Raw genomic sequence first — 71508 nt, forward strand, 5'->3', positions numbered from 1 at the left:
GAGTATGCAGCATGTGTCGTACCTGACTCTTGATCCTGGACTTCTGGTTGGGCAACTTTCTGACTTGTGTGTTGGGCACAATATTGTCAACACAGGTGCTGATGTACCCAGTCACATACTCAGCATTATCCTGTATATTGACAGAGCAGTTCTCCATGGTGGCTGCAGTTTGAAACACATCTAGCCTGTTTGAGCAAAACAGTCCTGTAGGGGTCCAAAGTTTAACAGGTTTGATGACAGGGTTCAATTGTTTCAGTTTCTGCCTGTAAGCCAGATACATGAACAGAGAGATGTGGTCAGACTGTCCAAAGTGGGGACACGGTGCAGCCCTATATGCACCCTGTCCCACATAGCAGATAGGGCTGGCCCGAATCTGCTGTCAAGCCGGCACTGCTGGCTGACTTCTGTCATGGTAAGTGGTATGTCATCCAGATATGGGCCAGGCGTGGCATAGATGGCACTGTTTATGTGATGGCATGCCACATCTGGCCCGATTGTGGTTTGGTTTATGTGGCCCAGGCTCATCGAAAACAGGTCTGGCCTGGATCTGGCATCAAACTGGCACTTCTGAATGACTGGTGTCATGGCAGGGTGTATGTCAACCAGATGTGGGCCAGGTCTGACAATGATAGCACTGTGTATGTGATGGCATGCCATATCTGGCCCGATTATGGTCTAGTTCATGTGGAACAGGCTCATAGAAAACAGGTCTGGCCCGGATCCGGCATCAAGCTGGTACTTCTGACTGACTGGTGTCATGCCAGGGAGTATGTCAACCAGATGTGGGCCAGGTCTGGCAATGATGGCACTATTTATGTTCTTATTTTCCTATTTTAGTTAGAAGACCCATCGTTGAAGCCAACGTTTCAAATGCAGGTTTGACAGGTTTGTGAGTGTACACTTTATCCAAAACCTAGTGAGGGTTTACTCGTGTTTCCCACTGGGTGGCTGTAGCCCTGGAGGTAGAGTAGGTCACCTACTGATCGGAAGGTTAGTGATTCAATCCCTGGCTCCTCCAGTCTGCATGTCAAGAGTGTGAATGTGTATGAACGTAGCATGGAAGCACACAGTTTAGAGAGATTGGGTGAATGTGGCATGTTGGATAGAGCACTTTGAGTAATCCGGGAGAGTAGTAAAGCGCTATATAAGAATCAGTCCATTCACTGTGTGAACAGAGTTTAGTCATGTTACTTTTGCACTATTATGTTCCAGCACATGTTGTTATTACATGGCTTGATTAAGGTACACATTAGGCTGACATCTGGAGCCAGAGCTGAAACTGTTCTGGGCCAGCACAGAACCACCGGTGTGTCAGCAACTGGCCTTGTGCTGGCTCATGTATGGGCCACCTCTGGCAAACCAGATCTGGGCCACCAAAGGGCCGTCATTCTTTGCGGTATGTGGGCCATGTGTAAGCACATTGTGTGGGCCAGATCCAGGCCATACCAATTTTGCTATGTGGGGTATATTACTGTAGACATGACCCAGGGTGTTCTTGTCATGGGTAGGAATGGCCACATGCTGGTGATGTTTTGGGTGTACAGTCCATAAGCTGCACTTATTAAAGTCACCAGTGACGATAAAAACAGCGTCTAAATGAGTTGTCTCTAATGCGCTGATGACGTCATGGAGTTTGCAGAGCGCTACTGCGGAGCTAGCTTGTGGCTCAATGTAAACAATAGCCAAAAACACAGCTGAGAATTCCCGCGGCAGATAGTAGGGGCGGGATTTTAGGAATATAAACTCTACGTCTGGTGAACTTTTAGCCTAGCATGGAGCAGTATGGACCAAAAGGAATGTTTTTAGCACCATGTTGAATCTATGCTCCTCAAACAGTCCAACAAGATACAACCTAGGTGTGCCTAATAAACTGTCTGCTGAGGGTATTTTTATTTATGGTTCTTTTACAGTTTTTAATGTTTGCACATTATCTCTCCTTTTAATTGATTCAAGAAAGAACAAACATACACATATCAGATACACCATTATGACCACTGACAGGTGAAGTGAATAACATTGGATTATTTCTTCATTACAGCATCTGTTAGTGGGTTGGATGTATTAGGGAGCAAGTGAACATTCTGTCAAGCCTAAGATTTGAGCTTGTTTGACAAGGACCAAATTATGATAGTTTGACGACTGGGTCAGAGCATCTCCAAAACTGAAGCTCTTGTGGGGTGTTCCCGGTCTCCATTGGTCATTATCTGCAATGCATTGTCTCATAATTACCATTTAACAATATACACCTGAGGCTAAAGTCCCACACACCAACACAAATCCTGATCCTAATGAGGACACATTAGTAGTAAGCATTTAGGTATGAACACAAAGCTGAAAACACAGAGCAAAAATGAAAACCAGCACAAAGAGACATTTTAAACCAATCATCACAGTGATTCTACTATAGCAATATGAGCAGATAGAAATGGACACCACAGTCTGACTGCTCATCAGTTTGTTACCTGTTGAAGTTCAGGGTTTGGCTGCTGGGCTGGGGTCGGAATTCATTCAGCTTTAACATCACTCTTGGTTCTGGACTAGCATAGCGTTAGCAAACTATCTGTGCAAAAGCTTGCAAACAGCTGAAATTGTGTTAGCAGCATAATGCAGTTGTTTCTGTTTTGGATGCAGTTTTCCCTTTAATATCTCACTCGTGTCCTTTTGCGCAATAAAAATAAAAGTAATGTCCATATCCCAGGTGTAGACCATATTTCCTTCCTCTGGCACTCAAACTGAAATCACACTGAAAGTCCAAGTGGTACCGATCAGTGGGATCGATAGGCAGGCTGCCGAACAATTACAAGGAATTGAACTACTCTTCAAGAACCGAATACACTGAATACAAACAGATGATAAAAATTTTTTCTAAAAGTTATATTCTTACATATACACTCACAGGCCATTTTATAAGGTACACCTGTTCAACTACTTGTTAATGCAAACATCTGATCAGCCAATCATTTTTAAACAACTCTAGGCATTTAGGTATGTAGACATGGTCAAGATGACCTGCTGAAGTTCAAAGCAAGTATCAGAATGGGGTAGAAAAGTGATTTAAATTACGTTAAACATGGCATGGTTGTTTATCTGAGTATTTCAAAAACTGCTAATCTACTGGGCTTTCCCACTCAACCATCTCTATGGTTAGCCAAAAGGGTTTCCAACACTGTCCAGGAAAAAAAGTTATAAACTAATGAAATGGCTGGTGAGTGTATATGTGTATTTCTTATATATAGTCACTAAGCCTTTAGATACAAAAATATAACAGAATACATAATCAAATTCAAATATGTAACAAATCTGTGTCAGTAAATCATCAACATAATGTTAAAAGGCACCACCAACAAATATGCCCTATAGAACTGCAGAAAGATGCTTACAAGTTTTCAAATGTTTTACACTTTTAAAAGTTTTCTTTATATTTATTGTGTTGTATTCTTTTGACCTTTAACCCTCTGACTCAACGAGTCCAGAATAATAGAATGATAAATCTGCAAGATAATGATGATTTGAAGAATAACAAACAGTCTGTAAGCTTACAGCCATACCACCCTGAGCAAGCCCAACTGGTGAATCTAAATTGTCCATAGGTGTGAATGTGAGTGGTTGTTTCTATGTGTTAGCACTGCATCTGGCTGGTGACCTGTCCGGGGTGTACCCTGTAGTAGCACACCCCGCGGCCCTGATGAGCATAAGCAGAAGAGAATGGATGGATGGATAAACAGTCTGTAGTGGCTTGGCAAGGATCCTCCTGTGAACCAGTCAATCAAGCCATCTACTTAAAGATGCAGAATACTGTCAATTCCTAAAATTGTTGAAAGCAACTAAATATTATTAGTTTTGGGGATTTTTGGCACATCAAGAGTGTGGACCAAACACATTACAATTAGTTGGAAATTACATATTTTAAGACACAAACTAACTGACTGAATCAGAAAATAATGTGCTTATTATCTATTACTTAAAATGTTAGTGGCAGTCCTAAAAATGCACAGTCTTTCATATTTATTCCACTTTGTGCTGCAATTCTAAACATTATGTTGCCTTTTTAATAATTGTGAATTATTTTATTAGTGATGATGGCAAGCTTGAAATTCTCTTTAGGGTCTTAGAGGAGTTTAGGTTGTTCTGAAGTATGTTTTCCTGTGGGTTCAACACTGGGGAGAGAGAGTTTGAGGAAACACTAGGCTGCCTGACGGAACTCCAATCAGTGATTGAACCTGAAAATGGGGAATTTGGCAATGACTCCAAAGATAAAGACAAAGTAGGGTTTTCAATTCCCTTAGATGACAGCTCATCCTCACTGCCTTTGCGATCCCTGGAATAATTCCTAATATCCCGGCGGAACGATTTCTCTGTGTTTGCTTCCTTCTTACACAGAATAATGTAGCATTTTGTGAAGAATTGACAAAACAAGATGCCGTAGGCTGAGATGAGGATAACGACCATCTCCACTGCTGGAATGTACTTGTCTGTGACATTGACATAGACTGGGCCAAACATGATCCAGGAAATGAAGTAAATGAGCATTGCAAAAGTGATGAACTTTGCATCATTGTAACTGTCAGGCAACTTTCGTCCTTTATAGGCAACACCAAAGCAGATGAGAGCCAAAAGGCCAATATAGGCTAACATGGCTCCAAACGCAGGAATTAATTTCTCATTACAAAATATCAGTTTCATGTTGTCCTGTGTGATCTCTGAGTCAGTGGATGGAGGACTGAGTACAAGCCACGTTGTAACAATAACCACTTGACCTGCCATGCAGACTGCAATAATAAGGTAAGGCTTGTAGAGCTTCTTCAGCACATTTTGAGTGTCCGGGTCAAACTCAAAGGCTAAGACGATCTTAAAGGACTTGACCATGATGCAGGAGACACACAAGGTAAAACTCAAGCCAAACACCACCTGCCGTGCTTGACACTGATAGCTATTGGGTGGACCACCAAATAATATAACACTAGTAAATGTGATCATAAGGGAGAGGAGGAGAATGATGCTGATTGGGCCTACAGATGAGCGCACAACAGGGGTATTCCAGTGTGCAAGGAAGATGATCCCAACAACAATGGTAAGCACTGCTCCTAAAGAAGTAAAAGACAGCAGCACAATAAGATATACATCACCCCATTTCAGGAAATCTATTTTTCTTGGCAAACACTTTGAACTGCCTTTTAGGGAGTAATAGTTTTTTTCACAAGGATTACACTTCTCTGAATCTGAAAAGAAAGAACACAAGATCATTAGAATATTTAAGTTGGATTCAAATTCCTTGAACTGTCAATGCAATAGACTGCAATATAAGCATTTTAAAACACTTATTTTGGCTTTTATGTAATTTTACAGTTAACTGATACAAATGGAGTTGACTTTTTTTTAATAATACATACCAGTGGTATTGGAAAAGTAGTTCTCAGCACAGGGTTCACACTGATAGCAGCAATGAGGCTGACCTGAAACTGAAGTCTTACTGTAGCCAGGCTGACAGCTGTCTGTGCACTTGGAAGTCACGTTTCCCTGAGAGAAGAAAGAATCATGATTACACAAGTTTTTATATGCTAACTGCCTCTTAAACAAAATAAGAACAAAAAAAAGAAGGAAGGAAAGAAAGAAAGAAACTGAGGAGCTGTTCCAGGATACACAGTCATTCAGTTTTTTAGAAAAACTCCTTAATATGAGTACTGACACTGATAAATACATGACAAATAAAACAAACCTACGTTCTTGCTGATGATAATGGTAATATTCAAATACTTAGGTTAGCATGTTAGTATGCCATTATTAGTACAACTAAGCATGATCAGATTGCCTTTAATTTCAAGGGTAACCACCCATTCACAAAATCATTAGAGAGCCAAATTATTACCTTTAACAGTGCAAGATCAAAAGTCAAGAGCTCACCAGAGTTAATAGTATAACATGAAATATCAATTTCTGCATTCCATTAGAGTAATATTTAGTGAATCACCAGAATTGGTGAGAGTCATCTTTTGCACACCTTAAATATTTTCTTTTAAATATCAATTCAACATGGCTGATGGATGACCCACCAACTGGTCAATATGATAATCCTGCCAACATTGACTGTAGATAATGTGAATATTTAAAAAATGAAAAAAATGAATGGATGTTATACTTACAATGTAAATGTAGACAGCATCTCTTGCTTCCTGTGAGATGAAAGTCAGGCTACTTTGCAATATACTGTAATGAGCTACAATGTCATGCACGTCTAGAGACTCTGAAGTCTGATTCCATAGGATGATATCGTATTCAGCATTGAGGTCACCATGGGGATCAAATGAATAGTTTTTCCCATCCATGTGGAACTTTGCCTTCCGTAAGGCTCCTCGTAACTGAAATTGCAGTGTGTGTGAAAATATTGATTAAAAATGATGTACCTAAAGTGGACAGGACAAAACTTCATACACACAGATTAGGTACAACATCATGACCAGAGACATATCTTCATTATAGGACCTATTAGTGGGTGGGATATATTAGGGAGCATGTCAACATTTTGTCCTCAAAGCGCAAGGAAGACAACTGGATCACAAAATCTCCAAAACGTCAGCTCTTGTTGGTTTTTCCTGGTCTGCAGTAGTCAGTATCTATTAAAAGTAGTCCAACAATAGAAACAGCGACAGGATCATGAGTGACCAAGGCTCACTGATACACATGGGGAGTGAAGGCTGGTAGAACAACTATATATTCCCCATTTCTCCTGCGGGCGATCTTTTTTTTCTTGAAGCTCCAGCTTGAGAATTCTGTGGAGGGAGCTTTTGGCTTCTTGGGGTCTCTGTGCAATATCTTTGCCGTTCCTAGGACTGCATTTCTCTGGACAGAGATCTCTGATGTTGTTCCTGCAATCTGCCAAAGCCACTCACCCAGTGTGGAGGTCACTGGCCCAGCTGAGAAGGAGCTATATCTCCTAAAGCTTCGTTGATGTTATTGCTGTAGATCAAGTGGTGTGGATCAGTGAACTGATGTCTCGTTCACTCCTGGCATAAAGCTTGATCTTATCCATGTAGAAGAGTTGGCTGTTGACTACTCCATTCCATAGTCGGAATCCATAGCCAGTCTTTTTAATGATCTCACTGAGGGGGTTCAGGCCCATGCAGAAGAGCAGTGGAGACAGAGGATCTCCATTGTAAACCCCACACTTGATGACAACTTGTGCTACTGGCTTGAAGTTGGTCAAAGACCATATATTTTTATATATATATATATATATATATATATATATATATATATATATATATATATATATATATATATATATATATTAAAAAAAACACCCAGCATGCCCCTGCGGGCAGTTTATCCTTCAAGCTCGGGTCCTCTACCAGAGGCCTGGGAGCTTGAGGGTCCTGCGCAGTATCTTGTAGCTGTTCCCAGGACTGCGCTCTTCTGGACAGAGATCTCCGATGTTGTTCCCGGGATCTGCTGGAGCCACTCACCTAGCTTAGGAGTCACCGCACCTAGTGCTCCGATTACCACGGGGACCACCGTTGCCTTCATCCTCCACATCCTCTCGAGCTCTTCTCTGAGCCCTTGGTATTTCTCCAGCTTCTCGTGTTCCTTCTTCCTGATATTGCTGTCATTCGGAACCGCTACATCGATCACTACGGCCGTCTTCTTCTGTTTGTCTACCACCACTATGTCCGGTTGGTTAGCCACCACCATTTTGTCCGTCTGCATCTGGAAGTCCCACAGGATCTTAGCTCGGTCATTCTCCACCACCCTTGGGGGCATCTCCCATTTTGACCTTGGGACTTCCAGGTTATACTCGGCACAGATGTTCCTGTACACTATGCCGGCCGGCCACTTGGTTATGGCGTTCCATGTATGCCCTGCCTGCTAGCATCTTGCACCCTGCTGTTATGTGCTGGATTGTCTCTGGGGCATCTTTACACAGCCTGCACCTGGGGTCTTGCCTGGTGTGATAGACCCCAGCCTCTATGGATCTTGTACTCAGAGCTTGTTCTTGTGCTGCCATGATTAGTGCCTCTGTGCTGTCTTTCAGTCCAGCTTTGTCCAGCCACTGGTAGGATTTCTGGATATCAGCCACCTCCTCTATCTGCCAGTGGTACATACCGTGCAGGGGCCTGTCCTTCCATGATGGTTCCTCGTCTCCCTCCTCTTTCTTGGGTTTCTGCTGTCTGAGGTATTCACTGAGCACTCGGTCAGTTGGGGCCATCTTCCCAATGTATTCTTGGATGTTCGTTGTCTCATCCTGGACTGTGGTGCTGACGCTCACCAGTCCCCGGCCCCCTTCCTTCCGCTTAGCGTACAGCCTCAGGGTGCTGGACTTGGGGTGAAACCCTCCATGCATGGTCAGGAGCTTTCTTGTCTTTATGTCAGTGGCTTCTATCTCCTCCTTTGGCCAGCCTATTACCCCAGCAGGGTACCTGATCACGGACAGGGCATAGGTGTTGATGGCCCGGATCTTGTTCTTATCGTTCAGCTGACTCCTCAGGACTTGCCTGACCCTCTGCAGGTACTTGGTGGTTGCAGCTTTCCTAGCGGCCTCTTCATGGTTCCCATTCGCCTGCGGGATCCCCAGGTACTTGTAACTGTCCCCTATGTTTGCAATGTTGCCTTCTGGTAGTTCAATCCCCTCAGTTCTGACTACCTTCCCTCTCTTTGTTACCATCCGACTACACTTCTCCAGTCCGAACAACATTCCAGTGTCATTGCTGTATATCCTGCTGGTGTGGATCAGTGAATCAATGTCTCATTCAGTCTTGGCAGGCAGCTTGATGTCATCCATGCCTGACAACTGCTCCATTCTGTAGTCGGTATCTGTAGCCAGTCTTGTCAATGATCTCATTGAGGGGGTTCAGGCCTATGCAGAACAGCAGTTGGGACAGAGCATCTCCTTGGTAGATCCTGCACTTGATGGTGACTTGTGCTATTGGCTTGAAGTTGATGTAGAGTGAGAGAGAGAGAGAGAGAGAGAGAGAGAGAGAGTGAGTGTGTGTGTGTGTGTGTGTGTGTGTGTGTGTGTGTGTGTGTGCGTGCGTGCGTGCGTGCGTGCGTGCGTGCGTGCATTTACCTCCAACGGGGATAAGCGTTTTGTCTTGCAGTCTCTGTCAGTGCAGAGGTCTTCAACAGCCTGAGCTATTGCTTTAACCGCCAATTCTATACTGAACACAGCAGATGGATATATCATAGTTTTTAACTCCTCTGATGAAGTCAATCCATGCAATGTAGACAAGAATGGGTTGTTCTTGTGGTGGTTGGGATTTTCATTAAGGTCATCGAGATATCGCTCAAACTTGGTTGTGTTTCCAGATTTAAAAGTGACCCCAATGATTGTTCCTATGTCACTCAAGGTATGTTTTTTTGTATTCAGTATTTCAGGTGATTGCGACCAAATATCACTGGCCAACCAAACTCTCCTTGTTCCTTGAGGATTATTGAGAAGTTTTTGAAAAATATACATCATATGGTCTGGTTTAGCGAAGGACACAATGACACTGACGTTTTCATTATCTATGATGGTTTTGACTGTAGACTCAATGCTCTTTCCCAGCGAATAATCATTTAAATCATCTGGAAGAACAGAGGTGAAGGCGAAGCAGATGCCTTTTTGGTTTGTATAGTACCAGAGCCGCTCAGTTATATAGCGACCATATTCACCATCGGTTGTCAGCACACCGACCCAAGTCCATCCATTATTATCAAGAATCTCAGAGATGGCACGAGCTTGGTGATCATCTTGTGGTACAGTCCTCATAAAGCTTGGAAAACGGGTTTTATCACTTAGAAGGCCAGAAGTTGCACCATAACTTATCTGTGGAAATTATCACAAAACATTGTTTGGACAAGTGAAACGTGCTATTCATATTCTGCCTGCATTCATTCTTTTACATTGCAAGGCTATTTATAGTTATGTTTTACAATAAGTTTGAAAAAACTAAGCACTGTATTATCACAGCTTGTTAGCTGAGTACATAAACGTTTTTTTTTTCAGTTCTTGATGCGAAGCTAGAACTTCTGCTGTTATCTCCAAATTGAATGGAAAGGTATATCAGGTCATTTCATCTATTCTCTGAATAATAGCTGCTGCTGTTTGAATAATACACTTTACATTCAGTGATAAATACTACTACTACTACTACTAATAATAATAATAATAATAATAATAATAATGATTATAATAATACTAATAATCATCATCATCATCATCATAATAGACCCAAAGAGTCAGTCATACCTCGGGTATATATTCCAGGTTGAGTAGCCTTGTAACTGCTATGGCTATCTCTGAGTAGTAACCACCAATGACAGCAAGGACAGGGGAAGACTGCTGTGCACTAGTGTTACCTGCAAAAATGTATTCAGTGACACAATTACTTGGATTTACATTAACTTATATTAAGATAGTAGAATTACAAACAATTACATTTACATTTAACTAAACTGTGGGCAAAACTTGCTCTTTATTTAGGTGTAAATTTGACTAAGTTTAACTTTCAGCATGTAAGTAATAATACTTTTATGAAACAACAATTAAGAAAAAGGAATTAATCAAACTGACTAGTCAGAAAATTCTCATATTTTTCACTTTTTTCCCCCTCAGAGTACTCACAGTTTCCCTTCATAAAGGATGGGATTTTTCTCAGGGCAGTAGTAACGTCACCACAGGAGTCAAGTATAAGATATCCCAAGGTGAGGTTCCCCAACTCTTGCTTCTGATTTATCTCCTCCAGCGCCTGCACCATTATCAGAGACTGGACCAGGTTGGCCGTGCTAAACCTGTATGAAACAATCAGATATGTTATATACAAATATACCCTAATTTAACACACACTTTGACACTCATTGCTAAAGAGTAACAGCACCTGTCACATATCTGGTTTTCACTGCCATCATAATTCACAGTGACATTAACACTTTCGTGTATCGGGAACAATCCTCCAATAATGATGTCGCCTTCTGCTGTGGCCTGTTCGAAGGATTTGGTACCATGGTGTGATAAAACTACAAAATAGATGCAGAAGCTGAAAGATTGTTTTATCTTCCTCCAGCTGTCCATCTTGTAAGTAGAAATTTTTCTTCAATGAATCTCCAAAAACGTGCTCTGAAAAAATCATTTGTGTGTATCCCTTCAGTGTGTTTGCAGAAGACAGAGCTGTGGATAAACCTCTTTAACTTGAAATACTGCTTATCCTTTTTGTTTTGTTTTTTTTTGGCTTTTTATGGTCACATGGGGTTTGATGTCACTTCAAGACATGGAATGTGACAATGTTATCGCTCCTTTCCAGGTAATTATTCTGATAAGTTTCACAGTGGTTAGATTAAAAAAAAAGAAAGATATGAAGTATTTGGACAGGTGTTGTATTGACATGACTCATATCCACTGTATATACAGATAATTTGGCTTACAGTTCAGTAAACCAATCTGTTGACCGTGCTTTTATATAATACTGACATACTATCCTACTATACTTGGCAAGACAATGCTAGGTATTTCCCCAAAAGGCTTAAGAATAATTCTATAGATGCTAAAGTAAGAAAAAAGAAGTAAGAGGGCTCTGGTGCCAAATTCTTAACTTATGTCTTATCTGTAACATTTGTTTGTGACTTTGACTGTGATCTTTAACCAGGTTAAACAAGATTTGTTGTACACACCTCTGCACTGCATGCATTTCCTGGTCTCTTTTGGCTGCTTTTCTGATTTTCTTGCCTCAACAAAAACCCCAAATTGTTCTGTTACAAAAGAACACAAGCAGAATATGTAAAAAATATCATCATATTAATACAAGTGAAAATTTGCTACTAAAAATAAATAAGGCTACAAAATATCCAAGCATAGAAAGTATCTAAGTTCGTTTAACCTTAATTTATAGATTTATATGCTTTTTGATACTCCACTACATCTAATACTTTTACTTAACTACATTCACATCAAGGCTGTTGTTAGCAGTCGCTTTGAGGATTTAAAAGTGTGTATTTACACATAAAAATGCTGTCCATCCATTTTCTTCCACGTACACAATTCAGGGCTACTTGAGCTGGAGCCAATCCCAGCTGCCACGGGAGAAGAGGTTGGGTGAAACCTGTACAGGCTGCCGATTTGTTGGAGAGCTAACAAAGATAGGCAGACAACTGTTCATGCTCAGATTCACACCTATGGACAATTTAGAATCAACCTAACCACCCTATGCATGTTTGGACTGTGAGAGGAAGCATGAGTACCCAGAGACGACTCAAGTACAGATTCTACAAAGAAAGTCCCCGGCCTGGATTTTAACCATGGACTTTTCTACTGTGAGCCAATGGTGCTAACCATCATGCCGCCCCATTAAAATGAGTAATCATTAATAATGGGTAGTAATCCCTCAGCAATAATACATCATATAATCTGGCACTACCAAGTGCCAAAAAATGTGTTGTATAATTTAATTTCTGGTTATTTGTTGCTAAACTTAAAAAAAAATTTGCAATGTCACTAAATGAATATCCACACAAACTCTTAAATAGGTACACCTCGATATTGCCAGGTTGGACTCACTTTTGCTTTCAGAACTACTTTAATTCTTTATGGCACAGATCCAACAACATGCTGGAAACATTCCTCACAGATTGAAATGATAGCATCACACAGTTGCTGCAGCTTTGTTTGTAAAATATCATGATGTGAATTTCCTGTTCCACTTCAGATTGAAATCTCTTGACCTTGGATGCCATTTGAGTACAAAACACTCTTTGTTAAGTACAGTGAACCAGTCTGACAAAATTTAAGGCTTCTGATATGGTGCTTTATCCTACTGAAAGTAGTCACCAGAAGATGATCATAAATTAATGGACATGGTCAGGTATAATACTCAAGTAGTCTGTGGTTTTAAATGATCCTCAATTGATACCAAAGGGCCCAAAGTGTGCAAGAGAAAATATCATCTACACATTATAATACCAGCAGCAGCCCGATGGAGCTGTTCTTTCATGTTGTTCGCACCAAATTGTGATCCTACCACTTGCATGTTACAGTAGAAATAGAGACTCATCAGACCAGGCAACATTTTCCCAATCTTCATCAGTTTTGGTGAGCCTGTGTGAATTGTAACCTCAGTTTTCTCCTCCTAGCTGACAGCGAAAAGGAGAAAACTGAGCCATGGTGTGGTTTTCTGCTTCTATAGCTTATTTGTTCAGTGGTTCAATGTGTTGAGCATTTAGAGATGCTCTTCTGCATACCTCAATTGTAACAAGTGGCTATTTGAGTTAGTGTCACCTTCCTATGAGTGGAAAGCAATCTTTCATTCTCGTCTGACATCAAAAAGCCAGATAACTTCTGCTCACGGGATATTTTCTCTGTTTCAGACCATACTCTATAAACACTAGAGATAGTTGTGTGGTAAATTCCCAGTAAATCAGTAGTTTCGAAATACTCAGACCATCCCATCTGGCACCAACAACTATGCCATTTCTTTCCCATTTTGTTTCTCGGTCTTGACCATGCCTACATGCCTGATATTTCTCTTAACAAGCAGTTGAACAAGTGCTCCTAATGAAGAAGACATAAAATTCTCTAAGATAAAAGTTCTTTTTTTTAATGGTTCAAGGAGCAACCTTATGCTACTGTCACACACATGAAAGAGGAAGTTAAACAGAAGTATCAAGTTATCAGTAACATTCCTCCATCTATCCAGTGCACTGAATGTCAGTTTCACTACATGTCTCTTTATTGATTCTGACAATATAACAATCACAAGTTTTTTTCTGATAAATAAATCCAAGTACAAAGTACAAAATGGAAGAAGGAAAGTCAGATTTATTATTTTTATTACATATGATTTTACTGTTAAAAGGCACTGCTTTACTTATTTAAATCACCATGTCAACATGAAAACTGGAACATGGAGCATCTGACTGAAGCTGTGTCACAAAAGTCATCTGATGTAAAAAATCTGCCAAATCAAGCACGTGGAGCTACTTGCTGTGGTGACCGTGGTGACCACTTGTGAATAAATGAGGAGTGGAAAGTATCTTCTTCTTTATAAGATGCCACAGTCCTGTTGTTCTCTGCTTTTGTAACCCGTCGAATATCAAACTTGAGCATTATTCTCTTGTGAATAACTTTGTATTAGCAGCATAGACTGTATAAAAGAGATAAGCATGCAGTCTGTAGAGAAATATGATGTGTATGATGTGAGTTTGAAGAAGTAGTTGTTGTTTGTGGCCTGGGCACAGTTTCAATTCTAGTGGGAAAAACCTGAAGTAGAGCTTTACATACATTATAATTACAATTGCAAAAGTGACTTACAGTAAAATATCCCGCGGACACACTGAGGTGTCATGTTCAAAGCAAAATAGTTATTTCAAACAGTGCAGCACATGTTTGCATAATACTAACAATCAAAATACTCAAATTAAAAGTGAAACAGAATTATAGCAGGCTGTCAATTTAAATCCGTTTACTTGTCGTAATGTTGGAGTTGTGCTACGTTTTACACAGACTAAGTAGCCATGCTGTGTATTTCAATCAGCAATATTGTTCACAAACTAATGTTAATAACCATTCATACAAACCAACTCACTCTATGTACTTCCCAGTTTTTGAGGCTATTATCACTTTCTTTGTGCCATTGCTTTCCCACATTTTGTTACAATAGCATTCACACAAGTGTAAGGCCTTAAATGGAGTCATGTCAGTTGAAAGTCTGCACAGGGTGGATTTTCCAGTCTCCTACCTGCTTCTCTGCAGGTTTTGAAGGAGTGACAGGACTCTGCGACACCTGCGGATCCTGCGCATACTCAGATCATTAAAAGAAGGGAGGGGAGCAGCAGATTTTGTCATTCTTCAGATATTTAAAATAGCAGAAAGTGTTGTCCACATAAAATAAAAAAAAGATAAGACTTGACAGTAAGACGGAAGTACAGCTTTTACAGACATACCTACAGCAGGTACTTATTGGCAAGACTGTCAGCTTTTGATTGATAGGGAGTCTCAGGGGACACAGTGCCACTACTCTCAAGCACAAGGACCCAGTGTGGCAGTGTTCTTATTTATGCAAGTTTTGTCAGCTTTAGATTAGAGTGTATTATGTAGTTATGCCAATGATACAATCCAATACAATAAAGATTAACCTTACAGGAATGACATGTTAGTTTGTGACAGATTATCAAGAAAAAGAAACAAAAACCAAATTTTTGTACTCCCGGCAGAGGTGTCTTCTGTACTAATTTAAACTTTGCCAATTTAAACCTCATTACCTATGCATGCGGTTTTCTGAATCACGGTTCAAAAACTAATGTTACCATTAGTCAATACAAAAAGACGTAGTATATATACTTCCCAGTTTTAGGGGTGTTTTCACTTTCTCTGTGCCATTGCTTTCTCACATTACTGTCATGTTTCACCAGTTCAGATATTTTCAAAAATGTAGTCCCTCCAGATATTTATGCAAGTGTAAGGCATGCATGTGGTTTGAAAGTCTGCAGTAAGCGGATCTTCCTGTCTTCTACTTGCTTCCCTGCAGAGTTTGAAGGAATGACAGGACCCGAGCGCGAGACAGCCTCTGCTGCGTCTGCGCATACTCAGTTCATTAAAGGAGGGCAGAGACGGGAGGAGGAGGCAAAGTTTTACCAGACTTCAGTTATTTAAAGTAGAAGGAATTTTTGTTCACACAAAATAAAAAAAACAAAAAACCATAGACATACCGGTAAGGCTACTCAGCACAAACCTATGCGGATAATCTGGAAACCACGCCTACACCCTGTCTGAACAAGTAAATCAAGTTGTTTAGCGGATGTTGACGTAGCTTCGTGACTTGGAGTAGGTAAGCAAAGTTTTGTTTACCTTATTAGCACTAGCTAACTGTTTTTTCTTTAACTATTCTAACTATTGCTTAATTTCGGTGTAACCATTGCTTCGGTTAACCAGTTTACACTACGCGTTTGTTTAATTTTGAGCTTGGGTATTTTATTTAAGTTTAACAACAGCCTCTTTGTGTGAGTTCAGTCAAACTGTCAAACAGCTGTTTCAGAGACACTTGTTTCACCTTGTGTTACTGGTAGAAATGTCTCAAAGACTAAACAACGTTGTCCCGCTTATGTACTGTGAATGTTGTTACTCGTAAGGTTTTTTTTTTGTGTGCTAGCGTTGGGTAAAGTTATTATCTCGTGGCCTATATTGCAGTTTTGATCCACGTGACTCAGCGTGGCGCATCTGTTTCAGTGAAGGTGGGCTTGATGGTGGATCGCTAGAGATGAATGCTAGTTAACATGGAGCTAAGTGGCTAAATGACACATCATTGCTTCACACGACAAAAAAAGCCACAGACCTTATCAGGTTTCTGCACGCCTTTCAGAAAGCAGACTGCAGTACACTACAGGAAGCTGTAAAGTGTTAATCAAGCAGAGGGGAACGCACATGTACTTAGTTTCTCAGTCTAAAAAGTCACATAGTACGAACAAGTAATTGTATAAAATACAAACTACCTAACAACAGTTGATAGATTCAACAGTATCTAATATGAACAAGCTACAGAGACGACCCTGCTGGATATACAAACCTAATTAAAAGTCACGCATTTACTACACTACACTCTTACTACTTTTACTTCTGTTATAAGATCTCTGTAGTGCTTTTCTCAAAGTTATAACTAGCAGCTGCCACTGCACGCACAGACAGCAAAAACTGATTATCGCAACACGGTTCAAGTGTCCTAATCTGGGATATCCTCTGATTTAATCTAGAGCTGCAAGATTTGAAACTTGCTTTTGAAATGCTGAAAGTTGCAGACTTGTGATGAAACACTACGGCCTCTTTGTTTGCTGTTGGTCACTGAAAATTCTGATAATCAATTACAGACTTAAGTCAAATAGCAAGTAATGTAGTGGTTAGCTCTGTTGCCTCATAGCAAGGTTCTTACTGGGTACTACCGCTTCCACCCACAGTCCAAACACATGCCTGTTAGTTTAGTGCAGGGGTCCCCAATCCCAGTCCACGAGGGCCGGTGTCCCTGCAGGTTTTAGATGTGTCCTTGATCCATCACAGCTGATTTAAATGGATAAATTACCTTCTCAACATGTCTTGAAGTTCTCCAGAGGCCTGGTAATGAACTAATCATGTGATTCATGAAAAGTTCATGAAACTGAGCATCTTCTGTCTTTATCAATTCATTTTAAATGGTACTGAAATTGATTTGAAATCGTTTTTTAGCACACAACCAACAAGAGAGGTGGTCCTCTGATTTAAATCAAACAGAATCTAGGGAAGCCAGAGAGGGGAAGGGTCATCTCTGAAGATAGAATTAAAATTGAAAATATTCTTCAGCATATCTGTGTCCACAGCTTGACTTAGATAACCTAGGATCCAAATTTAATGGGTCCTAGTTATAGCCAGTTCAATAAGTCGAGACAGATTCTTCAAAATTAGGAAGTCCATCAGGATAACCCATGATCTTGATGTCTCTCTTAAGGGGAGACTTCCTTAAACAGAATCCCACATGCCTTCCTCAATCAGCTGAGATTATGCAGAGACTCCCTTGACCATACCATGAAGAGCTGGGTGATATGGCCTAAAATCCACATTTCGGTATAATTTGAAGCACGTCCGGTATCCGGTATATTGCGATATATTGTTTTCTTCTGTATACCGTATTTTCCACATTATAAGGCGCACTTAAAATCCTTTAATTTTCTCAAAAATCGACAGTGTCAAAAATCTGTCAAAAAATGTTTTAGAACGACTTTGGTAAGCTACCAAGCTGCACCGCTTGATGGTGCAAACGTACAGCTCTGCTATCACTTCCAACATAAATGAAGACAGAAAACTAAACAGCAGTGACTTTTTTAGGGTTACTGAAGTTGGGCTAGCTGGTATATAATGATGTGCTATGTGATCCTTAGTGACACAGCTATGTTAGCATAACATAAACACAGTGAAGCTGGAGGATGAATGCTAACTTTTTTTCCACTTGATAAAAGTTACTGGAGGGTTCCTGATAGTTAGGGACAAATGCATTCGCATGGCAGGATGCTGTAAATGGACGAAACTTCAGTCAATACCGAGGCTAGTCATTAATATACTGCAACATCATGGGAATAGAGCAGCTGCGATAGAATTCAACATTAATGAATCAATGGTACGGAAGTGGAGGAAGCGCAGTGTTTGGCTTTCCTCATATTCCAAAACATGCTTTGTCTCTTCGCTATTATTGTTGCCCGGCATAATTTGCAGATGATATTGCCTGCAGCCGCTGCGATGCTTTCGACCAAAACAGGCGCAGCTTGATGACACCATCAACATGTGCTATCGCGGTACAGCAGTATAGTCAAAATCTCTATCGTTGGCCAAATTCATATCGTTTCTACCGTATACCGCTTATACCGCCCACCCCTAGAGTCCTGTTTGGCAGTTCAGAAACCAAATCCCACAGCCTCAGAGTCCTCGCTTAATCAATACTCAATAATAGACTTCAGGGGTTGTCAGTTTGCCAATGCTCAGGGTCCTCAAAAGCTGGTATGTCCAGCAGTACTGTCTGGCCCTCCTCCAGCTCCTCTCCTGACAGCACTAAGTATGACTCCACTTTCACAGTTCTGAGTAAAATCCTGTCTGCCTCACTCAGCCCACTGTCCTTTCATCCACGATCATTGTTAGTGCCATGGGTGACAAGACTTAACAACCCAGCTTTGTGTGACTATTAGGTGTGTAGAATGGATTTGAATGTTTTTTTAAAAGTTAGACTCTGAGAAGTTATTGGTGTTTCAGTGTTCAGATGTGTTTCCTCCATTTAACCATTCAAGAAATAAATAAGTTTTACCAGAGATCCACACAAAAATGGAAATGGTAGAATTACATTAATCACATTTTTTTTGTGATCTAAAAAGACCTGATGTCCACTACTAAAAAGTAAATGCAGTCATTAAAAATAATTAAATGAATAAATTATGATTATTTATTTATTTTACTGTAACATGTTTCTTCCCTCAACTTGGGCTAGTTGGAGGAAATTTCACCCTGGAACTTGTGACAGGTGCTCCTCACAACATTTTCAAGACTTAAAACCTGATTTGGAAAAATATATAATTATCAATAATAGCAGTAATTGGTGATTGATTGTTGCAATTTCAAAGAAAATGTTGCATCCCTTATTCAAAGGTTTGCTAATCGGTGAAATCATGGTTCAAAAGTCAGCACTCAGGGACCATTGGTTTGAGATTTGTTTGTGATCACACAGTTTAAAGCCTTAATGGTGGTACTCTTGCAAGTCATCAGTAGTTGAGTTAACACGTCTTCCACTTCTGTGACTATGGGAGGGCTAATTGTAATCGTGCAGTGCTGTTATTCTCTGCAGAGAGACAGCTGGTCCACTCCAGTAATGAAATCACTGTGGTGGGAGCCAGAGTCCCACCTGGCTGCAAACCGTAGTGATGGCTTCAAGAATCGCACTGACTGCTTCAACTCCACACAGAGCACCGTCCTAAAAGGACTCGAATTTGGAGGAGTGCCAGATGTCCTGCTGATCAACTTCGTTGTCTTTGTGGTTTGTTTCTGCCCCTTTCTGATCTACTTCTGATGAAGGGAGACATGATTACAAATACTTTAAAACTCAGTTCTCTGTCTTGTGAATACATTCTTTCCTTTTAATGTTTTAAAAGCAACAGTAAATTCTTCCAATAGAGCAATTTAAGACATAATAGTGATAAATGGTCAGTTGTATTGCTATCCACAGTTTCTGCTGATCGTCTTCACGATTATCAGGAAGCGGTTCTGGGACTACGGACGTTTAGCTTTGGTCGCAGACGATGACGGGTCAGTTAAGTTTGAGCATAATCTAAGCAGAAGGACATGTGGTGCACATACTGCCCAGAATCTAGACTTTGAAATTGTAAACTGAATCTTCTGGTTGCATTAGTCTTTGACACAGCCACTTTGTATATCAGGTTCACTGGCTCATCACGCCGCCGCTATGGACGTATGTCATCCACTGGGTCCAACAGGGAGGAACCAGATTATGACACGGTATGTAAAAGAATGTCACTAAAAATGAGAATAAAGCATAAAACAGTGGTTGTACTGATAAAGATAAATGGTATCGTTAAGTTAAACTGACTTCAGTTAATACTCGATTTAGTAATGATCGAAAAACAGATTTTTTTGTTTGTGGGGTTTTTTTTGTTTTGTTTTTTTAAACACTACCTTCTTTTGAAAATGCATGAAACCCACTAAAACATAAACAAACCATCAAATTAGGACGTGTGTTTGGGATATGAAGTGAGCTCAAGTTCCTCACCTAAACTGGTTCACAGGCTTCACTTAATACATTTGACCGCATATACCTAATACCATTGTAGGCAGACAGTTTTAATCGACTGGAATGTTGGTTGTTCAAAGATATCAATATAATCCGCTTTGGTAACACTTATGCCCTTTTTGATTCAGTGACCATGACTTGCAATTGTATGAAGTCGGTTTTTGAAAGGCCACGAAGGGCTTTACGCAGGTCTTCTTTGGGTATTTTAGAGCAATAACAGATCTCTCTTTTTGTTCAGGGAATGTGCTCTTGGCTGTGGTATATCTTCACAATAGAGTGAGTGTTTCTTTTTTTCTGCTTTAATCATTGTTTCACTCCAAAAACCTACTTTTATCGTCCTTTCTAAAATGAGGCAGAATGTGTGAGGTGTGATTCTGTATTTGTATGCTTATGTCGCAGTGATGAAAAGATAAAAGCCAAGTGTGGCATGGATGCTATTCACTACCTGTCATACGAGCGACATTTGATTTACCTGCTGCTGATCCTCACCGTCTTGTCCATCGGTGTCATACTGCCTGTCAACATGACTGGAGGCCTTCTGAGTGAGTTTCAAATTAAACCCTCCACACTTGTATTTCAAGAAAAAAAATCAGCTTAATGGCTGAAGTTAAAAAAATGTACTGATTAAAGGTCAGGCGTGAGTCAAGCAACAAGAACTCAGGAGCTGAGCTGTCCACTTCATAATCAGTGATTTGTACCCACAGACCATAAAGCATGTTTTTTAAGGGGCATTTCTTTAAAAGTTGTTCTGTGTTCTGTGATATGTGTCTATTAATATTTTTGATAATTTAAAAAAAGGTTTTATTTCTTTCAGATATTGACAAACAAAAGTTTGGAGAGACAACTATTGGAAATCTGAAAAAGGGGTAACTGCTTTATAAAAGTATGACGTTTGAACAAACTCGGATACCGTAAGATGGTATTTTCTTGTCTTTATTATCTACTTTGAATAACTGTCTTTCTGGTATTGTCTTGTAGAAACAACCTGTTATGGCTACACACAGTATTTGCAGTTATCTACCTGATCCTGACAGCTTTGCTGCTGCGACGTCACGTGTCACAAATGAAGGGCATGCGCAGAGAGATAGTGAGTGTCAGAGCACTGGAGTAGACAAGAGTACTCAGACTAGACTGGATGGTATTTAACGTAGATATTTAATAATATATGGCTGGGATGTTAGTTTCCTATTATCCTTTTACATCCCTATATCCTTTTACATTGGATTGTATTTGTCTGTGAGAAGTGTTTAGTTGTTCCCCTTCTGACTTTCTCTTCCTAGGCCAGAAACACCTTGTTTGTGTGTTCCCTTCCTAAAGACGCAACAGAAGAAGATGTAAAGACCCATTTTGTGTGAGTAAACAGAATTGTATAATAAAGATTATAAAGAAATTCTGGTTTTGTTCACATTTTGTCTCAAGCGTGGAAACAAGTAATTATAACCAACTGTGTTTGTTTATAGAGAGGCATACCCTTCCTGTCAAGTGTGCGCTGTCACCTTGGCGTATAATGTGACCAAGCTCATGTACCTTGATAAGGAAAGGTAAGAAAATCATGTGTGTATTTTATACTCTATCAGTAAGTTCAAATGTGTGACTGTTTCACATTTGTTTTTTTAACCTCAAAATGTTCTCAAACACTATCTTGTAGAGCATATTCAACTTTTATACTTGTACTATATGTACAAAAGTAGCGGACCGCCTACACATTACAGCTACAAGAGCTGCTCAGCCGTGGCAACCCATGTCATGAAGCTCATGGTGCACAGATTTTGTTTGATGTTAATTTCAGAGAAAGTTCGGATCTCTGCAGTTACTGAGTCAGCAGAGCATTGGTGACTTTTATGCAAATTCAAGCATTAGGAGGTGTGACTTTTTTTTTTTTAATGTACATATAGCTGTTAAGTAGTGTCAGTCACTTCTGTGTTTTTTGTTGGTTTTTGAGTTTGTCTTTTTTTGTTGTTGTTCTTTTTTTCACCTCAGGATACGTGCTGGGAAAAACCTGTGCTACTATGAGCGCGTCCTACAGAAAAAAAGGAGAACGTGTGTTCATCAGCCCCCGTATGTGTGGCTACTTATGTTGCTGCGCCAGCTGTGTGAAGGTGAGCCAGGCCAGATGATCAGAGTTCTGCACTATTTTAAGTTCAATATTATGTATATAGCACCAGCTCACAATTACAGTTGTGTAGTAAAGTAGGAAGTTAGTGGACATTTGGGTCTTTATCTCTTTAAGACATAGTAGTTCAACTAGTTAATTTGTGTCATGAATAAATAAAGCTGGGTATCATCTGCATTGCAATGAAAATGTATGCAGTATTTTTTAAATAATATTTTAATCATTTGCCCAAGGGAAACATATAATGTAAATAGTATTGGTCCCAGCACAGAACCCTGTGGAACTCCGTGAGTGACTTTGATGTCTGAAGAAGACTCGCCGTTTCATGCACAACTTGGATTACCTAGCTATCAGATAGATATGATTCAAATCACTGCAGGATAGCATCTTAAATACCTCTGGCAGGTTCTAATCTCTGTAGTAAAATATTATAGTTAACTGTATTCAACTCTTCACTGAAGTCTCGCTGGAACTGTACAGAAATGAATCCACAGTCAGTGGATGCAAGAAGACCATGTGCAACCTTCACTGAGACTGTTTCTGTACTGTTATGAGTTCTCAGTCCTAACTGAAACTGTTCAAATAAACATTTGTTTGCAAGTGATCAGTTATCTGTTTTACAGCTGCTCTTTTAAGAATTCCTGAGATAAAAGGAAGATTAGAAATCTATAATTAGCCAAGTCAACTGGATCAAATGACTACTTTTTAAGTGAAGATTTAATTACTGCCACCCTAAAAGCCTGTGGTATGTAATCTCTTAATAAAGATAGGTGAATCATATTTAAAAATGAATCATTAATTAATGGTGAAACTACTTTTGAGCAGTCTTGTAAGAATGTGGTCTAAAAGGGACCTTAATGGTTTAGAGGAAGCATTTATTCAAGTTAACTCAGATCAATGAGAGAGAAAGTCATAGTAAATATCAGCAGTTATTCGAGTTGCTATCCTTAATGATTATTTTTTTAATTCTAATGGTTAAAGGAATGTTTGGCTCAACAGAGCTCTGACTGTCAGTCTAACCACTCATTGGCCATCTGTCTGGTTGCAACAGATGTTTGCCACTCCCACAAGCACTTGATGACCCACTGTCATCAAGTGCTTGTTCATAGAAGGTTGTCTTATTGTTGGGGTTTTCTGTGTTTTTGTTTGTTTGGTATGTTTTGATTTAAGTGAGTGCAACTCCATATCCTCTCTAATTTATGAGTTATTTGCTTTATGGTGCTTGTTTGTGAGTTATACCAGGCAGTCAAGTATCTTTGATTTGTTGCTTTTTTAGAAGAGCTACAGTTTCCAGGGTTGTTTACAGTGAGGCTTTAACACTATTAACAAGATAATCAACCTTTGTAGGAGTAGAGTTTAGATGGTCTACATTGTGTTTGCACATAATGTTGAAGAAATAATGGAGAAAACACTTGCTTAAATCTAGTTACAGCGCTTCCAGAAATGTATTATCTGCTGCTCTGTATTCCAGTATCGTAAAATTAAATGTTATTAGAAAATGATAAGACAAAAGAGGGGTTTTTTTTTTAAGGGAATATGTTTAAATGTTCAGTTTCAATGCTATGCAGAACAAGATCCATAAAGCGTTTAAAGCAGTTGGTGAGCTTTTAGCTTTATCTTTGAAATATAATTAAAGATCTTGGCTGCAGAGTGCTAAATCTGAAAATGAAATTGATTCAGAAAACGTGTACCATGTATTAAAATAATATTTCCTGTGTTTGTGTCTTCTCAGGTTGATGCCATAGAGCATTACCGTGCTAAAGAACGGTTACTGCTGGAAGAGGTTAGACAAGAGGCAGAAATGGTACCACAGTACCCCCTAGGGATTGCTTTTGTCACCTTACAGACTGAGGCCATGGCCAAATTGTGAGTATTAGTGTAACCTTTTTAGGTACAAATAGTCATAAGTGTTAACCCTAACCTTAACTCTGCCCTGTGTCAGATTATTTCCAAATTCACAAATTTACAAAAAATATACATAATTACATACATATTTTAATAGCCTAGGGTTAGTGTTACAGTTGGGGTTGTCACTGACGATGACTTAAGTGTTCTTACTATCTGTACTGTCATTACTTGCTGTACAGTATGTACTACTTTTGTATGTAATGTGTCCAACTGCATTGTAACTCATTTGGTGATTGACTGCTGTTTCCATTATTTTTATTTTTGTAAGAGCAACGTGCTTTGACAGTGTTACCAACATTGGCATGCCAAGTGTGTCAGTGTTTTTCTGTAAGCAGCAATATTCTGTGTGGTTTATCCTCTTCCCCGATGATGACCATGATCTTTTAATTTCGTTGTCATCAGATTTCTTATTCTGTTGACGTTTAGTGGGAAAATGCTTCGTGGCAGTTTTTCTGAAAGCTAATGCAAATGTTAATCGGTAAAAGTTATCATTTACTTGCTGCAGAATTCTGAAAGACTTCAATGCAGTCAAGTGTGGTACCATGAGCAGCTGTTGTGGAGCGCAGCGCCAACCGTCATCCAAAAGCCAAAGTCTGAAAGTGAACAAGTGGCGGGTCGGGTTTGCACCATATACAAGGAATGTTTACTGGTAAGATCTGAAACACTAACCTTTCACACTGTATGCTCCCCATGTACTCCATGGACTTTTACTCATAAACTAATTTATATATGTAGATGGACTAAGTGGCAACAATAACAAAATAATAATACAAAAATACATTGACACTGGCCAAATTGTTAGTAAACATTAGTATTTGTGGAATGTAACTTGTAATGCAAGTTCTCTGGTTTATTATCTTTCACTCCAAACTGTTGCAACATTTAGAAAAAAAGGAGCAGTCAAAAGTACCTTTATTTGTGTCAGCCCAGAATTTTACAATTTGAGCATCTAAGTTCTGCCTGTACTAACATCAAAACCTATACTCTGCACTTAGATACTCAGTGTATATGTATCTGTTAGTACTGTTTTTTATGTTTTATGTGAATCAATTCAATTTATGTTTTGTTTTTTGGACACACTACTTGACTGATAGTGTGTGACTTTCTGAGAACCCTTAGTTGGAAATGCTTCAGCGTAGTAATTTAAATACAGGTCTTATATAATGTTGTGTGCTTGCGTGTAGCGGAATTTGTATTCTTAATGTATACTGTTCACATCGGGCACAGGAGACATTTATGAGGGAGTATGTAGTGTGCACACGAGCCTTTTCTTTGCAATCTCTCTTTGTGTGTAACTCTCCTGTTATTTCTGTTTTTCACATTTTTCCTAACCCACAGGGAAAATCTCTCAGTGCAGGGTGTTTCCTGGTACGCGCGCTATGTATCACTAAATGTATTGCTTTTCATCCTGCTGACCTTATTCACGACCCCCACTATCATTATCAACACCATGGATAAGTTCAACGTGACCAAGCCCATCAACGCTCTTAATGTGAGACTTGCACATGCTAAATTTCAGTTAACCATCACAGGTTTGCAGCAAGTCTAAAGGTTGTTTTGTTTGTTTTTTGCCCTAGAGCCCCATCATCAGTCAGTTCTTCCCCACGTTCCTGCTGTGGGCCTTCTCTGCTCTGCTTCCTACAATAGTGTACTATTCTACACTAGGAGAGGCACACTGGAGCAGGTAGAAAGGACATATACACACACACACACACACACACACACACACACACACACACACACACACACAGAGCAGTAGTGTACTGATTGGTTTCAGAGGTAATTTGTTTTATTCCGCTGCCATCTGTGTCTCAGGTCCAGCGAGCAGCTGAGCATGATGCGCAAGCTCTACTTTTTTCTGCTCTTCATGGTGCTTCTCCTCCCCTCGCTAGGACTCACCAGGTAATTTTTATTACTGCCAGTTTGAATAAACACCAGTTTACAAAAAAACTAGGTTTATTGTCTATTCACTGAAACTACTTCTCAGTGTATATCGCATACAGCAAGAAACGGAGGAACTCAAACACTTCCATGTATCAGAAGCAATAACTCACCGTTAGCCTAAATTTCACAAGACTCGCTGACAAAAACTATCCAAGTTCTGCCGCCACAGCCAAGTGTAAATGCTTTGCATGAAATAAATCCATTTTATGTTCATATGTACTTTGCTCAGTAAAATAAAAATTCCCCCAAGTGAAGAGATGTTTAATGGTGTCGGTACATGTAGCCAAGAAAGCTTGGCTAACTTTCTGTGTTTTTGTTTAGTCTCGCTGTGTTCTTCCAATGGCTGTTTGACAAAGAATTTCTCTCCAATGGGACAGTGAGATTTGAGTAAGTGAGCTCTTTTGAAAGTTAATCGAGTTGAGATTAAGTCATCATTTCTCTGATATTATATAATACAAGCTTTACTAACATATTAATAACTTGTCTGTTTTTAAGATTATTTTGTACCGTGTTCTTTACATTGATTTAGAATATAAATTTTACATTTAAAGTATGGTTGTTGGTTGTTTTATTTACAGCTAGATGCTTTTCTGACATTATAATGGTTTGGTTGAAGCTGACATGCTTAGACAATGTGTGACACTTACAATATGGGTAAATGTTTTTAAATATAGCTTCTTATGATCCTGGACAAACTATTTATTTACTGAAATTAACGTTTTGCCCTGTTCTTCTCTTTTGGTGGTCTCTGGTTTGATTACACCAGGTGTGTGTTTTTACCTGGCCAAGGGGCTTTTTTTGTCAACTACGTAATTGCAGCAGCCCTCGTGGGCTCTGCGATGGAGTTGTTGCGGTTGCCAGGGTTACTGCTTTACATCATTCGTTTGATGATTGCTCGCTCTGCTGCTGAAAGGAAATACGTCAAAGAGGTTTGTAGTGACTTTAGCTGCTATACTTTGCTCTAATTTCATTCTGTCATAAATCTACGACTATAAGAGAATATATTGTTTATGAATATCTTTCTGATTCTCCCCTAAGTATTTGGAAGGTGAATAACTTGTGTCAACATCTTGTTACAGAAACAGGCATATGAGTTTGAATACGGAGCCATGTACGGCTGGATTCTTTGTTTATTTACGGTTATCCTGGCTTACAGCATCATTTGTCCTGTAATAGTGCCTTTCGGTGAGTATCTACAGTAGTGTTGCTCCACTAGATGCTTTTTTTTTTTTTTTTATTTCGTTTTTTCTTTATTATCTGATAGTTTGTTCCACTTTTCAGTTTTTAATTGCCTCGTTTCTGACTGTATCAGGTCTCCTCTACATGGTCCTGAAGTACCTGGTGGACAGATACAACCTGTGCTTTGTTTACCTGTCTGCTCGCCTAGACCGCCAAGTTCACCTGGAGGCTGTGAATCAAGCTCTGGGCGCACCCATCATCTGCCTAATGTGGCTTTACTTCTTTTCTGTCCTCAGAATAGGTGAGAAATAATCTATCCTTTTTTTCATAAGGGTTTATCAAATTCATAGTCATGAGGGGCAGACTCTGTCCCAGCAGACACTGGATGATAGAATAATACAGAGATGTAGAATACCATACCATTTTAATTCATATCCATACAAACTGCTAATTTATAATCATTATAAACATGCTATCCAATGTGTATGTCTTTGGACTGTGGCATGCTAGCTAGCTAGGCATAGATGAGTCAAAACCTCCTTGCTGTGAGGTGGCACTGACTGCCACTTTAAAGATTCTGCAACATAAATTATCCATTGTGTTTAACCATAAACATGGCCAGTAATGCTTGAGGGACATTTTATCGCCGAGTCAAATTTACACGCTTTTCCTCTGACCTTTGATGCCCTGTCTACATTGTTTTGCTGTGAGAGTCACAGTTTTATCACTACGGTGCTAGCTGGCTTCCTTAAGTTGTTTTGAGTAGTTTGAGCTCACAACAAGGTTTATGGATATTTTATTGAGTAACTGGGTCATGATTTCTGCAGAGAGACATTGCTGCTGAGTTTTTAAAATGTTATTTTGGGGAAAAAAACTCTTGCTGCTTCAAGCATCAGAAGCAACTCTATGTAGTTGTAGTTCAAGATAAGACAAACGCAGCCAAAAATACAGGACAAGTTTATTTTGAAGATAAAATGAAAGTTACACAATTTGATTTGCCTGATCGTTTTTTTTAATGATAAATTATAAATTCACACTTAATGCTTACGTGATGTTCACGTCTTCAGTATTGAACTGTTAATTCAACCCAAAGGGACCTCACCCCACCCCCCACCCCTGTCAGCTATGAATTAAAGTTTTCTATACCTGTATTTGAAATCTGTGTTTGTCTGCATGAAATGTTTCAGGTTTCTGGGCACCCACATCTCTGTTTACTTTGGTGATCCTGTGTATCACCATTATCATCTCTCTCAGCTATACCTGCTTTGGCTTTTTCAAGTACCTCAGTCCATTTAACTATATGGTGAGTATTTTCTTGTGTGTGAGCAGTACTCTATTGTTTCTATGTCATCCTTCACAATCAGTGCTCACAGTGTTTGCGCTCTCTCTCAGGTCAACGAGGAGGACGAGGATCCAGCAGAGGGCGTGGACGACAACACTTCGGTACTGTATTTGTTCTTTAAAATTTCCACAACATAACTAAAGCTCAGGCATATTTAACAGGGGCCTGAACTTATGTCAACCTGCATGTCCATTCATTTGCCCTGTTAGTCATTAACAAGCAATGACTAACATAATGATGAATTACTTTGGCTTCAGCTGCCACAGAAAATGCAACTGCACTTAAAAATCCCCAAAAAACGGAGGATTATAGACCTGAGAGAGCTAAAATGGAAGTCTACCCAGTGGATCCTGAGGGTTCAAGTCGTGAACTTTGAGCCTTATTAGTCATTTCTGCACTTATGTTCAAAGCTGACTCCAGTTTTGTTTTTTAGCAAGCTGTAGCTTTCCTTTCATTCTTCACAAGGTCATACTTTGGCCACCACTTTCAGCATTGCGTGAATCACATGACATAGAGTTAAGAATTTACAAAAATCAGTATTGAGAAACATGCTTTTCTTTTGTTTTCACTGCTCATCCATTTTGTCTTGGCTGTATTTTAACAGGTTTACCTTCCCAGAGTACTCGATACTAAATCTCCTGCCAGCATCCCACAAAATGATGATCAGCCGCCGCAGTCTTATGGGTCTTTTGATGACACTGCAGCCTGCGGCTCCACACCAGTAGACAAATACATGGATGAATCCAAGAGTGATTCGAACCCTGGAAGTCAAGATGCTCCTTTGTCTTGATCATAAATTTGCTTCTTCGAGGTTTTACAGACAGTCCTGTTGAGTCCAGAAGCCTTCATAGACCAGCACCTACAATGTTCCAAAGGTGTAACTTATTTAATTTCTTCTGTGAGATAAGTTTATGGTGTCAGGGAAAATGTGTTGTTCATCTTGAAATTACTTTTTACGGGTGGGACTTTTATTGGATATCTAGAGAATACGTTTGACCAGTATAGATAGGAAACAAGATTTTAATATTATCTGTCATAAAGCATAACCAGTTGTCTGAGACCTCCCTGATAAGGACCAACTCACCAAGTAATGTCATGTCAGTTGTTATTTTGCTCATTTCACAACCTTATGGGGTCCACTGGGATAGCTTTATATGGTTTAATGTTTCAATACACGTCAAGTGTAAATTGCAGGAGCCTTCTCAAACACTCCTGAGCTTTTCTCTTTAATTCTCCCCTCCCGAAAAGCCCGGTCAGCTGGCATGAGGGAGGGAACTTTAAATTTTTTTTTTTCATTTTTAGCCTGTTTAAAAGGAGCATTTTATACATCGCTGTCACCTTTCTAACTGGTTTAATTCTCAGGTGACGTCACAGCTGTATTAACATCTGGGCAGCAGGTTAAAAAGGCTTTGGAGTGACAGCTGGTTTTCATTACACCAGGCTGCCTTTGAGTCATTATTTCATGTTTGTTGAAATACAGAAACCGGGAAATATTGTAATGAGAACACTTTACTGCAAATTTTGCTGTATGAGTACACGAAGAAAAAGGGTACCAAACGTGCTAATGTACAAACATTTTTACCAAAAAAACAAGAAATCCTCAGGGTCTTTGTTCACCCTTGCAGCCAGCAACAGAATATTTGGCGTGGTTTACTCAGAGCTGAGACATTTTAGACTGACGGTTATCATTATTGGCTCTGGCTGGAATATGATGGTGGGCAACGAGCACTTAGATTTATTTGAGGCAGCTGCTCATTCTTTGTTTAAAACCATGCCAAACCATCTACTAGATGGGCATTAATTGATGTAGATATGTTAAGGAACAAAATGGGGGGTGGGAGACATGAACAAATGAATATGAGTCAAAATATTTGCAAAGAAACACCAGAATTAATTGCTCACACATACAGGCTACATACTGCCACACAAATACCGAAGGGATTGGTTGCTGATTATTGCCAGAGCACTTGCCAAGGGTCCCCTTAATATTGCACTTTTTATATCTTTCTTGTGTTTACTAAAAAAAATCAGTTTTTGCTTTTTTTTTTATACAATCAGTTCTGCAGGAGGTGGAAACCAAAACAATGTTTTGATTGTTGGAGCCATTTACAATGTTGCAGAAGGTCAGATAAAAATTCTGAAGCATTACTTAATGAATGTTATAAACAGGTCAATGTTTATCTGCGTCAAATGTACGTTTTGCAGCTTAAATTATGCATTTAACAAAGAAACAAATTATTAAAGAAAACTTGTTCAGTGGTGGGTAAACAGAGTGTTGATTCTTTGGAGTTATAATAGATAACGTGTTCTCAGATCATGCAGATATTAGCAACACATTAACGGCCATAAGTCTGTTTGTCATTGGGGGGCACTGTTGAGCTGCAGTGGGTTCGTGTGATCTCTGAAATATTCATAAAGCAGTAATGCACAATGCTACATTAAGGATTTCTAACTTACTCTGACATCGGTATGAGCCAGTTTACTGGGTGACTATACCAGCAGCTCCACCTCCTCACCTGATCCCTCGCTATTGTCTCCTTTTCTGTTCCCTTTCTCTTCTTCTTGGCCTTTTCCCCTTTCTCACCACGGGTACCTGCCTCAGCTGAGAAACACCACTGTTGTCAAATAAAAGGCTTTTAGGGTGCCACAGTTGTTAAATATGGGTAATGAAGTGCTAAGTATCTAGTAGCTGTGGTGAAAGGAGACGTACGGACCTGCTGGACGAGGATCAGCGCAAACTAACGGAGCCTCGCAGTAGCTCTTGAAGAGCAAAAAATCAGTTCAGGAAGAGTAACTACTGAAGAGGTTTGAGACAACTACGTCCTTGTACATCCTGGCCCAAGAATTCAGTATAAATGTGCATGCATTTGCTTGGAAGCCTTATATAGCAGCTACTTAAGTGAAGGTACAAATGATTTTAAAAAAAAAAAAATGAAGAAATATTTAAAAAAAAAAAAAAAAACACCTCCCCCTGAGCAATATAAATTTTGTAAGCACTGAACACAAAGGTTACTGACTGCTTTACCCCAATGTCTGACAAAGATTAAGTATTACAAAACAGCCTCTCACATGTTTACCCTTTCTCAAGTGTTAGTATTGTGTGAAAGTGATTAAGCAATAAGTTCTGTTCTTAGTACTACTCGATCTCCAGTATGTTTAAAGTCATAACATGATTTTCAGTATAACCTTTTTAATGAAAAGCTAATAGTGAGAAGGAAAAGGGAAAACTGCCTGAGTCTCACGCAAAGAGCATTGGAAACAGATCTGAACAAACTTGGAGAAAGTCACATGAGAAAAGCTGTAGAGGGTCGGGATGCAGGGGAACTAATAACTTGCAGATATCCTCATGTGGCTCCAAAGATGAGCTGGTGAAATAAGATTAGATTTTGATATTAGACACCTGATATATCCTATGTGCTTTGTACATGTAATGCATGGTCGCTGCTGGAGAAACTTGCCTTCTGCTGGCTCAGTGGAGCGGCAATAATGTTGATGTTAAAGGCTGCAGGAGCCTAGGAAGGAGCTCTGAGCAGCAGCCAGAACTACAGTGTACAGTACAAGTTTCCAAAACCACACATCAAACTCTGACCCGATGTTAAAAACGCCACAAACTCATTGGCTCTTGCTTTGGCCCACATTGTGCTCGACTTTATGTCATGGGTGTGTGAAAGTCTGAAGTTTGAACCAGTCACATGCAAACTTGGGAGTAGTTTGTGGCATTTCACATGCAAGGAATTCTCTTGGATAGTCACATATTCTCTTATTCTCATTTTCTTTCTCCTCTGAGTATTGAATTCATACACTGCACATAAAGAGAAAGATGGAAAAAATATAGTTTTGATCACATAAATTTGTTTGCTAAAGCTTTATTTATATGGCGCTGTAATTTTCTAATTTATTTCCAAGACTTTTCTTGGAAAACAGTTGTGTCATTTGGTACAAATTTCAGGGAAATTAATAATGTCTTTAGGAGAAATGCTTCATTTAAACCTGGGCAAATATTCCTCTTTTTTCACTTATTATTGGAAACTTATGCTGTCTCTGCGCATTACCGTGTGTCTGTCCTTACAGTGTTGGGGTTTTTTTTTCCCATGTTTAGCCAACCAGCTTTAAATAGCCCTCAAGGTTTGCTAGCAAACAGCTGAACAGCCTCTATTAGTACCAGCTGGGATGGTGGCTTAGTGGAACCATTTAAGCAGTTAATAAAGATCATTCAGAAATTATCTGGACGACAAGAAATACTATTTCATTAAAAACTGGCATTAAAATTAGATTATTTTAGCTGTCTTGCCAAGACTTAGATGGGAACTTTGATATCACTCTCAAGTATATAGGAAAAAGAATAAGCAAATTTAAGGAGAGTGGGTAAGCCTATTGATTATAGTAATTACTGTGTTTGAGTAGATTGTTGGGGCCCCTCATCAAATGAAAGAGCAGAGACTTAGCTTGTACTTGCATGCACAATACAATTTATCCACTGTTAATCCAAACCCTCTCTGGCTGTTTTGTATAGGTGTGTAAAGCGTTGAACTCAGTGCCCTAAAAGCATTCTTGGTATTGTTGACGTCTGTGCTTTTGTGTACCACAGACGCTATTATTTTGTCACTTCCCTCCCTCTCTCTCAGTATTCACACTCCCAGGACACTGAAGTTAAGAAAGAGCCGCTGTGTGTGTTCGGGTGTGTGCATGTATGAGTGTGTGTATCAAATAAGAATTAAGCCCATTTAGAGTTTTGAGGGTTTGGGGTCAGATTTCCTTCATGTCACCACCAAGATCGATGGAAGTGACCTCTGACTGCTCCAATTTGTATATAAACACAGTTCTGGCCAATCACAACATCTCGTGGGATGGTGCCAACCAATGAGAGCCCCTGGAAGCATCATGCTCTGTGGCACTCCTATCTTTTGTCCGTCAGGATTAGTGCCATGGCAACGCTGGTCGCCTGGGAGGTGAGTTTCCCAGAGCAGCGGGACAAGCACAGAAGCAGGCCGCTTGAGTCCAAGTCTTAACTTCTTCTCTGGCCAAATGGGAAGCTGGACTGAACCAGTGTGTATGTGCGTGCATGTCATTCTGTAAGTCCAAAACTTCCACCTAGACTGCCAACTCTAATGAGGTGCCAATGTGAGCCACAAGCTCAAAGTGTGTTTTGTCTGTGTGGGTGAGTAGGTGGGTTGATGAGGGGCCGTCCTTGTGTGTTCTCTTCTCTGTGGAGCTCTCTGTAGAAAAGTCACCCCACTCTCATTCTCTTTTCTCTTGGTGGACTACATTAGCCAGAAGGGCGGAGGGCCAGGCAGCTGAAATCACCGCTGCTGACGAAGCATGTGACTCCAGACCGAGGCCCCTTTGTTTGGATGGTTACAGCCAACACACAGTCCTGGAAATGCAGCGTGACAAGGGAATAGACGAGCATGGGAATGAATGGACGGCAGTAATAATTAAAACCTGATTATCTGTTTTGTGATTGCTGAAAGGAAACATCTGCAAGGGTCTGAGAGTTACAGCCCTTTGGCAAATAAAATGTTGACCACAAATGTGATCAGAAATGGGGTGAAAATCCAAAGACTTCAGTGCGTTTACATTTTTCGAATGAATCCTCCATGCAGTTGTTTTTATTGTTAGTAAACGGATCCACCATTAACTCCCAGGCTGAATTCACGATGCTTTCACAGTATTCACAGGGTGCGCACACTCCCAACTGCTTCTATTTGATATTGAATTAGCTGAATTGGCAGTAATTCTACACTGCTGTGAAGTGTGAGCGCTGAAGCTAGTGTACTTGAGATACAGTTGCAATTAGGTGGATTTGATTACAGTAAATCTGCTGTAGATGTGAACTGGACCCCGCAATTAAAATTAAAACTACTTCATGGAAAGAAGGAGGTAATTGAATGATTAGTGCATTAAAAAATTACTATAAATGTGACCAAAAATATGGATTTATTCTCTCATTGGCTATGACAGCTGGGTAAGAATAAAATATATATGTGCAAGGGTGAGAAGTGAAAACAATGCCCTGTATTCTGCTGTGTTGTTTTCGTGTATGTATGTAATTGAGGTTTCTAACTCAGAAACCCTCACATTCTTGGATTGCAAGGGCATACGAGTCATATGGCACAAATTACATAGTGGAAAGCTCAGCTGTCAGGCAATGTAAAGGCCTACAATGGGATCATCATGGCCAAGATTTGCCCAGCAGACTGTCCAGAATCATTCATTGGACAGTAGCCAATCATGTTTTTCTCTGTAACTTAAGCCAAGTTCATGCTGCTTGTTCTGGCGAAGACTGCTGGATGTGAGCCAGGATAAACCAAACAACCGATGTTCGCTTAGTGTCTCTCAAACAAGATTTGCTTCATACAATACTCAATAAGGGGGCCAGTGATTTCAACACTGCTGAGTCTCTCTATATACTGTACATACAGTATATATGCTCAGCCACTGTGTTAGGAACAGCTGTTCAAATTAATACAATAATGGAATCGACCAATCACAAGAAAGCAACACAATGCATTTAGACATTTAGACATATTCAAGACGATCTGCTGGAGTTCAAACTGAGTGACTTAAGTGACTTTGAGCATGTTGATTTGAAACAGGCTGGTTTGAGTATTTCACAAACTGCTGATGTGCTGAAATTTCCCCAAACAGCCATCTCTAGGGTTTACAGAGAATGGTCTGAAAAAAAGAAATATCCAGTGAGGCCTGTTCTCTTGGTGAAAATGTTTTCGTAAATCCTTGAGGTCAAAGGAGAATGGCCATACTACTTCGAGCTGATGGGAAGGTAGTAACAGTAACTCAAATAACAACTGGTTACAAACAAGGTATGCAGAAGAGCAGCTCTGAAGGCACAGCATATCAAACCTTAAAGCAGATGAGCTACAGCAGCAGAAGACCACACTGAATGCCACTCCTGAAGCCACAGTTCGCACAGGCCCACCAAACTTGAAAAAGAGAAGGCTGAAAACTGCTGCTCATCAATTTAAGCCTCGATTCCTGCTGTGACATTCAGAAGGTGGGGTCAGAATTGGTTGTACAACATGAAATTATGGCTGTACCCTCCTTGAATCAATATGGTGATGGTGACGTAACAGTTTGCGGGATGTTTTCTTGGCACCACACTTTAAATATGCGGACCTGACTGTTGTTCCTGACTATATCCAACCCTTTATGACAGGGGTATCCAACTCCAGTCCTCGAGAGCTACTGTCCTGCAGCTTTTAGATGCATCCCTACTCCAACACAGCTGAATCAAATGATTGGATTACCTCTTCAGCATGCCATCAAGTTTGGCAAAGGCCTGGTAACAAACCATTCATTTGATTCAGGTGTGTCAGAACGAGGATGCATCTAAAAGCTGCAGGACAGTAGCTCTTGAGGACTGGAATTGGACACGCCTGCTTTATGACAACTCTGATGACTTATTCCGAAGGATACTACACCATGTGAGAAAGCTCACATATCTGTACCACAAAGAAATAAGGTCATTCTGAAGCCAAAGGTGGGTCCAACCCAGTGCTTGCAAAGTTTATCTAATAAAGTGACCAGTGAGTGTTTATATATTGTTAGAACTAAACTGGTATGAGTACCAACAAATAAAAGAAGCGCCAGACAGAGTCAGAAAGACAGGAAGGGATCATCATTTAGAGTCAAACACTTTTGGTTGGAAGATGAAGACTCTTTGTTAATTGTTACAAGATGGCTGGGTAATTGTCATGGTGAAAGGGATGGTGGATGGTTGCCCATGCATTTACAAAGACATTTAATGAGCAGACTGTTAAACAGATGACTGATCAGATATGAATCAGCATGGTAAATGAAAGGAGTTGACAGCACAAGAAAGAGAAAACAGATTTAATTGTTCCGTGTAATCTACAAAAGATGTCCCACAGCTCTATATTACAAATAGAAGACAGAGAGAAAGTAAGTTACTTTGAACTCTGGAAAAAGAATAACGGTAGAAACTAAAGAGGAAAGAAGTTTGGTCTCTTCACAAAATTCTGACCTTTAAATATCCAGTTTTACAAAAAGTGATTAAACCAAGCCACAGCAGCTGATCTCTCTATCAAAATAAGAACTCTTTGTTGCATCATCCTTTAAAAGCAAACTGATTTGACTGTCGAATATAGATAGCACAACTGATTGTAAATATTCAATATTATGGCAAAAATCAGACACCACACACTGACACATAGCATCCTTTCCCTCCTCTCCTACACTAGATTATGTCATGCCAAGACTGCTTTAATAGAATAGAATTCAACTTTATTGTCATTGCACATGTCACAGGTACAGGGCAACGAAATGCAGTTTGCATCCATCCAGAAGTGCTTTAGCCATGATATAGATATATTACAATATATATTAGCAATAATATAGATATGTAAGTATATTACAGAAATGGGTCTATTATGGTATGTTATAATGTACACGGTATGAAGTATGTTATGAATATTCTATAACTATAAGTATGTACAGGCTGTAGTGAGTACAAGCTATGTACAGGCTATGAACAGGATATAAATATGAAATAAAAAAACTATACAGAAATATGAGATATACAGCTATACAGAAATGTGAACTATGCAAGTTATAAACAGTTGTAGGATTAAAAATTATTGTATGTACAGAATGATTATTTACACAGAACTATACAGTAGTGCAGTTAAGATAAGTGAGATATGTGGATAATTTCTACAGAGGCTATATAAAGTGCTAGTGGTTGTGAGTGGTGGTTCAGTCCATGTTATTATTGTGTGTTTGAGGGTACGGTTGTCCATTGTGTGTGTGTGTAAGTGGTTGTGGGTGTGTGTGTATGTTCAGTCCATGAGTTTAACGTGGGTCAGATGTCAGGAGGCAGAGTTCAGGAGTCTGACAGCTGTGGGGAAGAAGCTGTTCCGGTACCTGGTGGTCTTAGTCCGGAGGCTCCTGTAGCGCCTCCCAGAGGGCAGGAGGGTGAAGAGTCCATGTGATGGGTGACTGGGGTCTTTGATGATTTTCCCAGCCCTTTTCAGACACCACTTCCTGTAGATGTCCTTTATGGCAGGAAGTGGTGCTCCGGCGATGCGCTGGGCAGTTTTCACGACCCTCTGCAACGCCTTCCGGTCCGAGGCAGAGCAGTTCCCGTACCAGACTGTTATACAGTTGGTCAGGATGCTCTCGATGGTGCAGCGGTAGAAGTTCACCAGGATGTCTCAGGACAGGTGGTTCTTCCTCAGAGTCCTCAAGAAGAAGAGGCGCTGGTGAGCCTTCTTGACCAGCTTGGAGCAGTTGGTTGTCCAGATGAGATCCTCGGAGATGTGGACTCCCAGGAACTTGAAGCTGCTCACACGCTCCACAGCCGTCCCTTTAATGTAGATGGGTGGATGTGGGTCAGCATTCCTCCTGTAGTCCACGATGAGCTCCTTGGTCTTCTCAGTGTTAAGCAGCAGGTTGTTTCTGTTGCACCACTCAGCCGATCCACCTCCTCCCTGTAGGCGGCCTCATCGTTGTCACTGATGAGGCCAATCACCGTGGTGTCATCTGCAAACTTAATGATGGTGTTGGAACCATCAGCAGGTCTGCAGTCATGGGTGAAGAGGGAGTAGAGGAAAGGGCTCATCACACAGCCTTGTGGTACACCGGTGTTCATTGTGATTGTTGATGAGCAGCGGTTATCCAGCCGGACATGTTGGGGGCGGTTGGTCAGGAAGTCCAGTAACCATTTGCAGATGAGGTAAAATGGTAAATGGCCTGTATTTGTATAGCGCTTTACTAGTCCCTAAGGACCCCAAAGCGCTTTACACATCCAGTCATCCACCCATTCACGCACACATTCACACACTGGTGATGGCAAGCTACGTTGTAGCCACAGCCACCCTGGGGCGCACTGACAGAGGCGAGGCTGCCGGACACTGGTGCCACTGGGCCCTCTGACCACCACCAGTAGGCAACGGGTGAAGTGTCTTGCCCAAGGACACAACGACCGAGACTGTCCAAGCCGGGGCTCGAACCGGCAATCTTCCAATTACAAGGCGAGCTCCCAACTCTTGAACCACGATTGCCCCACTGGCGCCACTGTCAGTTTCCTGATGAGTTGTGAGGGGTGGATTGTATTGAACGCTGAACTGAAGTCTATAAACAGCATTCTGGCGTAGGTGTTGTTGTTGTCCAGGTGTGAGAGGACAGAGTGCAGTGCAATGGAGACTGCATCCTCTGTGCTCCTGTTCTGGCGGTATGCGAATTGGTGGGGGTCCAGGGTGGGGGGGAGACAGGATTTGAAGTGTGCTAGGACCAGCTGCTCTAAGCACTTAGTGATGATGGGGGTGAGTGCTACTGGGTGGTAGTCATTGAGGCTAGATGGGTTGGAGTTTTTGGGTATTGGGACGATGGATGGTGGATTTGAAGCAGGCCGGTACCACAGCGTGGGCCAAGGACAGGTTGAATATGTCTGTCAGGACTCCTGCAAGCTCCCCAGAACACGCTCTGAGAACACGCCCGGGGATGCCATCAGGACCTGCAGCCTTGTGGACATTGATCCTGCTCAGCACCGCTCCTACATCGGTGGGGGAGAGAGTCAGAGGTTGGTGGTCTGGCGTCGTGTCTGTTTTGGTTGTGGTTGTGGGGTTCCCTCGTCAAAACGAGCATAAAAGTTGTTGAGCTCGTTGAGGAAGGAGACATCAGAGGATGCGGGGGAGGGTTTGGTGGTCCTGTAGTCTGTAATGGTCTGGAGTCCTTGCCACATGCGTCGGGGGTTGGAGTTGGAGAAGTGTTCTTCTACCTTCTTTTTGTAATGGTGTTTGGCTTTTTTGATGCCCTTTGATGACCTTGAAACAGACAAATGAAGAGACTGTCTGTTAACTTTTAAGTCCTGGTTGTTAAATTGCTTGACACCCATACAAATATATTTTTACAATCCAGTAAGCTGTGATGAAATATTGTCTATGAAAGGATGACATCTCATCGCTAATTATGCATATTTAGTGAACTGTCATACACATAAAATGACTGTGAGCCCAGGAAAATCACACTAAGCTGATTTCCTAGCATTGCTTTTTTCTCCATGTGCAAATCACTCATTGAGTCAGAGAGATCTAAACTTGCGTCCTACCAGATGTTTATAGTGCTTAACCAATTATATGCATAGTTTGGTCGAAATTGCCAAACCAAAGTCTCTGGTTTGGTTCCTCTGTATGATTTCCTTTCTTTGAACTTAAAGGGTGAAAGAGAGTGAGTGCCTAAAGCGAACACAGTCTAAACCAAATTGATTTATTGTTACATTTATTGGACTTCTTATGATTTATTTTATACTTTTTTTCAAGTACTTGTTATTTTATGGATTTTAAAATATAAATATAGTAATATGATATCCTATATTACACCCTGCTTTAGAATCATACCTGTGTCGAACTTCAAAATGATACACATTACTAAAAATGTGTCTTTGTTTCATTACACATTAATAAAACAAAGATTATGACCCAATAATATAATGCATGCTTTTGTACAATTAAGTAGGAATGTGACCCGAGCCATACTTTAATAACAGGTCAAAAGGCTAGTTTTGCAAAGCCATGCCACTTTTCATGTAAAACCATCCGTACGAGGGCAATTGAGCCTGAAAGTTGAGCTGTATTCTTGAACTCTGTGACACACCATTTAGAAAACCTGGAATTGTCCTTGGTCTTTTCCATCGACAGTATAAATAAAGGACGTAGCCACTATGACATCAACAGGTCGGCAGCAGACCATTTGAACTGAACTAGCAACCAACTTTGACAGCAGGGCTCAAGTCACTTTGCTATTCCGAACAATAAATAAATAATGGACTTTCATTGTACGCTTACAACCATCCACACACAGTACACTCGCAACGAAATGTAGTCACAGTTTTCTCTCTTAGATTGCAGAGGCAAAGCAGAATACAAACAGGAGAGATTGGTCTGGACCATTGAAACCCATCCATTCCGCCCTGTTGCTTTTTCCAGCTAGAGGTTAACTTATACAAATGAGAGGATTGAGTGATAATCCATCAGGATAGCTAACTTGGTTAGCAATCTGTATTCAAAGACTGTACAGGTGCAATGCAGTCGTATTGGCTAAGTCATTGTGAGTAGAGGACTACTAAATGACTAGAATTTCACTCACCAAAGCTGTAGCTTGCACTTTTCAAGCTGCACATCCAGTATAATATAACCAGCAAGTTGGCCAGGTTTATTTATAGATTCATTTTTCATTAATATTTTTAATCCTGCTGTAGGTACATACAGTTAACATGACACAGTGCTAGTTTCTAAACATCTACAGCAGTATTACTAATCAATTTAACACTGATGGGGATTATTTACACAATTTGCCAATAATATAGTTTCGTGTGTAAACAGCTGTTTTCAGCATTTTATTGTTTCTTTTACTAAAGTCATGGCTCTAAAAGAAAATCTCTCCACCATTCGCCCTACTTATATGATAGTAAATATTTAGTAGCGTACCAAATATTTATTTAACTATAGAAGCAACAAATTTTACAATTCTTCAGCCAGGAATGAGCGCAGAAAGGTGAAGATGTCCAGGAATAGTGCTGCAAGCTGCAAGAGGCTGTCAGCATATGTAAAAGAATAAAATATGGTAAAAACTTTTTTTTTAAACTAACAAAAAAATTGTGTGTTTTAATCTTGCCCAATTTGCCATGTTAAACAGTGGAGGAAATGTGAGGTTAAGACTGTAAATATGCTTTGTAATACTGTTAAACTGAACATTTTAACACTAGACTTTGTGGATCTGATCCATTTTGGAGCCTGCCTCTAGTACAGAGAACATCAAACTGATTTTACATAATGGACCAAACTGGCTTTTCTGTCTGTGTAAAGAACACTACACATTTAATCCCTTTAGATATCACAAAATAACAAGAAAGAAGTGTCATTTTACCAGTATCTCTCAGTTTTCTACATGCTATTGAAATACTGCGATGGTAAATGTAAGAAATCTGTCAGCACAAATCTTTGGGCTTAAACTGTAAGAAACAAATGTGTAAAATTACAGAAAATATTTCTGGCAGTATATTTCCCAGGCTGTGTTGTATTAAAAAATAGAGAGTTTGTTAAGAGAAAATGACCAATTTGTTCTTTATCAGCAGATAAAGCTGTAATATTTATCAAAATACAGTTAAAAAGTCCAAAATCTATACCCTTCTTCACATTTTCCAACTCTTCAGTGGGCCAGATTGCAATCTTTGCTGGGTGAGTGCTCTAGTGGCACTTAGTCATACTTCAGTTCTTGCCCCATTTCCATGTTGGCTTCATGTTTTGTTTTGTTTTGCTTTGTTTGGGGGGGCAGAAGTTACCTTTTGCACTTTTCCCCAACCAAATGTACCCATTTTACATGTTAATAGCCATATTACAATACTTTTTACCAGGGGCGATTCTAGGATCAGAGCTTTGGGGGTGCTGAGCACCCAGAGAGCTGCCCAGCCAGGCAAAATAAACTTTACACGTCACAATGAGACTTCTTCATTGTCTCTGTCAGTCCCTGCATCCTTAAATGTCTCCAGTTGTCCCAAGTTCCCTCTGACTGTCTCCTTGGTGCATTTAAACCCCTGTTCCTCCCTGTCCTCATCGTCTGTTGTCTTCATTTCCGTTATCAGTCATCATAATTTTACCATCTCTGTGTAAGTCTGCAAATTTCTTTCTTAAATCATATGATTCTTAAATTCAACAAGTCTCTCTGTGCCTGGGTCCTCGTCTCAAAACATGACATCACTGTTTAGTACATTTTAACACAATTTAATCCCCACATTTGAGAAAGAAAGGCAAAACACTTTTTTTGAAAAGTCTGTAACAAAACCATCAAATCTGATAAAGGTTATTTAAATGCTGCAAAAGAAGAATGGATTGGAATAAAAAAAAATACATATCCTAAACTTAATTACTGGGGGAAAATGATGAATGATGCTCATACTGAGTAAGAAGTAAACTGAGTGCATTTTTTGGACAGAGATTCACTTTTAATGTGTGTGTATAATATAATACAGATACATAAAAAACACTCCCAAAACAGAATAAGTTATTACAAATAAAAATCTTTACTGCAGATACTAATTTTACTAATTTAATAATACTAATTTTGTGTTGTAAGATTTATGAGTCATGCTTTCATAGTGGTACTTGGGAGAGCTTGACATTTTTCTCAGGTGGTGCACACTGTAAAAAGTTTGAGAAACATTGATAAGGTAAGTGTATGTGTGCTTTTGGAAAACATTTAAAGCTGCTGTACAGAATCTTTGAAACAAGCTTAAAACACTTTTAGAATATAAACAGAGCATCTGCTTCTCTTTACAGCTCCTCACTCCACCAGGGCTGTTTGGCACTTTCTGATACTGTACTGCGGCAGTCATACAGACAACTGGACGGTCCAAATGTTGGCCTACCTATTACTGGCTGAGGTTTTAGTAGAGTTGTGGCTGAACCACATAAAAATATATCATTAATTTTAATCTCCCCAATCAATGATAATGTTATGTTGGAATGTTGTTAAAGAGGGTCAAAAATGTTTCAACCCAGTTTGTTTTGCAGATTCTGTATAGCAGCTTTAATATAGGGAGGACACAACTTCCAGACTGTATGAGTAAAATCAGGTTTTTTTTCTTCGTCAGTTTAATAGTTTCTGTTGTGCCTGTCACTGTTCCCTGTCTGTTTTCTTACCTGGTTCTTCTTGACCTTGTACTTTCTCCTCACGTTCCCCTCTTTCCTCTCTCCCTCTTTGGACTGACAATCATACACAAATAGATTGTATTCAATTAGATGAAAAATTACATTAATATGAAAAAATACCATTAAGATCACTAACAAAAAGTCCTCTCTCAGTCTACTTTCAACCAAAAGGCAAATAACCAAACCACATGAACATCTAATAAAAGATATAAATATTGAAACACTGATCCAACATTATCCTTTATTGACGGATCATTTGTTCTTACACTTTTACCTGAATGTGGCTCCTGTTTTTGAAAAAACTTCCTTATATCCCTTATGAACCTGACTGTCTCTCTGTACACACACACACACACACACACACACACACACAACAGGAGTTATAAGGTTAATGGGCATTCAGTCAGTTAGCTAGTTAGTATCCATTTCAAACAGGACAGTGGTAACAACAGCAGACTACAGACAATTTTAAGTTTTAGATTTTCAATTGGCTATATACATGTCAGTGGGAGCAACTGGACGGTCAAATGTCGCTGATTTTACTACAGAGCAGGACGGATTGTAGGGTAGCAAACATCGTCGGAAAACATGTTTTCAACACTGGAGGTTACCTGGTGTAATGTTTTTCAGCTAAAAAGAAACATGTTATGACTCCTACCTAACTACATAAAGAGTAACTGCAGGTTAAATGCAGCTAATATGTCCTGTTTTAAGCCAGGCACTTACACCTCCGCTCCGCTGCGTCTCAGCCACTCTGGCAGCAACTGCGCTAGAGCCAGAGTAGGGGAGAGCCGAGCTGGAACAAACCATTTTGTGAGGGGGGGTGTTATCTATACTTTTGTTGTTAAAATGTTATGTCTCAACCAAGTACTGTATGGTTTTTATATTTTTAGCAGTGTGTCACACAGACAGCAAATATTGTCCAAAAAAAGTAAGAAATCTTTGGGGGTGCTTTGATTCATTTTGGGGGTGCTGAAGCACCCCCCAAAATGGGCTAAAATCGCCCCTGCTTTTTACAGTACTGCAGCATGACCAGATGTTAATGAAAGCATTCACGCTGACAGGATGTTTTTCTATTTAGGTACAGAGGCCAATTTAATGTTATTAGTAACACCTGAGTAAAAATGGCTTCTGTGACGCCCTGTGTAAAGTTTCGGTTAAGACACTTTTACTTGCTGCTTGTACAGAAAATAAATCAATCCGCCAGCAGCCAAGACACAGTAGTCTATTTGGCTCGTCTTCCGACATGTTTTTGTGTGTTAATACCTGTCTCAAGAGTTAAGACGGAAAGCTTTCATTAAATCTTCTCTCCTGCACAAACGTGACAGTATTCAGACAGGTTGACATTTATACGTTTATGCACTTTATCCGCCTGCTTCACCCCGACCCGCTGCTGGCACGCACACACTTGAGTTAATGACGTCAGTGCTCGTGGTCTGGTTTATGGAAACATCATAAGCAAACACGCCCGACATGAACTATGTTTCGTGTCTGTTTTAACCGTTATGTCCTGTAGAGGCACGACACACTTGGGGAAAAAATTTATTGAAAATAGTAAATAAACACGATGAGCAAAATAACCCTGCGTAACCATGGCAACTGTGTTTGTTGCCATTAGAGTGCAAAGAAACGACCTGTAGGGCTTTTTAGCTGTTATTTTAGCTAACAAGTAGTCGAAAAAACACGTTAATTTATTGAAAACGACTTTGTAAAAGCGTGTATCTGTTACATAATGGACTCAAATTCGTTGTATTATTCTTTGGAGCTCGTTGCCGGTAGTGGACATATTTTAACCCCCGAGCAAAGAACCGCCCTGGAGTCTTCCTTAGTGCTCCTGAAGAAAAACTACAAGTTCAGTCGAGTGTTGTTTTGGGGTAAAATATTAGGAATTAATGGGGTTTATTTTATTGCTCAGGGGAGAGGTGAAGATGAGATGAAAGACAAAAAGAACCTGTACAGGTAAGACATCCGCCTCAAGTGTCTTTTTTTAAATTTTTATTTTAACCACTGTACATTTATTTAACATCGTGAGAAATACCATTTGGCTGCTGTTTTGTCGTGTTAACTTCAGCTTGAATTGCATGGATTGGTTCCTACTTCCCCCTGCGTCAGACTCTATGATAGAGGAAGTGTCCAAAGCTACAAAGGGTCGCTTCATGGGAGACCCCTCATTTGTGTATGAACATCAAGAGATCCACAGGCAAGGAGAGGGAAATGAGCCTGTAAATGAGAAGGCAGTGGTAAGTGTGATCAGTGCCGTTTAGAAAGAAGGCAAGTTGAATTACAGGATGAAGTGTTTTCCTGTTCCAATAAGTGTTACTGCAGTGTTCGATGATGCAACGAATTCAAACAAGAATGTACATGCAACCAAATTGAACATAATGTAAACAAACAATCAAGACAAATGCCGAAGAGAGGTTTTTCACTGATTTTTTTTTCCTTCTTCTTTTTCTGGCTTATTTTGGTTACAGTGACAGTTTGTTCTTGGTTACAGATAACAGTAACTGAGGAAAAAAGACTGGCAGTGGCCGTTCATCAGATCGATGCAGAAGTGTCTGTGGTGCCTCGTGGTGCCTTCATCAAGAGTCCACGTGGTCTTGTCCAGCTCAACCGCAGCTTTGGTGGTAAATATGTATATACTATGAGGAAAATAACAATTTGATCCCCTTGCTTCACTTGACTTACAAAGAAATGAACAGTCACTTAATGATCTGAAGGCAGTTGGGAGGACAACAGTCATCAAGAACAGCTTTGGTAACGCAATACTCTGTAATGGATCGAAACCTTGCAGCACCTGCAAGGTTCCCCAAGTCAAGAAGGCACGTGACTGGCTCGTCTTAAGTTTTCCAGTCAACATCTTAATGGTAAATGGCCTGTATAGCGCTTTACTAGTCCCTAAGGACCCCAAAGCGCTTTACACATCCAGTCATCCACCCATTCACACACACACACATTCACACATTGTAGCTTACCATAGCCACCCTGGGGCGCACTTAGAGGTAAGGCTGCCAGACACTGGCGCCACCAGTGGGCAGTGGGTGAAGTGTCTTGCCCAAGGACACAACGACCGAGACTGTCCAAGCCGGGGCTAAAACTGGCAACCTTCCGATTACAAGGCGAACTCCCAACTCTTGAGCCACGATCGCCCCTGATTGAATGATTCAGAGATGGCTTTGGAGAAAGTGCTGTGGTCCTTTCCAGCCAAGAGATCCATGAAATAATTTTCTTGAAATCAGATCTATCATTAAAAGCTGCATATGTACAGATCCGGACTTTTGCCTACTAAAACACGTGCATTGTTTCTGTCATTCCTTTTCATGTTACTTTTGGGCCAACATAATGATGAACCTTCAAAACATCTTTTTTATATGGAGTGGACAAAATGACACGTTATTGCATTTATCAACAACACATACAGTATTTTGTAGTAAGTATCTTTTGTAAAACATAGGAAAAATTGTGTGATTTTTCTTCAGGTCTCTCTGAGGCAGAAGCAAGGAAGCTTGACAATTTCCTTCACTTAAGACAATCAAAAAATATGAAGAAGAAATCTATCCTGGACATGGGAGATTGGAACCCAGCAATGGACTATCTGGATGCACTCAGTGATGACATTCCTAAAGGTGACACTACAGAGCTTTATCTGTCCTGAACATGTCACATAATTTTTTCATTGCATAAATTCAACAGTGCAGGTCTTAAGATTTGTTTTTAACAAGTATTTCATTTTCTGCTAATTGCTCTTATTTTATAACTGATCTCTCAGCAGAATTGGGTCGGTAATTTGATGTTAACATGTGCTCCATTTCCCATGCTACATTACAAGGGGTGATTTTCACACAAAATGCTTGTGGTGATTCAGCTGATTGAAAACCATAAGGGTCTTCTTCCAAGTGGAAACAAATTGCATAATTTTACCAGTAAAACGGTGGGTCAAGTGAGGCTACCAATAAACACAAACCTCTAAAACCGTCTGACATTAACGTACCAGCCACATGGGAAGGATTTTTGGGAATATATGCTTAGAAGAATTTCCCTGTGTCTGCTTACCCAGAGTTTATATGCTTTGGTCTGACACTCAGGCTTTTTGGATTTGGAATATCTGGGCTTTGAGTACAGGATTTAGTGCACATTAATTTGATTTTGGCCTTCTACCATAAACAATTCCTAAGGGGAGAGAGGAAAATGAAAACCAGGAGAGAAACCAGTAAAACAGGACCACCAAAAACCAAACTGATGTTGCATGATTAATGGAATTTTCTCACATTTGGATGGGAGTCAAACTCAAACCATAATATCGTCTACAGACTACTACCATCTATCATTATGTGGCAATGTAGCAGAAAGCATGACATGATAATCCTGGTTGCACATTATTGGAAAAAAAAACTATCACACCCAGCAGGAAAACATCAACAGTGAACACTGTGCAAAGAATAATGTGAAATCAGACATGCAAAGTCATGTCTACGAGGTTAGCGACTGGATACGCTCCAGACCAGAGTGAATGTAAAGAGTGAGTGTCTGGATTTAACAGGGTGTGTGAGAGAGAGAGAGAGAAAAAAAAAAGTGTAGCACCCTTAACCGAACATGCAGCAGATGTCTGACAGAGAGCTTCCACATGTGTACAAGTTGGTGTGTGTTCTTTGTGTTGATGCGGATGTCAGCTGCATCATGTCTAAAGCAGACAGCACACAGCTGTTTCAGTGCCACGCTCACTGCAGCGGATTGCATGTTCCTGCCTGAAAGGATAAAGAGTTAACATTTCTTAACGGGACACTGGGGGAAAAACAGGATCATGTATCTCCACCAAAAGACAGGTGCTTTCCTCTGAGACCCTAAGCTGGGCTCTCCCCCTTTTCCTTAACCATCCCACAAACCGCTTCCAGCTCCTGATTTACGTTTGTTTCTCCTCCTGCTACGCACATTACATGCTGTTGACGTGGGGTTTTTTTACTTTTAGTTGCATCATATTTTGAAATTAAATCCAGAAACGGGAAAGTTGCAACTTTTTTTAAAAATTGGCCTTTAAACTCTTTTATGTAATCACATGTTTTCATAGTAGCAGGTCCAATTAAATTATTGTTTTCAATTCCCTAGGTTCTTGGCGTTCATGGTCACACCCCAAACATACTTGGCAAACGGGTTAGACTATAGACATCAAAAGCACAAAAGCATGATTCATTGGTGTATCCTCTGGCTGAATAGTGTAAGATTTCCAAAGATTAGTGTTTAGCCTTTATTTCAGCTCAGCTTCACGGTTCAGTTGGAGAACATAATTTAGCAGCGTCCTGTTTTTACTATTAACTGTTTACAAGTCTTGTGTGTTTGTGTTTAGGATCTTGGAGTCTTCAGTTTGAGTTCGCAAGAAAAGTGTGTGTGCTTCGCAGCCTGCTGTGGCTCGGCCTGACCTTCTACCACGTGCCAATGACACCACAGCATGGATACATCTACATAGGTGACGGGACCAAGAATTTGGACCTTCCTTTCATGCTATAAAAGCTTTTTTCAAGCTGGATACTCTCAGTAATTCACAAAACCAAAATCTGCTAAGATCTTGTATTATAAAACAAATAAAACTAGGTTGGTACAGTCAGTTTAGTGTCTACAGACTTTTTGTTGTATTTACTTCCAATTCACAAAAGCCGTGCCTACACAGTAAACACATGTTGAGAGGCAGAGTAAACACACATATTTTATTTGCACATCTGTGTTGCATTGAGTTTACACACTCACCATACCACCTACTTTGAAACTGTAACACTGATCAGGTTGTTGCTTGCATTAAGTTGTCAGCAGGTTTCCTTCAAGAGTCTTTTTCTTTTGAAAAGCAACAGTCAGAATAGATGGTGTCGGGTGGGTCTGAGTGTGATTCTTTAAAAGAGTGACTCAGCTTAATAAACAAAAGTTAGAATAAACACAGATGGATGAAGCTTTTAGGAATTGTTTCCCCCCTTCTCAGAACTGTATGACAACGGTCAAGGTTAACAGTCAGGGATATGGTGGTTTCATCCCTGAATAAATGGGCCCACCCACTTTCCTCCAGTTGTACCAATCTGTCAGGCTTTTTGGTCCTTCAGTGTTTTATGTACAAGGGCTTGACACCATAACGCACATTGTTCTTTAGTATTGGGTGGCCAACAGGCATGCGCTTCTTACACCATTTCAGTCCAGTTTTATAGATGGGTTTCACTGAGTCGATGGACCAGCGAGTTAGGTATCTGCACAACAAACAGAGATGCAGGGGAAATATTAACTGCACTGCACTGGATACAAATGCTGAAAAAAAGCATACACAAACATAGATACATGTGTCACCTGTTAAGTTTGGGCTTGGGTCTCTTTGGGACGTGGCCATCTGGAAGTTTGGGTTTATGGTCAGGAAGCAGACCTTGAACACACAAAATAACAAGATGCATTTATTGACTTCAATTTCTCAGTACTTGTATTAAAAAAAATAAATACTGTTGCAAACTCTCAAAAGACAGTTATAAAGACATAATGTACCGATGACACATTAAGATTTACTTCTCACTGTCATTACAGTCACCAAATTACTGCTCAGTTTTCATTTAATGTAATGTTACAGCTGACAGTGTTTATCATCTGTGTAGAAGATGATAAACACATGAAGCAGACAAATCCAGGTTGTTCTATAATGAATAAAAGACTTGAGGAACAAACAAGAACAAGTTTACAACCCTACTATCATGTCTTGGTCCAGGTTACACAATGTTTTGTCTTTAGGCAGTGTCAAATTCAAACCTTTCATATCCACAAACCTTTCACAACAAGCTGGGATGCTTTGTAAAATGAAGGTATAAACAGAGCACAAAAGTTTGAAAAATTATTTGTGCTTGATTTTAAAAAGTACAAAGAAAATGCAGTGTACTGCCAAAAGTATTCGCTTGTCTGCTTTCACACACATATGAACTCGAGAGATATCTCATTCTTAATCCATAGGCGTTAATATGACGTCGGCCTAACCTTTGCAGCTATAACAGCTTCAACTATTCTCGGAAAGCTTTCCACAAGGTTTAAGAGTGTTTATGGGAATTTTGGGGCATTTCTTCCAGAAGCACATTTGTGAGGTCAAACACTGATGTTTCACGACCAGGCCTGACTCACAGTCTCCACTCTAATCCCAAAGGTGTTCTGTCGGGTGAGGTCAGGATTCTGCGCAGGCCAGTCAAGTTCTTCCACACTAAACTCACTCATCCATTTCTTTTTAGACATTGCTTTGTCACTGGTGAGCAGTCATGTTGGACCAGAAGGGGTCAAACCCAAACTGATCCCACAAAGTTGGGAGAGGGAAATTGTCCAAAATGTCTTGGGATGCTGAAACATCAAGAGTTTCTCTCACTGGAACTAAGGGTGCAAGCCCAACTCCTGAAAAACAACCCCCACACCATAATCCCCCCTCCACCAAACTTTACACTTGGCACAATGGAGTCACCCAAGTACTGGTTTCATGACAAACACCAAACCCAGACTCGTCCATCGGATTGCCAGACAGCATGGTGATGTAAGGCTTGGATGCAGCTGCTCGGCCATGAAAACGCACTCCATGAACCTCTCTACGCGCCGCTCTTGAGCTAATCTGAAGGCCACATGAGGCTTGGAGGTCTGTAGTGAGTACTCTGCAGAAAGTTGTTTTGACCTCAGTGCAGTAAGTGCCTTAGCATCCCGTAACCCCACTCTAATTTTACATGGCCTATCGGTTCATATCTGATTTGCTGTCGTTCCAAATCACTTCCACTTTATTATAATAATACTAACTGTGGAATATTTAGTAGAGAGGAAATTTCATGACTAGACTTGTTTTTAAAACAACTCATCCACCTGAATACTGGAGTTAAGGACACAGTTGTGTTTGTTGACATAGGCAGCTAGAGCCATTCAGTGTCTGCTAGGCTCCCCCTCCAATAACAGGACTCCCTGAACTGCAACTCTCTGCTGTCCTTTAATGGAATTACCAACAAACATTATATAGTAATGCATGTTGCTAGTATTCATCCATATAAGGTAACTGATAGCTCTGAAAAATAGTGGGTAGCATCACAATGACTATGTCAATGTTTTATATTAAAACAGGAAAAATGTTGGAAGGGTCCAACAGGTGGAATATCTCACTCATTAGGAATTCATTAGATTCATTAGCAACAAGTCAGCATAATGACTGGGCGTAAAAAATGCACATAAATCTGTAGGAGAAAGACTTAGAGGGGTTTCACAATTGTGTACTCAGGTGAAATCTCTCAAAGCAAGAGAAAAAGCCAAGAATTAACTATGCTGTGATCTTCTGGCCCTCGTGTGTGTTTAATGCAGCAGAAATACTCTGATGGGCTCAGGAAAAGTATGAAAATCATGATCAGTGTACACAGTTTGTTCCCCTGCCGTGCTTAAAAAAATGACTGACTGCCAAACACTGAATTCCTTTGTTTATTGTGACCTGTTTTGCAAGTGCTGCATTACTGCACCAACATTATAATCAATTCATTCCTGTTTGGCCTCTTAAAATGTCTTTATATAACTGTTATGTTACATTTGTTACAATTTGCTGCCCTCTTGGCTACATCACTTTTGAAAAAGACCATTTTTATTGTCAAACATTTTTTACCTTGCTAAATAAAGGACATATAAAAGTCACTCTGCTGAACCCAAGCTCAATAAAAATAGACTCAGACAAAGTGGCTATTAATCTTTGTGTTTATTTTATCTGAGTAAACTAAAGAACCCACTTGCAGGTGGAAAGAAAGTACAAGGAGGCTTCATGATATATGACACGTGTCTAGAGCTGTGGAGGTGCTATCGATGGGTAACTTGAAAACTTAAAGCACAACAGCAGGACTTCCACTGACCTGCTCTGTGAGCCATCTGCACACAAATGGCAATCTTGCGGTGCTCTTCTGGACAGAGACCAGTGACTCTCCTGGGCAACATCCCTCCATCTGACCTGATGAACTGACTGAGCAACAAGACATCCTGGGAAGGGAAAAATACAAAAAAAAGAAAAGAAAGAAAATCAGGCTAATGCACTAAAATTAATAATAATGTCACTAATAACAGTGAAAGTATTTACTGTGTAGTTGTATTTGTTCTGCAGATTCCATCTGTAGATTGGACACTTGGCTGTGGGATTTGGAGGCTGTGGTCCGACTGGAACTTCCAGAATTTGTCCTTCAATCTAACATGAAAATAAGAGATATGACAGTTACTTTATCAAAATCAAAGCATTTTTATTATACTAATAGCATATGTTATTTATTTACAAGTGCGGAATAAAACTCCTCAACTCCAACATGGTCTCTCACTGCTGGTTACAGAGTTTATTACGTATTTATATTAGGCCTTATTAAAATACATCAAAATATTTTGTGTAATTATCCAAAACAGTGATGATTCAAAACCAGTTATGCAATTATTTAACTTCACAACAATGAAATTTTGAATAGTTCTGAACTTTACTTACATTTGTTGTTTTACCATCTTGCTTCTCCAACACTGCAACAGACATTATGAAACATCAGACTTTACGTTACGTTTTAATTTTGCAGTTGAATTTCACTAATTCATGTATTAAATGTTGTTTTATTCCAAAGTAGGACGCTATGAGGCTGGAGCCCAGGGTGATAGGTTCTAGTACACCCTGGACAGTCTGTCGCAGGGCTAACACAGAGATACAGACCACCACTCAGTCATTGTGAGGTGACAGTGCCAACTACTGCATAGTGGAAACAAAAGTGGTTTCCACACTGACATTGTAACTGACAATAAAAATCCTAGATTCGAGTTTTATTAGTCTGTACTTGCAGATATAAACAGGGCTTTTTCCATTTTACTCAACAATCAATATTACTCGTTCAACTACTAACTCCAAAACTATTAACAGAATTGATCTTTCAAACTATTTTCATTAACTGTTAAAGCTATTCCTGTAGCTTTAACACATCTGGTTAAAGCTACAGAAATTTGCATTTCTTGATTCTAAGGTGATTCTAAGGTGAGAACAGATGACTACAACTTCTTACAATGCAATATTAAAATCTTTACATTACTAGTTTCAAAGTAATATTTTCCTCCGTTTGATCCGTCTTAGGTCTACCAAATTCAAACTAGATATCTATAATTTCCTTTAATTTCGAAAATGAAAGAAGTTCATTCATTTTAACTAACATAAAGTTAGTTGTTAAAAATGAACCACTAATCTTTATATTAATGCATATTATATAATATTTATGCACGTGCTGAATTCTGTCAAAAAGACAATTTTGTGAAATAATCATGACACAGAGTTGATCTGTAGTTGGTTTTGATGAATGTAGTACCTGTATTAGAATATGTTGTTAGGCTTAGTGTTTTCGATTTTGGTAAAATGTGGATTTTTCAACGTTGCCGCAAGCTTACTGGCATTTTAAAATTATTTTAATGGTTTCTATAACTTTGTTAGAAAGCTGAAAAAAGAAGCGCCTTAAAGGTTTCAGAAGTTCTTGCAGTGCATAAAGCATAAGCCTCAGGAAAGTTAACTGAAAAGTCAACACCTGCAGACGCCGCCGACTGATGTGTCATGCAGATGTGGTCGTCATCATTTAACGGTTCTAATGTATTGTTTCTTTATTGGAAAACACAACAGGAGAATAGCGTGTCCTTTAAGTGATAGGAAATGAAACACATGCGGTGTATTTAGGAAAACATGCTAGTTATCCCACCGACAGGCTAAAGCTGTAACGTTTGCACACAAGTCTCACCTTGACGAATCCCCCTTTTCTGGATAGTTAAAGCAGTAAGCTGCGGAACATTTATCGTCCTTAAAGAACTCAAGTTGGTGCCTCTGGATTCAACTTTTAAGCCCGCAAATGAGGTCCAGAGAGACCTGAACACACTGCGGGCTGCCATGTTTAATTCTTGACCTTCTCCTTCGTTCCTTCCTGTCTGTTAATCTCGCGAGAATAAAAGAGCGACACCGATGGCGAAAACCGCTTATTACATCTAAGATGGACAAAAAAAGGGAAAATCCCACAGGTTACACAACTACAGAAACATTATTGAACATTTTTGTTCCCATGTTCGTGTATGACATTTGTTCGTTTTAATTGTTTTAATAACTGACTTAAAAAAGCTGTATATGTTGTTACTTTTGGATAACCTTGTTGTTTTTTAATAAGCAACTTTTATAAAAGCTTTATATCCAAAAGTAAATTAATTTTCAAGTCCAATGAGATTAATTCATAGATTTATGAACCTTCATGAAAAGTAAGCCTATAGCCTCAAAGGATGACAAAATGCAATCTGAGATTGAAATCTAATAGATTAACCCACAAACAACACAGCAGCAGAATATCAGGCAAAATTAAACACAAGAGAAAAATCAATAAAGACATGCCACGCTGATATGTATGCAATTTATCTAATACACAGGAGAAAACCAGCAAAACGGGGCAGCGTGCTTCAGAGATATTTTTTTAACCCAGAGAGAGGCCGAGTATAACAGTACAAGTCAATTGCCTTCAAGGAAGATTTAAACTCAATGTTCCAGAGGAAGGAAAAATAACGCCTAGTCTAAACCACATCATGTGTTTTGGGATCCCCTCAATGCTTTTATCCTTTTGATGTTGTTTTTTAGATTTTTAGAGATAGGGCCATCTCTATCCAAGCCGCACTCATCAGATGTAGAAGTATGAGAGACACCAACACAAGTATTGTACAGAACATGCAAAACATTTTGAGCAGAAAGCAGAAGATACAGGTAGACTGTATGGGGACAGATAAAGAGGAAGATAAAGTATCTGATGTTTGATAACGTTAGCATCTGAACACTATGCCATTGTCCATTTTTCTTTCTTTCTTTCTTTCTTTTTTTTTTTTTGCTGTTTTCTAAGCATTATCTCTAGGCTTTATCTGTTTTCCAAAAAAAGACCTTTATGAAACCCTTAACTGCTCCTACATCATGAGATAAGTTAAAAAAAAAAAAACTTTCCTCATTGTAAGTTCTAGCTTTCAAGGCAAGCTAGTAATAAGTGTTACATAAAAAAAAATCAGCTTGTCTTAAATGCACATTTTCTCTATTAAAATGTTTCTTCTTATTATTATTTACTTATAGGTTTGTCTTAGAGAGGTCAAAATAACCCAACGAATGACAAATTAGTTCTGACCACTAGAAGTCAGGTCCTTGGTTGAACAATCCAAGCATATGTCACCTTTGTGATAACTCAGAAGATCGATGTTGAGTGTTCAAATTTTTTAAAAAAAAGAAAAAAGCAAAGAACAACAGGTGTGGTGAAAGGTACACTACCAGTCAAAAGTTTGGACACACCTCATTTAATGTTTGTTTTATTTCCTATTATTTTTACTACTTCCTATGTTGTAGGTTCATACTGAAGACATCAAATATGTGAAGCAAGATATATGGAATAATGTAGCAAAGAAAAAATGCTAAATAACTCTAAATATATCTTATATTTTAGATTCCTCAAACTAGCCACCCTTTGCTTTGTTGACAGCCCTGTAAACTCTTGGCCTTCTCTCAATGAGCTTCATGATGTAGTCATCAGAAATGGTGCCCTGTCGGGGTAGAATTTGTAGAATTTCTTGGCTTACTATGGGGTTGGAAGCATCAGCTATTTGACAACTGTTAAAATTCATATTATGGCAAGAACTAATCAGCTAAAGAGAAACAACAGTGTATCCTTACTTTAACAGCTGAAGGTCAGTCAGTCCAGAAAACTGCTAAAACTTTAAATGTGTCCCCAAGTGCAGTTGCAAAAACCATCATGCGCTACGGCAAAACTGACTCGTATCAGGACTGCCCCAGGAAAGGAAGACCAAGAGTCACCTCTGCTGCTGAGGTGAAATTCATCCGAGTCACCAGCCTCAGGAATCGCAAAATTAACATCACCTCAGATTAGAGCCCAGATAAATGTCTACATGACATGTCTACATCAACTGTTCAGAGGAGACTGCACAAATCAGACCTTTGGGTTCAAGTGGCTGCAGAAACACAAGAAATGGTCATTAGACCAGTGGTAATCTGTGCTTTTGCCTGACAAGTCCAAATTTGAGATCTTTGGTTCCACCCGTCGTGTTTTTGTGTGTTGCAGAAAAGGTAAATGGATCATCTCTACATGCATGGTTCCCACCGTGAAGCATGGAGGAGGAGGTGTGATGGTGTGGGTGTTTTGCTGCTGAAACTGTTGGGAATTTATTCAAAATTGAAGGCACACTGAACCAGCATGTCTACCACAGCCACTGCAGTGACACGCCATCCCATCCCATCTGGTTTGCAACTAAATGCAAACCAGATGGGTTATTTTTCAACAGGATAATGAGCCTGAACGCACCTCTAGGCTGTGTAAGGGCTATTTGACCAAGAAGGCGAGTGATGATGTGCTGAGCCAGATGGCCTGGCCACCTGGTCACCTGACTTACACCCAAACGAGATGGTGACTGTTGGCAAACCATTTCAGGTGACGACCTCATGAAGCTCATGGAAAGAATGCCAAGAGTGTGGAAAGCAGTAATCTAAGCAAAGGATGGCTATTTTGAAGAATCTAAAATATAAAACATGTTTTGAGTTATTTCACACTTTTTGTTTACTACAAAATTCCGTATTCCGTAATTCCTTCACTGAGAATCTACAATGTAAATAGTCGTGAAAACAAAGAAAAACCATTGAATGAGAAGGTGTGTCCAAACATTTGACTGGAAGTGTAAGTGACAGTGAAAGTGTGAGTGTAAGTGTGCGTGTTGGCTTTATTGTGCACTGTGTGTAACTTTTGTCTGACTGATGTGATTTGTGAACTTAAGTTACCAATTCTAAACTTAATTAAATCAGGTGTTACAATTTGACATTATATAATTAAATTGTTCCAACAGGTCTCTTTTTTCAGTGCATTACTTTTTATGGTCACTTCTGCCATCTTGCATTGTGAACTCGAAGCTGGTGAAGCTGCTCCAATTTCCGGACTTGAAAATCTGAGGGGGCATTCAAGTCATTCTGACTGGGAACTTGGAAATTTTGATGTCTGACTTCATGTGAAGTGCATTAACAGGCTCCTGCCATGATCAGTAAATGCCAAGCCTGGCACTTCCACAGTCTTGCAATGCGTCATCCTGTTTTGGTCAGTAACTGTTGTTCTTGGGTTAACCAGCACCAAACTATTCTTGAGTCAGCCGAGGCTAAATCTGTATCACTAAGTAAGCCAGGCCACTATTCCCACTGAGTTTGTCATTGCCTCTCACCATCACAAATGAGTCCTCATTCTGACCTATCATGAATCAGAAGTGACTGTCTAATTCAGCCAAAAAAGTCAGCCAATGTCTCATTGCCCCTTGAGTTGGTCATCTTTGATGTACCTTGGTCAGAGACGACTAATGTCTCACAGTTGGGCTACAGTTCCTGTGCCTCAGACTTGGCTGACCTGCCAAATATTCCCCAGAGGTGTCCACCTCCGTCGACCCTGCATCCTGTATCTGAATCAGTTTTCCAATCTCTACACCCCTAAGTCCGCCTGTTGTCATCAACCCCCTGCCAAGGACAGAGCCTGAGGAGCAGGTCTGCTCTGTCTGCGAGGCACTATAGGGTGGGTAGTTTCCAGCCTTCTGGTTATTTAGCATTCTGCCCTGACCTCCAGTCTCCCCTCTGACAACTTCCCTTCCTCGGAGGGTCTCTGCCTTATGAGGGTTTTTGATTCCTATCCAGCCTCTAGAGGTTTTCTGTCCTCACCACCCTCCACTTGCCTTGGTCCTGAAAGGTAGTGTAGACCGTGACCACATTTCACTGCCAATTTGCACAAACTTCTGGCCATCCTTCATATGATCCCCCAAGACTTTGGACTCTTTACATGGGACATCTTAGTGTCCTCCCTTAGGGGCACTATCTTGGTTTTGAGTTTTTCTATTATTTATTTTGAAAGATCACTCTTCTTATGTATCAGTTTTCTTACTTCCTTTCTTTATTTGTGTGTTGTTTTGTTCTTGTTGCCTTCTCCAGCCTCATTCCACTGTTGCTATGCAAGATGTTTAAAATCCTTATTTATTAATGCAGCGTGCCTGTATGATAGTATGTCCTACATTTGGGTTATTTTGAAATTAAACAGGATGTGAATTAAACAGGATGTCACTGTTGCATATTTGTAAAGGTTAAAAAATCATCTTTGGGGCTAAATACTTATTTTGATCAGGAACACTTAATGGAAACTCAAGGTTGCCTCAAGTTTTTGAGAAATATCGGATATTGCAGACAAAAGACAGCTAAGTTTATATTTATGTCAGAACTTTCAATGTCATTGAAAAAGTTTTTAATGTGGCACACAATATGACAAGCTGTAATCTCAACCACTTAACATTCAGCCCATTATTTTACTAAAATGTTGAAAAGCTTGAAAGACTTTTGTTTACTGCACTCTTGGAGAATGATTCATTAAGTGAGTGCATTAACTGACAGCAGAAAAAATCTGAAGAAACTGCAGTTTCTTAAGCCTCATGGCTCCCGTTTTTATCTTTGCTGTAATGTTCGTATTTTTCAAAAAAAACCCCAAACATTTCACTTGTAAAGCTTTGAAAGCTTTAAAAGTTTGGTCGTGTAAAAATTGAAGCCAAAATTAATGTTAAGGTTATTTTTGTTGGTCCTGAAATCCATGAACTGATGCTTGGCGATAATGAAAAGGAAACTGAAGCCAGCTGAATCAGCAAAAGGGGAAGCATTCATGGCGGTTGTCTAGACTTTTCTTGGCAATCACAGAGATAAATTGCTTATGAATTATGCTGAGCTCGTGGATAACGTGATGAAAGCGTATCAGCTAATGAGTGCCAGAATGTCACTGAAGATGCAGTTTTTACATTCCCATCTTGACTTTTATTCCACCAAATCTGGGCGATGTCAGTGATGAGCATGGGGAAAAGGTTTCATCGAGATATAAAAGGATAAACTGGCAAAGGGAAAACAATGCAAGTGTGATGGGTGACTTCTGTTGGTTCTTGCAAACAGAGATGTACGTGCAGGACAAGCAGAAACACAAGTGCTTGTGGTTCTTATTAAAATTAGAATAGGAGGCTGAGCCTTCAGCTTTAAGGGCTCTCTTCTGCGGAACCAGCTCCCAGTTTGGATTCAGGAGACAGACATCCTCTCTACTTTTAAAATTAGGCATAAAACTTTACTTTTTGATAAAGCATATAGCTAGGTCTGGATCAGGTGACTCTGAACCCTTCCTTAATTATGCTGCATTAGGCCTACGCTGCTGGGGGCATCCATTGAGTCAATAAGTGTTTCTTCTTCACTCACCTTTTTTCACTCCCTGTGTGCTTACACACCACCTTGTATTTAATCATTAGTTATCACAACTTGTCTTTTGTCTTGTCTCGCTCCCTTCACTCCCAACTGCTCATGGCGGATGGTTGCCCCTCCCCAACCCTGGTTCTGGTAGAGGTTTCTTCCCGTTAAAAGGATGTTTTTCATTCCCACTGTCGACAAGCACTTGTTCATAGGACATCATCTAATTATTGGGGTTTTCTGTCTAGTAGTTTGGGGTCTCTACGTCTGTAAAGCGACTGTTGTCGTGATTTACCATTATACATCAATACAAATAAAATTAAGTGAATTGAGTCTAGTAGTTTGTTTTCAGAACAAACACATCAAAAACAAGCTTACGTGCTTGTTTTTAATGTGTTCGCAAGTTTAATCTGATTTCATATCGGAAATCAGAGTAAAAACTCACTAGCAAACTAACTTTTTTTTGTAGAGGATTGTGATTTGGGACCATTGCACTTTAAAGTAGATATGGAGGCTTTTCACTCTGCCAGTATTGTGTTTGTGAATGTTAAGAGGTTAACTTTCAAAAATGTCTTCCTTTTTCTTTGCATATTCAAAGCAGGTGCAGTCACCCATACACACACACACACACACACACACACACACACACACACACAAATCACACAACAAGGCACAGAAGACGTAAGCCCTGTAAATGTTTTATGAGAAGCTAATGAATTTGGCATGTTTGTTAGACTTTGGGAGAATCTAGCGCTGAATATAAGCAAGTTTGAAGTGTAATAGAAATCTCAGCAGGGCCTCTCTTGTGCATTTCCTCAACAGTTGGGTTTGTGATCAATGGTGAATGAAGCATGGTGAAGACAAGTAGGTCATGTCGGAAGCATCTACGCCATCGTGGCGCCACGGCTTCACGGACAAAAATGTGAACAATTTCTCAAATGCCATCTAAACTGTGAGGTCTAAAAAAGCCGCACTCTGGGATGCAAATAGACTTCTGTGCTCATCTCGTCCACAGAGCTCAGAGTGTAGATAAATAGAGATTACGGTCACACTGACGGCACAAAGGATGCATTGTGTCCGTGATCAGGTCCCTCCGTCGAGGGCACTTAAGCAATCACATTCCTCAAGAGAAGCCCAAAAAATGTCATTTAAAGTGTCTGACCAGCTCCTCACCGGCTTTGATATTCAAATGAAACATGGCCCTGTACAAATAGGCGCCTTAGCTGAGGAAGAAGGGGGAGTGTAAATCAGATAGGATTTCCCTCACATGAAAAGAGCTTGTCTGACATTTTCACAGCAAGCGCTTAGGGACCCTGAAGCAATGTTGGTTCGATGTCATGGTGGGAAGTTATTGCTGTGTGGAAAAGGTTAGTGTTTTCAGCCCAGCTTTCCTGGATAAACTGCTAAAACACAGCATGGAATAAGCAAACGAGATGAAACCGGAATGAGGAAGAGCGGGTACGGCACTTCTCGCAAAAATAAATCCAACCCGGTCCGATGCATTCCCCTTTTACTGTCACACTGGACTGTTTGTTTTGCTTTTAATGCTGGAAGGCCCCTGGTGATAGCTTCTGCTGAAGAGTCTAAACAAAAGGAGACCTCAAAGAGGGTCATATTAGCGATACCGTGGGATCTGAACAGTAGAATTTGAGGTGGCACCTTTAATACAAATCTGACCAGTAAGGCTTTCTCATGTTTCATACTGCTCTGTGTATATTTCTCTCAGTGAGAACCAAAGGGTTTTGACAGAATACCTCATTCCCATGCAGATGGAATTTGTGGATTTTGGATTTGCTGCGTCCAAATTGATGGGCTCAGTCTGGTATGCAATTAAGGCATAGCTGTCACTAAGAGGCTTTCCTGGATGATTAACTTGTAAGGCCTGTTGCATCCAAGGAAGTCAACTGAACACAATTAGACCGTTTCGAGGAAATGAGTTTGGTAAGGTCTCCGCGGCTGTAAAATAAGGTAAAGAGAAAAGAAAGCAACTAGAGCAGACAACTGGAAACAGAAATATAGGCTTTATCAACTAAGGAGCGGAGATCAAAGACTGGATTGGTTTCTTTCTGATGCTGGGTAAAGGTTTCGTGCAAGTTACATGAATCTCTGCCCAAGCATCAACCACCCCCTCTCAATCACGTTACGTCCTCAAATCGAAAACCTCTCATTCACTACCCCCCCCATGCTTATTCGGGTGTACGTGCTAAACAGCACTAGCTTCTTCAACAAATTCCACGCTCTTTGAAGAGGCTCTTTTTCCCTGTTTTTCTGACACTTGGCCAAATGCAAGAGCTGGCTTCTATCCCCCTCTCTCTCACACACACATAGTCAAACTATCCATAAATACACATGCACGCTCAAGCACGATCACACGCTTGAGTGTGCATCTGTCTTTCTCATTCGAGCATACACACTCTATGAAAAACCTGTGGTCTTCTTGGCTTTTGATGCATTTTGCAATGCCGGTGTTACCCCAGCTCCTCGGCTCCTTAGGGATCCTCTTGAACTGTTTAAAAACAGTTTCGGCACTCTCCTCCTTTGCATTCATCTTCCTGCTGGGATGCAGAGTTTTTGTTTTAGTTTAGAACTGGTCCTGCACCTCCTGAAGCCAAGTTTTCTCTGGATAAGATGCGTTTGACTTTTTAAAGGGTTCGCCCACGGTGGCTAATAATAAGAAAGTCAGTTAAGAGAATGGGGAGAAGGATTAGTAGAATAAAGAAACAACAAACGTATTTTCCACCAGGATCGATGCCCAACATTAAACAGAGCCCAGCCCTGGAATCGCTGTTACACCATTTGTTTTGAATAAAAGCAGGATTTTACACCTGTAGGAGCAAGAACAACAACAAAAAAGTAAACCAGTGATTTATTGAATCTCTGAAGGATGTTCTAATGTGATATGGGGTCATCTCATGCTGTGCTGATTTGTGCAGCACTGCCCAAATTGGATTCCCACCATGGCTGTCGCTGCCTTTAACTTCCTCCTGCTAGTGTCTGTTGCTATGACACCTGCAGCGGCATTCTCGCATGGTTTCCAATCGACTTAAGAGGTTTTTGCTAAGAAGGTTGTCCACACGTTGTCACGTAACAAATGAGGTAAGCATGTGCATCCAAATTTCCTTTCATTAGTTTGCTGGAGTATTTAGCTTTGCCTTCATCATATACTTTTTTTTCTCATAAAGTTGGTATGGCATTAGAAGCAAACATTTAGTGACATATTTGCACATCAATCAGACTTGGAGGGAAGAGCATTTGCATTTGAAGCCATGTTTGTGCCCACACTGTGAACATAGATCAAACTCAATGTTCTTTTTACGCTGTTTTAGCCTCTAGCAGCTCATTAGACCAATGATTGTAAACCTGTTAACATACACATCCCAAACCTGTGATAGCTTTGGCCCGATAGCTTTCCTTTGCTTTATAAACCATTGTCATTTCTAAGATGAGTTGCCATGGCGCCTTTGCTTAAACAAACTCCTTGGCTGAAGCTGACTCTGGCAATAGTGACCCATCTAAGCATCAGGGGGTAGAGTCTGGTTAAGTTACACCCTTTTTCATGGAATTTTCACCAACTATGAACACCCAAATGGAAAACCTTCTAGTTCCTGAAAGAAAAATATTTTAAGTAATATAATCAAATGTAAATTTTCTATGTACTATATTGTACAGTGTAAAACATTGCATTCAATGGAATCTGGTCAAATGGTCAAAGTTACTTTATACCATGATTGCTTCATGATTACGTATTTCAACAAATAAAATGTATATATTTTATGTATTTCAGTTGCATTTTACTCATTATTATTGGTTCATATTTATGAGTGCATAGAATATTTTTTTGGAGTGTAGTTTCCCTCTATATTTCCCCTGGTTATTCACCTCCTTGCGACAGTGCCTCTGTACCCCTTGCAGAGTATCTTGCCTCACAATCTAAGAAACATTGCCTTAGAAGAGCCAGAGACATTCTTGTGATGGTAAAATACCAACCGCGTTGCCAATCTTAGAAGTCGGTCTTCATTTCGATATCAAACACTCGTCTGTCTGTAAAGCGCTTGATTGTATCTTCAGTGATTGCATGGCTTTAAAAACTCTGTCCACAGACCTATAAACACCTGACAAAGTCATCAAAACAGCCTTTGTGGTAGTTCCTGGCACAGTCGGCATATCCGTGACCACATTTCTTCATGATGATATACACATATAGACCAACAGAATCAAGAGGGGGAAACAATACCAGCTCTGGTGGACTATTGTGGCTTTGTAAATGCTTTAAGGTTAAATTATGTTCACCAGCTAGTTCTTGGCACCACCAAAGGGATTTTTGCTGCTTCAAAGCTGAAGGTAGCTGCAAAAACCAAAACAATGAATGTGGGCTTTGAAAAGCTGCATCTGCACGCCTGTGACAGATTTGGCTCTGTAGCTTCCCTCTCCTTCGTAAACCATTGCTATTTCTAAGGTGTGTTACCATGGTTGCCTGTGCTTAAACAAACTTCTTGGGTGATGTTGACCCTGACTGCTTCAGACGAGGTTGGTCTCCAGAGAATAAGTTCTTGTCAGCCCTATATTAGACTTTGCAAAGTCTTGCACTTGTGTCAAAACTGCATATTTCATCACAGACGTTGTTACTTCAGAGTGCCTTCAACACGTGTCCTTCTTTCACTCTTTGTAAAAGGTGGGAAATTCGGGTCAAGCTCTATTGTGAAAGCAGACATTTTGATGTAACGTCTCTGCACTTATCAGCAAACACATAACCTGACATCACATCTTATTTCAACAAAGCATGAATTGGCTTACCAGCGCTGTTCGCATTCCTTCTCAACCGCAAAACACAATGGGATTTGCAGCATTTAAAAGCATATATTTTACTGCAGCTGTGCCGGCTGTAGCCCTCCTTTATGTGAGCCACACCTGGCTTGTAAATAAACTGACTATGACACAAGGTCAGTGCAGCCTTCCTTTAAATCCCTCATTAGTCGGTCGCAGTTTCTGTAAGTGAATGTGTTGAATAATATGGAACAAAAAAAAAAAAAAAAAAAACTTCATTGTGGACAGGAGTCACCTGACGATCACCATTCCCCAGCAGGGGGCAGTGGTGATTGTCAGGTAAAGCTTTGCACTGCTGAGACTGAATCCTCACCTGATGTTCAGCAGTACAGAGAAGCTGGAAGAAAAACCTTGAGGATTAAATTAGAGGCAAAATAAATAAATAAATTGAAAGACGTGGTGGTTGTTATGGGGGTATTGACACAGTTTTCAAAACCTACAGGCCAACCTACTATTTTTTTAAACATACTATTTGTTAAAAGAGAAGTCAGTAATGGTTTGTTGATATTAACTGTATAAATGTATAAACTGTCATAATGATTTTCCTTCAAATATGTTTTCAGTCCATTTCTACCAAAGAGAAAGGCTACGTGGGCTCCTTGATGAGGACCAAGGCTGCTGTCTTGTTTTCTCTTCATTTCCCAGTTGGGGGTCAAAAAAGACAACAACTTGAGACTGACTTCTTTTTTTCCTTTTTTGCCTGTCTTTACTGCCACCTTTCTTTGTTGCAATTTTAACACCATCTCCAAATCTATGTTATCCTGTGAGAATGCCAAAACCATTCGTGCTCTATGTGTGTGTGTGTGTATGTGTGTGTGTGTGCGTGTGCGTGTGCGTGTGTGTGTGTGTGTGTGTGTGTGTGTTCAGTCTGTCTTGCCACAGTGACAAGAAGTCATACAGTGAACTGCAAAGAGTCAAGGGTTCCTCCAGTCTTTATGCACTGGGCTTAATGAGGACACATTCAGTCAAACAAAGAGACATGATGCAACAAAAGACTGGACGCTGAAAAGAAGGCAAATCTTAAGTCCTTCCATCTGCCATTCACTCGTATGTATGAGGGCTGGGCTGTCCAACACAAGGCAAACTCTCCAGTAAAATTCCATCACTGGCAAACACTGGACTATGAAAAGTCACAGAGGAAGAGCTATTTCTTTCCGAGTGCCGCTTTGTCGTCAAGCGGAAGGACACTCACATGTTTAATTATTTCCATTTATATCAAATGATAAGATTAAAGACAGAATTACACTGAATGTGTGTGTGTGTTTTCCTGTATGATACACGGTCACATTTTTTTCACAGGAAGTATCATTCTAATGCATTTTTGTTCAGTTCTCATCTATAATTGGATACCTCGTCACTGACTGGCTCTTATTTTGGTGAGTGTATGTAACTTCTGTGCAATTTAAGCCGACAAGTTGTCATTAATGGGATAATTGCACACCAAAAGACCCTTTATTAACCCCAAATTCACAAAGTCGGCTGATTTGAAAACATAAACACAAAGCGACCTGACTTAGGGACTTAGCAAGAGAAGATCATCATCCCAGCTCTCCTCTTTCTCTGTAGATAGACTCTGAACGAATGAATAGTGCTGGATGAGAAATCTGGATGAGATTCTTACATTCAATTTTTTTTTAGCTCATCTGGCCCGATGAGCTGATGCCATGGCATCTGTTCTCCATCTTCCCTGATTTTAGTAACACTTAAACACATGAGTCTTCATCAAAACTATGCTCAGCATCTTATTTTCTATTTTACAGGCACTTTTCCATACACAGCATAACCTTCACCAACAGCTGAATACTATTTAATTCAGCTCATTTAGCAGAGTCGTTAACACAAGATTCTCAGTGCTAATACAGCTTGCATGCATAAAATGATAAAGAAAGAACTTCATTTAATTCCTAGTAATTTGATAGCTCAAAATTATACCAAAAGCTCACCATCGTACCAACATCAGTAATATGGCAAATACTACGACGCGCTGATGTGTTCATATATTTACATGCTTTTTAAGGTCCTGATGACAACTGGCCTATCCATTCACTATCTTTCTCCAGCTGCCACAGGCAGGGTACATCCTGGATGTCTCCAGTGAGGCATCCAGGATGTAGAGCTGATGACATACCTATGTATGTCCAAAATTGTCACCCACCTTTGTGTGTCTGTTGTAACAACCCCTTATTGTGTTATAGCACCACTAGAGGGGGTTGCCATATTATTGTAGTTGGGGGAGTCTCCTAGTGGGTGTGTGAGTATAGTCTGGCAGCCATTACATGCTGCTCGTCTGTCTGTTCCAAGAGAGACCTCACCACTGTAATGGGCTGGCACCGGCGCCTACCCATCTATGCACATGTATGTACGGACGGAGTAGAGCCGTGGAGACCTGGCTTGTATGGTCTTGTGTTGCTAATGTCAAATAAAGGTCTGTTGTTCAATTTAAATAACTAGCTTAGAGTTATCCGGCTAAGCTCCACACCACTCCAATGTTTCTTCCCTTATGGAACCTCACCCTTTGTTGTGACCAGTGTATTTTGGGGGGGGTGTAAACATATTTGTGCCTCTAGTTTTTTCACTTCTCTGTACATTCCCTCACATCCATTCCAATACTTTCCAAGAATTTGTTGGAATTTGTGAAGTCTTTATTTTGATGCTATGATTATTACTCTTTAAAATGAGGTCATGATTGTTATTCTCTTAGTGATTAATTCAAAATCTTTGGTGAGAAAGTAGTCGAAAAGACACAAGAGGAATTGACAGCACTGAATAGGCCACCAGTTCTAACCACTGCAATGGTAGAAAGAAATATGTAAAACCACATTTGGTGACAATGCGGTTTTCCGCATTTGTCATTTACAGTAAGAATACTGGATTCAGGGTTTTTATAACTTTTATCATGTTGAAAGAAAGCCGTGACCAGTGTGCCACTTGCAACCGTCATCATTGTGACAACCAACCAACCATCCAGTCATAATACCCCTGAATGTTTGTGGTGACATGCATGTTTGCGATCTGTCTTGACTTCTCTTTGAATTTTAATTCTGATGAGTTTGAGCAATACACTCAGCCGCTGACAAGGTGACCTAACTTTCTCCCCCTTTCTTCACACATTATAATAACCTGTTGATTTTTGATGGATCATTAGTGAGATGAGCCATTACGCTGATGTTCTTGGCACTCAGAGGTCTGGGTTTTGGACAAATAGTTTTCCTTGAAATATGATAATATATGCTGAAGGCTCTGTTGTAGTATGACATGTTTTGTAGCAACAGTGCCGGAGTCTTGATCCTGTGATACAACCCTTGAATTATTTATCTGTTCAGTCCTCAATCATACAAAACAACAGGAGAGGCAGCAAAGAGCCATTAGGTCTCAGTTACACAACACAGTTACACAACAGCAAATGGCTCCAGTTTTCGCATTGCAGTGTGTGTACGTGTCGCAAGTTTGCTCTTCGTTTTACACGATATTGCAAACTAATAGACAGGATTTCAGGAAAAGTCCAAAGTCCCTTTGGACTGTACCGAGGTGATGAACATTTCTTTCTGTCATCCTCTTTTAGCTCACTCATTTTCCATCGCCCACTCTTTTAGTCATAACAACCACATCATGAGGTACTCCAGATGAGTTCGGATCACAAGTTTCCAAGCCGTCCTCCAGATGGTTCGAATACATGAAATAAATCTGCACATTTAATTACATGCATGATATTTATGGTTAGTATTGGACTGGGTTCTTTTGCAGACACCAGCTCTTCAACCCTAATACCTCCACATGCAGCACCTCAGTTCCTTTATAATCCATTTGACTAATAGCAAATGTGTTAGTGACCTCAGGAGTGCAGAGCTGCTCTATGTATTTCATAGTCTCTTATAATTCTAGATGCCGTTAGCACATTTTCTCTCATTTTCGGATTTATTTGGCCCTTCAAATAGGCTTAAACATCCGCCTGACTTAGAAATAACACAATAATTCCCACAACGGAAAGGCAGACAACACGTTACTGTCCTAGGGAAGATCCTGGAACAGGAACAAGTCAATGTTATGATTAATAAATCCCCCACAGCTTACAAAAATCACAGCAATGATGAAAGAACTTTTCCTAATCTTGTACATCTTTCAAGATCGGTAAATAAGCACAGAGCTGAAAAGAAGGTGTGAGCTGTGTAAATCTAATTAGATTTGACTGGATCACACATTTTGTCCTCAATTAATGCTGCTGACATTCACAACAGTGGACTTTCTTTTCCCCACTGAAATGCTTGTTTAAAAAACCCGTCCAACTGGCAAGAGCCCATTTTCAAATGCGGGATGTTGTCTCTTTGTTGTGATAAGCACAATGGTCCCAAGCACCGGGAGCGCACAAGGGACCTACATGGAGGACAGAAAGAAAAGGATTAAAGAGAAACAGTAAAGTGCAAGAACAAACAGAAAGTAGTCTCGGCTGATTTAAGTCTCTTTATATCTGATGAACACCCTGTTGTCAGGTTCTCCCCATATACTCCTACATAAGAAAGAAAATAACACACAAGCATCAAAGAACCAGGACCCACATGTACCAAACATTTGTGTTTCATCTGCTCTTTTATATCTTTGACCCTACAGCTGTTGGGGAGATGGGAGACAGTCTGCTGGGCTTTTTAAAGTGAGGGTAATCAGAGGGGTCTTTTTCACTGTCCAGTAATAATATGTTCTGAGTATCCATGGATAATAACACAATTACCTTAGGAAAACAAGGGTGATACCAGAAATGAAGTGAGGATGAAACATGCTTTTCCTGATCTGAATGTCCACATTAAAAAATTACAATCACTCCATGTTAACTCCATGTTCCCAAAATAGTTATTTCTATTTAAGTGAACCGCCTCAAACTAGTTAAGTTAGTTCAAATAAGTTTAGACTTTAAAGTTTAGAACAGTCCCTAAATAACAAAGATTGTCACTGGAAAATATATATATCTGAGGTTAAGGAACATGTTAAGGAAATCTATCTGTTGGCTTAAGTGTCAGAGTTCGTCTGCTGCAGAACCACAGGAAATCTGAAAGATATTTGATCAGGGGAATATCTCTTTAAAAGATCAAGAAGAGCTACTCCACACAGAGCAAAATTTCAAATGAAAGCCACATAAAAAACATGTCACTAATTTAATTCAAATTTACATCCATGTGGACTTCCTTGACAGTGGACCTGTGATTAAGATTTTTTGTACAATAATTATAAAAATTATCCGTATCATCCATTTTCTGCCGCTTATCCATATCCAGGTTTGTGGTTGCAACACTCGAAGCACAAATACCCAGACCTTGCTCTACCCAGCCACTTCCTCTGTGGGGGCACCAACGTGTTCCCAGACCAGCAGAGAGATTCTCCAGTGTGCCTCAGGTCTGAGATCTCCCAGTTTGACATGCCCAAAACACTTCTCCAAGTAAGCATCCAGGAGCCATCATGGTCAGGCAACTTTCTCCTTTCTCCTTTTTACTATGAGTAACTCCTGAATGTCCACATTCCTCATCCTCTTTAATGAAGGAAACTCATTTTCACTACTTGTATCCACCATATTTTTCTTTCAGACACTATTCTACACTTGTCATGGGTGAGGGTAGGACCAGGTCGACCAGCACATGGAGAACTTTGGCTTACTGCTCAACTTTCCAATCACCATAAATCACTGCAGATGCTGCCACAATCCATCCCTCCATCTCCCCTCACTTAGTCCTAAAAAATTTGAACTCCTCCACTTAGGGCAGAACCTCTAGTGTGAGCTGGAGGTCACCACTTGATGACATGAACAGAACCACATCATCCTCAAAACGCAGACCAAAGGTGACACCCTCAGCTCCTTTTTCTTCACCTAGAAATTCTGTTCATAAAAGTCCAATTCCCAAAGGGAACAAATCTGACTTATTGCTGCCAAGTTGCTGCTGCGGTTGTACACCTGATACCCCACACCTCTGACACAACCTTGCAGGACACCCCCACAGGACACCCCCACAGAACATGTGAGGGACATGGTTGAATACCTTCCCCAAGTCCACAAAACACACACAAGCCAAACTCCCACGCCCCCTTGAGTATCCTCAGGAGGGTAAAAGAGCTGGTCCGGCATTCCACGACCAAGACGAAGACGGCATTGTTCTTCCTCAATAACTTCGACTAATGGGCAGACTCTTTTCTCCAACACCCTGGCATAGACGTTCCCGGGCAGGCTGGGGAGAGAAATCTAGTTTTGAAGATGGAACACACCCTCCGGTCCCCTTTTCTTGAAAAGAGGGACCATGACCCCAGCTTGTCAAAGGAACTCAGGGAAGAATCCACCCCCAGGACCCGACCACCTAAGAGTTTTGACTACCTCAGTGACCTCAGCCACAGAGCTGCGTCAGTTCTCCTCCTCATCCTTTGGCTCTGTCAACAACTCTCACTGAGGACAACTCTAGAGTGGAATAAAATTCAGCCCCTATCCAGGAGACTGGTTCAAGAGCCCATGATGTGCACTGAGCCGAGACCAACTATATCTAGTCAGCATTTCTCAAGCTCCTGCACTAGCTTGGGTGATTTCTTCATGAGTGAGGTGCAATTCCATGTCCCTAAATCCATAAGCAGATAGGGATAAGACTGTCAAGGCCTCCATCCTAGATACCTGCCAATCAACAATGCACCCCAAGCCTAGTTTTTTTTGTTTGTTTGTTTTTAATTTATTTAATGTAAAATCCTTTTGGAGCCTTAGGTAAGTTTACACGTGGTAAACTAAAGCAGATGATTACCAATGTCAAGGAAAATTGCCATAGTTTAGCAGAATGTGTTGAAAAAAGTGATCTACACCTATCCATCTAAAGCTTACTATATATAAGTATATTTGTTCTCTGGGGAGTTTCTACTTTTAGTTAAGATCTGAGTTAGCAGACCCTGAATAAAATGAGTTTACCCTTCAAACTGTCACTTTTACAGGTTGTTTCTAGTGAGACTCTGAGGTTTTGATA

General features: G+C 40.1%; 4 protein-coding genes across 5 annotated transcripts; 2 read left to right on the forward strand and 2 right to left on the reverse strand.

Annotated features, from left to right (window-relative positions):
• Nucleotides 1-1910: 1910 nt before the first annotated feature.
• Nucleotides 1911-11147, reverse strand: LOC100705999 (G-protein coupled receptor family C group 6 member A-like). 2 transcript variants are annotated; one of them, XR_002056476.2, is made up of 8 exons: nucleotides 10851-11147; nucleotides 10598-10764; nucleotides 10223-10332; nucleotides 9059-9799; nucleotides 6141-6356; nucleotides 5391-5517; nucleotides 2463-5219; nucleotides 1911-2204 (listed from the first exon to the last, which is right to left on the reverse strand). XR_002056476.2 is itself a non-coding variant. In XM_019345445.2 (7 exons), the coding sequence occupies exons 1-7, from the start codon at nucleotides 11042-11044 to the stop codon at nucleotides 4063-4065; spliced, it is 2712 nt and encodes a 903-aa protein (XP_019200990.1). In that variant the 5' UTR covers nucleotides 11045-11147; the 3' UTR covers nucleotides 1911-4062. The 2 variants fall into 2 exon arrangements, 1 of the variants encoding a protein (XP_019200990.1); XM_019345445.2 differs by having other exon boundaries at nucleotides 1911-5219.
• A 4384-nt stretch (nucleotides 11148-15531) lies between these two features.
• tmem63a (transmembrane protein 63A) lies at nucleotides 15532-31015 on the forward strand. The gene is given in 24 exon segments (XM_025898936.1): nucleotides 15532-15788; nucleotides 19311-19499; nucleotides 19689-19768; nucleotides 19900-19978; nucleotides 20509-20546; nucleotides 20670-20812; nucleotides 21085-21136; nucleotides 21249-21357; nucleotides 21551-21621; nucleotides 21731-21811; nucleotides 22251-22296; nucleotides 22298-22369; nucleotides 24116-24249; nucleotides 24797-24940; nucleotides 25630-25783; nucleotides 25869-25975; nucleotides 26107-26193; nucleotides 26557-26622; nucleotides 27002-27164; nucleotides 27315-27420; nucleotides 27548-27715; nucleotides 28602-28717; nucleotides 28807-28857; nucleotides 29361-31015. Coding segments are annotated over 23 exon segments (2418 nt in total). The 5' UTR covers nucleotides 15532-15788; nucleotides 19311-19334; the 3' UTR covers nucleotides 29547-31015.
• Nucleotides 31016-44860: 13845 nt separating this feature from the next.
• On the forward strand, nucleotides 44861-49036 carry rsph9 (radial spoke head component 9). The gene is made up of 5 exons (XM_003440835.5): nucleotides 44861-45399; nucleotides 45512-45680; nucleotides 45935-46064; nucleotides 46917-47063; nucleotides 48779-49036. Exons 1-5 carry the CDS (start codon nucleotides 45173-45175, stop codon nucleotides 48937-48939), a joined length of 834 nt encoding a protein of 277 aa, XP_003440883.1. The 5' UTR covers nucleotides 44861-45172; the 3' UTR covers nucleotides 48940-49036.
• Nucleotides 49037-49122: 86 nt separating this feature from the next.
• On the reverse strand, nucleotides 49123-54383 carry mrps18a (mitochondrial ribosomal protein S18A). Its single transcript, XM_003440829.5, has 6 exons — nucleotides 54189-54383; nucleotides 52913-52944; nucleotides 52523-52627; nucleotides 52302-52425; nucleotides 49759-49831; nucleotides 49123-49661 (listed from the first exon to the last, which is right to left on the reverse strand). Exons 1-6 carry the CDS (start codon nucleotides 54334-54336, stop codon nucleotides 49517-49519), a joined length of 627 nt encoding a protein of 208 aa, XP_003440877.1. The 5' UTR covers nucleotides 54337-54383; the 3' UTR covers nucleotides 49123-49516.
• Between the last annotated feature and the right edge of the window lie 17125 nt (nucleotides 54384-71508).

This window comes from Oreochromis niloticus, linkage group LG15 (assembly GCF_001858045.2).
Source record: "Oreochromis niloticus isolate F11D_XX linkage group LG15, O_niloticus_UMD_NMBU, whole genome shotgun sequence".
Classification (NCBI taxonomy): Eukaryota; Metazoa; Chordata; class Actinopteri; order Cichliformes; family Cichlidae; genus Oreochromis; species Oreochromis niloticus.

What these genes read in the sequence shown, in the direction of transcription:
- LOC100705999 (XM_019345445.2), bottom strand. Translation starts at nt 11,044, where the DNA reads ATGGACAGCTGGAGGAAGATAAAACAATCTTTCAGCTTCTGCATCTAT. An exon ending in AACGCTTATCCCCGTTGGAG is followed by an intron (nt 6,357 to 9,058) that starts GTAAATGCACGC and finishes CTGCAATTTCAG; the next exon opens with TTACGAGGAGCCTTACGGAA. An exon ending in CTACTTTTCCAATACCACTG is followed by an intron (nt 5,220 to 5,390) that starts GTATGTATTATT and finishes CTTTCTTTTCAG; the next exon opens with ATTCAGAGAAGTGTAATCCT.
- rsph9 (XM_003440835.5), top strand. Translation starts at nt 45,173, where the DNA reads ATGGACTCAAATTCGTTGTATTATTCTTTGGAGCTCGTTGCCGGTAGT. An exon ending in GACAAAAAGAACCTGTACAG is followed by an intron (nt 45,400 to 45,511) that starts GTAAGACATCCG and finishes TGTTAACTTCAG; the next exon opens with CTTGAATTGCATGGATTGGT. An exon ending in CTGTAAATGAGAAGGCAGTG is followed by an intron (nt 45,681 to 45,934) that starts GTAAGTGTGATC and finishes TCTTGGTTACAG; the next exon opens with ATAACAGTAACTGAGGAAAA.
- mrps18a (XM_003440829.5), bottom strand. Translation starts at nt 54,336, where the DNA reads ATGGCAGCCCGCAGTGTGTTCAGGTCTCTCTGGACCTCATTTGCGGGC. An exon ending in AGAACAAATACAACTACACA is followed by an intron (nt 52,426 to 52,522) that starts GTAAATACTTTC and finishes TTCCCTTCCCAG; the next exon opens with GATGTCTTGTTGCTCAGTCA. An exon ending in GCAGATGGCTCACAGAGCAG is followed by an intron (nt 49,832 to 52,301) that starts GTCAGTGGAAGT and finishes TGTGTGTTCAAG; the next exon opens with GTCTGCTTCCTGACCATAAA.